Genomic DNA, 72089 nt, shown 5'->3' with positions numbered 1-72089 from the left:
AAAACCCTAGCCACTCGACCGCCGACCCCCCCTTGGCCACCGATCCCCCACCTTCGTTTTCTACTCCTTCGGCTATTCTCGCTCCTCTTCTCCATGGGCGACACCTCGAGTTGCATCCTGCGACTGCGTCGCTGTGTCAAATCATGCGTTCTGTTATGCTTGACTACGAAGGAAGCCAATACGATCGCGGGCTACCTCTTCAGCTCCGTGTACGTGCAAACTTGGTGATCGACCACATCCTACCTCCTGCCTTCCCAGGTACCCTGCCGTGGCGGCGGAAAAACTTGCTGTGGCCCTATGGGAACGGCTAGATGACATTGTTCGGCAATGGATATATGGTCGATATCGAATGATCTTCTCGGCGACACGATCGTTCATCGAGAGGTTTCTGGCGGGGCTTGGGACGCATTCATCTTTCGGGACAATAAATCGGCTAGGGCTCTCGCTCTTGATGCAAAGTTCACCAACACCAAATTGGTGGATTTTCGAATGTCAAAGCATCTTTACGCACCGGGCTGAGGGATTCTGGAACAACCTTGCCAACGTACGCTCGCAAAGTTTCGGGACGAACGACTTGTGCTTCGCCTTGCCGAGGGTTGTCGAGGAGGAATATAAAACTTTTCGCACGGCGGTGCGGCTTAACGCTTGCTTCTCTCCCGTGCTTTTGACGTTATGCAGTCGATACTTGAGCTTGAGGAAGATAGCCGTACGAGGACGCCATTCACGACTCCCGGCTAGAAGCTGGCACTCACTGTTTCCCACAATGTTAATCCCTCGAGAATTTCTCGAACGTGGACAGCCCAATAGTCCCGAAAATAACTTCAACAATCGTGGAACCGCGAGAATCGTGGAAAAGAAAAATCACCGTGGTCGCGACGGCGGTGGCAACGACAACGCGGTGGCGGACGACGATGGACAAGCGGCCCGGCGGGGCGGCGCGCGCGCTGCTGCCGGGGCGCGGCGGCGGGGACCCGCGCCGTCCGCGTGTGTCCACGGGTGAGCGACTTGGGGGCCGCAGCGGTGAGCCACCCCACCGTGCCCCCCACCCCGCGGTGGGTGGCGGCGACTGTTGGTGGCGGCGGCCCGCGTCCGACTCCTCGCGGCGAGGAGTTCTTGGTCCTCGTCCTCCACGCTCGTTACACTCGTCGACCTCGTCGTCATGGTGGGTATGCGCCCCGCAGAGATATTGGTCAAGCTATGCACGCAATGTCGTTGAATGCGCCGGGTGACAGGGTGGTGCATAGACACGGGCAGCGTCTGCGTATGACCCGCCACGAGGTACTCTCTCGTCGCGTATCAGTTGAACGAAACATAATGGCATTGTTGTTGGTAATGGTAGCATGATTCCGATTCGTGGTTATGGTCGTACATCCATGATAAATCCCTGCTAAAACTGAAAAATGTCTTGCACCTAAACTGCGTAAAACCTTATTTACGGTACGTAAATTTACTATCGATAATATGGTTTACGGTTGAATTGATCCTTTGGTTTTTATGTGAAGGATTGGGACGGGGCTAAACTCGTGAGATGTGAGAGTTCGGGTGATCTTTATCCATTCTTCAAAAAATTTCGAGCCATCTCGTCTTTCGCACCATCTGCTTTTCGTGTTGTCATCTCTCCTCATATCCGGCACTCCCCGCTTAGGTCATCCGGATGTTATTCTTAGTTCTTTACGTAGTAGTAATTTGATTGAATGTAATAAAGCTCGAAACAAATGTTTGTCATTCTTTCACTTCCGGGGAAATTAATTAAGTCGCCTATTTATGACTCTCTTCAACTACTACTATGCCATGACATTGTTCGCGATGATGTATCATCGCTTTGTTCTTAGCTCTTCAAGTCACGGATATTATGTTTTATTTCTTGACAATTACACAAATTTTCTTTGGCCTTTTCCCATCAAAACAAAGTCCCGTGTTTATAATATCTTCTTGTCGTTAGGATTTTCATTCGCACTCCGATTTGAAAAAGAAATCAAAACTTTTCAATGTGACAACGGGGGAATTTGATAATGGTCCTTTTCATAAATTTTGTGAACAAAAAACGGGATGCTTTCCGCTTTTCTTGTCCCCACACTTCCCCCTAAAATGGTAAGGCGGAACGGAAAATTAAATCGATCAATAATATTGTTCGTACACTCCTTGCCTACGCATCTATGCTCCCCTCCTACTGCATCACGCATGCCAGCAACGTACTCCGCACAATATTCTCCTTACTAAACTCTTAGCATATAAGACACCCACTTACATTCTTTATCAAAAGAATCCATCCTACTCTCATCTTCGAGTTCTTTGGCTGTCTATGTTTTCCTCTCTTTCCTTTCCACACAAATTCATAGTACACCAATCTAGGTCCACTACGTGTCTTCCTAGATACCCTTCCAATCATCGAGTACAAATCTTTATGACTTATCGAGCCGAAAAATAATCATAGCCCGAAGTGTGGTTTGATGAAAATTCCTTTCCATTTTCACAAATAAATACTCCATCTCCTACCTCATATGATTTTGGATGATGATAATTCCCCTATCAGAATCCAATTGTTGCATGACAGACGCCACCGCTCCCAACGTGCTCTCCCTCTCGTGCAACCCACCACCCGAGCTCCCCCACCTCCCTCTCCTTCATCGTCGGCGCCAGCCCACCTCCATCGCCCGGCGCCGCCGACCGCCTCTTCGTCTCACCCGCACGCCCACACAGCAGTCCCCCGCCGCGCCCCTTCCCTCTCCCACGCCGCCCGCGGCCGCGCGGCGGCCCTCCCCGCGGCCCCTCACCCGTTCATCGCGTGACTACACGTAGTCAACATGGGATTTTAAGCCGAACTCAAAGTACCATAATCAAGCCTTAAGTGTCACCACCAATTCCATCTCCCCATTCCTTGGAATCCCGTTGGTGCCCTTAACGGAAAAATGCTATGCAAGATGAATATAATGCTATTGATAGTAAGAGGGAGTTTGGTCCCCGTCCTCCAAACGGTAATATTATTCGATCTTTATGGATTTTCGGCATAAAAAAAAATGCGATAGTTCTTTTGAGAGGCATAAAGCCCGTCTTGTAGGTGATGGCGGTGTCTCGACGGGAAGGTGTTGATTGTGACGAGACGTTCGGTCCGGTGTGGTCAGCGAGCAACTATCCGTGTGGTTCTTACTATTGCTTTATCTCGCTCTTGGTCCATTCACCCGCCTTGATGTAAAGAATGCTTTCTTACATGGCAATTTGAATGAGGCAGTCTATATGTATCAACCTTTGGGATTAAGGATCCCGACTCGTCTGATCATGTTTGTCTCTTGCGTAAGTCTCTTTATGGTTTGAAACGAGGCACCACGGGCTTGTATCGGCGTTTTTCTTCGAATACGTGGCAACCATTGGTTTCTCGCATAGTACATCCGACAACTCTCTCTTCACCTTTTGTTGTGAAAAGATATTGCTTACATTTTGTTATATGTGGATGATATTATTCTAACTGCATCTTCAGACTCTCTCAGACTCGGTATTATGTCCAAGTTAGCTACGAAATTTGCAATGAAAGACTTGGGTCGTTGAGCTATTTTTTGGGGATTCTTTGTCTCCGGGACAACAATAGTCTCTTTATGTCTCGGGTTCTTGTATGGAGGATATTGCGACAGCCCGGCATGTCACGGTGTCGCCTTTCCCCGCTCCCGGTTCGACACAAAAGGCAAACTCGGCGCTTGGCGCCCGTGTGAAGATCCTACACGAAGTATCGTCGTACGAAAAGCTTTGCAATACTTGACATTCACTCGGCCCGACGTATCATACGCCATCCAATAGGTTTGCTTGTTTATGCATGACCCCAAAGTCCGACATATGGAAGCATTAAAAACGCATTTTGCGTTACATTCAAGGTACGATTGACTTTGGCACACATTTATACAAATCCTCTCTGCTAGCCCCTACTATACGAGATGTCTTTGATTGGGGAGGATGTCCACACCGACGCTCCACATCGGGTTATTGTGTCTATCTTGGGGATAACTTGATTTCTTGGTCTTCAGCGCCAACCTACTCTGTCTAAGTCAAGTGCGAAGCGAGAATACGGAGGGTTGCTAATGTTGTCTCGAGTCGTGTTGGATTGTAATCTGTTGCAACTCAATTGTCCTATTCGTACGGCAACTTTGGTCTATTGTGATAATATGAGTGCCATTTACTTGTCGAAATCCGGTACAACATCAACGTACCAAGCATATTGAAATGGACATTCACTTTGTTCGTGAAAAGGTTAGACGTGCGCGGTTCGTGTCCTACATGTTCGTCCCGTTATCGGATTCTTGACATCTTCGCCAAAGGTCTTCCGCGCGTACTATTTGATGATTTTAGCGACAGTCTAACCGTTCGTAAACCTCCCGCTTACCGGGGTGTGTTAGATTATGTAGTTATTTAGTAAAATATATTTTGTAATCTTCTATTTTAGGATAGCATATGTTAGAATTATTTAGTCAAATTAGTTCTAATTTGTAGCCTACAATTATGTTGTAAAAATCATGTATATCAACCCATTCAAGGGACGAGATTATGAAAGGGAAAACACTTTCTTACACTTACAACAAATTTAATGTCTCACTGCATAACTTACATATGTTTTGAAAATATAGAGAACTTCTAATATTTATTATTTGTATTTGCATAATATTGGCATTAGATGAGTCAAATGCCTCACTGAATAAATTTTAAATTACCCTCAATTTTTTACTATGGTATTACTTCTATGTTAAAGTGTTATTTCAAGGATAAAAATTGAAACCTTTTCCTAAGGTCGAATGTAGTATTAGATCAAAAGTAGAAATGAGAACAATTTTTTACTATGGTATCGCTTTTTTCACCATTTTGTTTTTATTTTTTCATCGCTTACAGAATATTCGTTAAAATTCATGATTATCCACGTGAATTGATAGATGAATGACACGTCAAGGCTCCAAAGCTGACTGATAAATTCAATTATAGAATAGAAGATTATGAAAATAATAGAGAAGAAAGAAAAAGATGCCTCAACAATGGTGGGAACTGGAAACCAGCATTTTTTTTTTCGGGTATCCTTCTATTTCCCCTTTTTTGTCTATTCTATCCGTTCTTTTTTATTTAAGGGATTACTCAAAAATCTCCAAATTATACATGATCTTGTGTGCCATGAAACATTATATATGACACCATTACCCTTGGTCAAGTATTTGCTGAGTCTTTCTTTTAGTTGTTGGCTTGCATCTTGAATCGGAGTGGTTCTATTATTATTACATTGACTTTGACAGAGTCGTCATCAAGCCGAAACTACCCCAAGCTGTTCTATTATAATTATATTGATTTAAAGTGCCAGGCTGGTACATGAACGTGTATAAGTGTATGTGTCTGTTGAAGTCTAAGTCTTTGATGAGCATTTATATTAGGTAGGCATAATACAGAGAGTCCGCAACTTAAATGGCCCAAAAAGTGCGTTTAGGTGACAAAATAACGCATTAAAAAAAGATTCTCAAGTATTTGCGTCTTAAATTAGCGCGCAAAGGGCTTATTTAAATGACCCACCATCTTGACCCAACCCCCCCCCCCCCCAATCTTCTTTTTTTAAAAGGCCACTGGCAACCAAAAACCGACGTCCCACATTCAAAAAACATCATTTTCATAGTTATTTTTTAACGAAAGTCAATATTAACGATATATTGATCGAAACGAGTTTGAAGTTTGAATTTTGGAATAAAGTGGCGTAGAACTCGATTTCAAAAACTTAAAAACAACCTTTAATCTAGGTATTTTACTATGAATTTTCTATTACATTTTTAAATATATTATTAACCTAAGCATAATAAATGTTTAATAGTTGCGGATTTCAAAAAAAAAATATTACGCAAAAAAAAAAAAAAAACGCAATAGGGGGTTGTCCATTGCGATCAGCCCCTTTTTTGGATTTCTTTTTTAATTTTTTTTTTTGTTAATTATTTATTAATGATATGTTACTATTTAATTATTTGTTATTTGTTTGATTAGCTAATTGTTAATTATTTGATAATGATATGTTAATCTTTATTTTCTGGTTAATGATTTAATAATTGTTTGATTGTAGGAAAATATACTAATCTTCTAATAATATCTTTATTTGTTAATTTATTTATTTGTTAAATTGTCTAATCCATGTTAATTGTTAATGTGCTAATTAGGTATCTAATTTTATTTGCTAATTAGTTATCTAATTTTATGTGCTAATTAGTTATCTAATTTATGTGTTAATGTGCTAATTAGTGGTCTAATTAATTATCAATTGTTAATTAGAAATAGTTAAACCTTAATATCCTTGATATTATATTTGTTAGTTAATTGTAGCTAATCCTTAGTTTAGGATTGAACATCCTTATAATTAAGATTCAAAATATCATTAATATAATATTAGTTAGTTAATTGTAGTTAGTATACTAATTAATTAATAACAATTATTAATTTGCAAATTTAAATAGTTAATATAACTTCCCGTTAAAGGATTAGTTAGTTAGTATAATTTTTCGATAAAGGATTACATAATTAATATTACATGTTAATGATCAATTAAAAATTATTAATACAGATACGACACCACCATGGATCCCAACCCCCTTCATTCGGGGCCTTTCGATGCATCAGTACTTTATCTACAGGGAAATCATAGGTCTTCGCTATTATGGAATAGGGAGATACATTCTAGTACGTTGTTCCGTCCCCGTAGGATAGAACATGCATGGGATCTTATGGGCGCTCGGCCCCCACATCATCATGTATTAGATATACTTTATCAGGGCGGTATCTACCATTGCGTTGTTGTTGGTCGGGTACAACATGATAGGGCTCTTGTGACGGCCAGGATTGAGCGATGGCGATCGGAGACCCACACATTTGATCTTTGTATTGGTGAGGCTACTATCACGCTTGAGGATGTGGAGGAGTAGATGGACGCCCATTATATATTGAGGAGCATTAGCAGCCCAAATGGTATAGGTAAGAATTGACTAGGCTTACTAGTTTCGCATCAGAGGAGGGTGATTTCTGGGGACAGACTCGAGTGTCGTTGGTTTCCCTCTGTACTCACTTGCGCCTCATAGACATCCAGGATCTGACATTACAGATGATACACCTGAGGTGGACGTCGATCGTTGTGCCTGTCTGTACTTACTCATCATATTCGGGGGCATCTTATTCCCGAACACATCGAGTTCCCATGTGAGTTTACGGTATTTTCTATATATGGACGATGCGGCGAGTTAGGATGTTATAGTTGGGGAGCTGATGTTGCGATTAACTGTATCGATCACTAAGTCGAGCGTCTGGGCGAGCGTGTGGAAGTCGGCGAATTTTACGCGCTCCTCCAGGAAATATATTTAAAAGTGTGTAATTTTATTCTAAATATAGCTTTTTGAAATGAAGACTAATAAAATATTTTTTAATAACCCTTTCAGATATGAGTGTGGTCTAGGATGAGGCTTTTCGGCCGTAGCTGCTGCAACCGGACTTTATTGCGAGGGCATGCCATACATGAGAGGAGATGGACGGGAGGCGTAATCCGAGATGTAGATAGGCACCACTAACTTCTTCCGTTCGAGGATTAGTTAGATCGTATGACGGCGGACATGGTAGGTTATTGTCTTTTTTTTTTTATTACTATTTTTGTCTTGTATTGTTCACTAATTCATTTTTTTTACAGTTTTTTATATGGAGGCCGTATGATCAGATTTTGGATCAGTTGCTGATGTTTTGTAGGGTTGGTGAGCTCATGTGGAGGTCGCGGTGTCCATTGATACACATGGATATCGTTGAGGATCACGCGCCCCACCATGTCTTACGACAGTTTGGGCATGTATAGAATATACCTGAGCCGGCTGATTAGGAGCACGACCACTATATGCGAAATGAACGTACGGTCGTCGATGCTGCATTCCTGGCCTTTATGCAGGCGTGGCTCCAGCATTAGGAACATAGGATGGGGTCGCCAGCGGTGGTCGGATATACGACTTCGATCCTCGAGTACATGGAGTGGTACCGGCTGATCACACGCAGCCTGATTGGCAACCCCGCGACGCGTCATGCAGAGGACCGAGGATATGCAGCACTCGCGGGACAGTATGAGGTGTTGGTAAGTTTACCCCACTTAAACTTAATTAATCGTCTTATATATTACGTTATAAATTTATTCAATCCTTAATATTTGCCGACAAATGCGGTAGCTACGATGCGCTAGGGGAGCATGGGCCATATGCATTCCTCGAGACATCGACGATCTTCGCGGCAGAGTGTTATGCAACAATCACGATCGGATGTATCCATAGCATATTCCGTTCACGAGACGATGAACGTATGCTCGTGCCAGATGGTTTAGCAAGCCGGTAGAGTGGTAGATGAGCAACAATCACGAAGCGACTCGGACGTATCCACGAGCAAGTTCCGGATATCCGTATCGGTCCAGACTAGCGATCGGTACGACCCGCGGCAATTCGTCATCCATAGGGTGAGCGACGGTTCGTGATCTAAGGGGCATAGGGAGCTGGATTACGACTTCACATTCCTGAACTTCGCCAGCTGGAGCCAAGATGTAAGTGTTTGAAATAATTATTTTAACAAATTAAAATATTTATACTAATTATTATATAATTTTTCATTTCTTAGGATCCAGCTCTGACACCATCTACATCTCCGGCTCCGGGGCTCGCTCAGGATCCCGCTCGGGAGATCGCTGAGGAGCCAGCTCGGGATCCCTCTCATCATCCATCTCAGGAGCCGGTCTACACACAGGTTTGATTTTTTACAAAAAGATAATGTATTAATTAAATCTAAATTATAATTAGGTTTTTAATTGTTTATATGTTATTCCAGGTTTTGTTTAGAATAAATCTAAACTAAATTATTTATATGTTACTTTAGGTTCATTCTGCTGTGCCTGTGGACCCGTCTCCAACACCGGCACCATCTACATCTCCGGCTCCAGGGCTGGCTCAGGAGCCTACTCAAGAACCCTCTCATCATCCATCTCAGGAGCCCGTCAACACACGGGTTTATTTTTTGACAAAAAGATAACGTATTAATTAAATCAAAATTATAATTAGGTTTTTAATTGTAATGTTATTTCAGGTTTAGTTTAGAATAAATCTAAACTAAATTATTTATATGTTATTTCATGTTCATTCTTACTGCTTTGTGTGGACCCGTCTCTACCGAGATTGACCCGTCTTCGATCTTGATGAGATTCCGACCATATACAAAACCCACTCGGCCCCACAAGAAGCATGTTATTGTCAAGGGCGCAAGGAAGGGAAGGAAGGATGATCATGACATAGAGCATCCCATTATTAAGAGGAAGAAGGGGGGTAGAGATAATGGTGAGGGTAGTGGGGGTGGTGGCGATAGCCTTAGGCCTAGGGTTACTCTAAAGGCTCCCACATATGGGACCTAAGGAAGAAGGGGGAGGGAGATTGTGTATATGTAAGTAAATTGTACATTTTTATGTTAATATTATATTTTTACTTATATTATTTTCCTAATGATAATTAGTTATCTTTGTCTTTATTATCGTTTATTAATAATTCTCGTGACATCCTGAATTAATTATGAAAAAAACTCGACATATTCTAAATAAAGTAATTCCTTGACTAAATAATAAAACGCTTAAATCAAAATCTTATAAAATAAAACACTTAAACCTAAAGATAACAAGTTTCCAAACAAACAAAACTTACTTCAGGGTGCTTTACAACCCCTAAAACGACGATTCAAATGTTTAGGTATACTTGATATATTGAGCCTAAATTATTATTCGCAGAAAAAAAATATCAGGTTCTATATAAAATATTGATATTCCGGCATTTTGAAACATGACTAATCTTTGGTCAAAGTATGGAAAAAACGTGAAATTTCAAAACTTTGAAGTTGCACAAGTGTGGGTCATTTAGTGAAGCCCTTTTACGCACTAATTTAGTGCACAAAGGGTACTTTGTTACCTTTTTTTTTTTTTAATGCGTTATTTTGGTACCCAAACCCACTTTTTAGGTCATTTAAGTTGCGGACTCATAATACATAAATAGGCCTCAAACTTGGCCCTCAAGGTAGTATATATGTTCTCCAACTTTGGGTGTGTTCAAGTAGACATCTCAACTTGTCTCAACTTTGTCAGTTGAACATTCCAACTTACAAAATGATCATCTAGACACCTTCAAAATTTATGTGTCATGTTAGCGCCACATCAGCATTAGTGTTTACGTGTTCAACTTTATACAAGTTGAGGTGCCTACTTGTTCACATCCAAAGTTGGAAAGCATCTTTTAGATTTGAGACGAGGTTTGAGGGAGCTTTGTTTATGCATTATACCTTTATATTAAAATATCTTAAAAAAACATGCCATCTTGGTCCGTGAACTTGTGGAAGTATCTCCTTACGTCAAAAAGATTATCTTACTTTCCTTATTAATTTGTCCCAAAAAAAGGGGCATATTTCTATATTTAGAAACAATTTAACTTTATGAGATGATTTACAGGACCATAAATATCTAAGGCTTTTTTTTTAACCACACATTTCAAAAGTCTTCCTTTATTTCTTAAATTGCGTGTCAAGTCAAACTAAGACAATCTTCTTGAGACGGATGGAGTATTTATTAATAAAGTCTTCGCTGAGTCTTTGTATTAGAATATAGGGAAAAGGGTCAAAAATGCCCCTCTACTTTGGAAAAAGGGCTAAAACTATCCTCCTTTAGAAAATTGGGTCAAAAATACCCCTCCCGTCGTTAAGGTTTTCAAATATACCCCTATCTTAACGGAAAAATCCCTAACATAACCCGATGTCATTTTTAAACCCGCTCCATTTAGACCCGACCGAAATACATAAAGAATCCATATGCGACCAACTTGTTCCCGAGTCCGACATCTGGAGCCACTAGGCACAGGAGTGGGTAACCCATGGATTTTTTATTTAATTGGGTCAAATTTAAATGGAGCGGGTTTAAAAATGAAATCGGGTTATGTTGGGAATTTTTGTTAAGATAGGGGTATGTTTGAAAACTTCAATAACGAGAGGAGTATTTTTTATCCAAATTTATAATGGAGAATATTTTAGGCCCTGTTTTCAAAGTAGAGGGATATTTTTGGCCCTATCCCTATAATATATTAGGGAAATCTACATGACGTGGCAAACTACTACTATTAATTATGTTTAGTAGCTATAATTTGAATTAATTACTTTCCATAGCTAATAATTGTATGTTAATGACACTTATTAGTTATTAAGGTAAAATGAGCTGAACACGTGTATACCCAACTCTCTAATTCATATACTCTCTCCTCCTCTCTCTCTAACGTCTACTTTTTCTCTCTAACGTTTGGTTCTATTTTGTTCACATAAAAAAGTCACTGTATTGGGTATTAATTTCCTAATGACGTGACATTGCAGGGTCGACATTTATAACCAAACATCATTGTTTACAGTGTCTTTGACCATATTTTTCATTTGTTTTGGGACAATCTAAACTGTTGCTAGATTAAGAGATTAATCAAAAACAAGAACAAAAGTGGTGGCTTAGATCTGCCCGACGAGATGGGTGGAAGTGGATGAAGGTTGTTGGCGGCGGTGGTTGGAGGGTTGTTGGTGGCGGTCAGATCTGTATGGTGGCGGTTTGACCCATCTTCTCCGTCTTTTCCGTTTTGCTACAGATCTGACTGGAAAAAAGTAAGTTGTGAACATCTGGAATATTTTCTGTTCAAATCTGCCCTCCAAATGATTTGGTCTTTAATATTTTCCATTCAAATAGGCTTGGTCTTTAACTTTAGGCCTTCAGAACTTACATCTAGCGGTGTATTCATTAATATTTGTCGGATCTGGAAACATTTTTCAGTGCCGGATCTGGAAAATAGTGTTTCTTTATGAGTGTATTCAATAATTTTTTAGCATACAATCCAGTGTATTCATTAATTTTTTAGCATACAATCCAGTGTTTGGGGTGTATTTTATTTCTTGTATTTAGTATTTGAGTGTATCCGTTAAATTTTAGTGCAAAATTGTGTTCGGGGTGTATTTTATTTCTTGTATTTTGAAGGATATTTTTTGTATACAACCGATTTTAAATATAATAAAGTGAATACAGTGTAAAAGTAGCTACAAATGAATACAGTTGAGTTGAATACATTTGACTTGAATACAACTTAGTTGAATACATCTGAATTGAATACAACGAAATCTGAATTGAATACAGCAAAATTTAACTTGAATACACCAAAATCTAACACAGCCGAATTTTGAATACAATCCGAATTTTGATACAATCTACTGTAGCGCACGAATACAATATACTGTAGCTCACGTCTACTGTAGCTACGAAATGTAATTAGCTAAAGTGTAGCTATGCCTAAAAAATAACCCCCAAAATGTAGTCATTTATGTAAGTTTCCCAATATATTAAGATACCAGGCTGGTCCATTTTATATGGTGTGTAGAGAGCTGACATTATTGACATTAACGTCTTCCAATTTTGACTTTGTGAGTCCTCTGCTTCTTTGGACAATAAATTATATAGGAAATTAAGACTCCTGATGAAGTCTTTGTTTTAGAATACATAATATGCATATGGCCACTGGCCAGCATAAATTTTGTAGAGTCAAAAAATAAATAAAACCATAAAGAAGACAACTTTTTCTACTAATAAAAATCGATTAATCTAAACACTCTTTGTTGGATTTGCTTTGTATTCCAATATGTTAAAATGCCATACTAGTTCATCAACTTGCAGAAGTATATACATTCTTAATAAAGTCTTCGTTGAGTTTTTGTATAATTAGAATATCTTAAATGGAAAAAGTTCAAATTTATCCCTCAACTATTTTATATTTTTATTTACTATTGTTTAATTATACCATCTGTTAGAAGCCGGCCGCAAAAATACCTGCTTATTCAGCATACAAAATATGAAAATATATATTACTATCAGTTTCAACACTTGTATCCAAATAAGTACTCCATCCGTCCTAATTTATGTGATATAGTTTGACTAGACACGAAGTTTAAGAAAGGACGGAAAACTTTTGAAACTTGTGGTCTAAAATAAGCCATAGATATTTGTGTGGCTGTAAATCATTTCATTAAGGATAAAAGGGAAAGTTTAAGTTAAATTATTTCTAACTATAGACATTCTTTTTGAGAGACACTAAAAAAGAAAGTGTATCACATAAATTGAGGCATAGAGTTTATAAAATTGATTTCTAACACGTAATGCTAATAAGCTATTTTTAATCAGCTAACCTAAACAGGTTCTTAATTTAGAATCGAAGAATAGAAAAAAAAAAAAAATAGAAGAAGGGGCAAATAGAAGGATACCAACAAAATGCTCCGAAAAGGGCTTCCAACATTGTTGTGAGGCAGTGGTGCATCGGATTCGAGAGGGTAGATTGAGGGATATCAAACAAAAGGGAGATAATGGTCAAAAACACATCTGGATTATTACTTTTTTGCTAGGAAAAGAGAACAATCGATAGTTGGCGTGTGAAACTCGCGAAATAGTAATAGTTCAGGTGTGTTTTTTATTATTAACTCCCAAAAAAAAAAAAAGGTCAAGCCCCAACAAAATAAACGTTAGACTCTTATATTACATGTGTCACTCGTATCAATTCGCGTGGGTAATCGTGAATTTTAACGAATATTCTGTAAGCGATGAAAAAAATTAATAAAAATAAAATGTTGAAAATTAGTAGCTATGTAATTTTTGAATTCGTTGTTGAGCATACAGATAATTGCCAGGCAAATGATTACATGGATACGTATTTTTATTTTCATAGTAAATGAAGAAAATCTTTTGCTACAATTTTATCCCTTGTGACAAAAAAGTATGGACTTTTAGCTATGAGCTTTTGAATTCGTAGCTAGACATATTATATTGCCACATATTAAAAACAAGACTATAAATTTTAAATTTCCATAGCAAATGAAGATTCTTTTTAGCTATAATGCTATTTATTTTATGGCTAAAGGTATTGATTCTTAGCTACAATATGAAAATATTTGTGGCAAATACTTTAATTCATAGCTATGAATTTTTTAATTCGTAACTAAATTTGAGTTTGTGTGGCAAACAAATTGAATATTTTGCTACAATATGAAGATAGAAACAAATTTTATTAGTCGTGGCAAAAGAATAAAATCACTTGCTACAAGTATATTTTTCATAGCAGTAATGTTCTACCATCGCAGCTACAACCCAAAAAAAAAAAAAATCCTCATAGCAATAAGTATAAGTCCTTAGCCACAGACCATGTAAAGTTTGTAGCTAACTTTTAGCTATGCTACATTTTGCTGCGGATGCTACGGGAAAAAAAATTGCCATTAAAGTGTTTAGCCGCAAAAAATTTCATGTTTAGCTACATCAGATTTTGTAGCAATATATGCCTTGTGTTGTAATGTCTTCAATTCTAAATTCCGCTAATTTGAGATATTTTTGTTGCCAGTTTCTAGCAGATGGTATAATTAAACAATTGTAGTAGTTAATAGTTGAGGGAATTGTTGAACTTTCTCTATTTAAGACATTCTATTCATGCAAAGACTCGAAGAAGACTTCATTAGGATATGTATATATCGTTGAAGCTAGCTAGTGAATGAAGCTAGCTAAGTGGGTGTGAATTAGAAATGGAGGGAAAAAGAAAATGGAGGGAATATGAGATTTAAAGCAAAGTCATTTTTGGAAAGGAGCTCTATCCCACATAGGTGGTGGAAAGGAAATGTCACGCCCCGAACCATGGCCTGGGAGTAACACGGCACTCGGTGACTTGCTGCATGTGACCAAGCGAACCACATGCCTTGCTGAATCAACATGGGACGTGTAATAATGTGGAATATAACTTAAATCATGAACAACTTGAATAAAGCATGGGGTTTGAGTAATCATAAGTCTGAAAATAATGTTTATATCATGAATGCGGAAATCGTCCGGAAACATAATAAGTATTGAGCCAACACTGACTATACGACTCTGAACATCTGACATGACATGCTAGACCAGTCTATTAAACCTCTGAAACATTAGTCTGAATACTAAAATTGTTTACCAGGACAAGAACCCGGCATATCTCTAATAGATAACATGACATAAACAAAAATAAAGATAAAACCCCGAGTGAGATGGGGCTCACCAAAAGCTGATACGAGCAATGTCCTAACGAGCAGATCCATCGTCCTGTAAATCAGTACCCGCATCGTGAAATGCAGGTCCCGGGCAATAGGAGCGTCAGTACATTTGAATTATACTAGTAGGTACAGCAACTGAGTAAACAAACATGGCACACGAAGTAACAAAGGACTGAAACTGTAACTGTAACTGTAAGCCGAACATGAACATGAGTAATGTCTGACATGAGTATATACAACATGAGCAAAATATTTTAAGTGGGAGAGCCTTAGTATAACCGACATGTAACCACCACGTGAGCACATGGCGTCTGATCTCTGCCCAATCAGCTAAGCCATCTCATATCTTGCCGGGTTACGAGACATGAATGGATCCAATAACACTCAATGGGTAACATGAAGGAATCGTCCTAACTAGGCGGGGCGATCCTTATCCTAAATTGGCATACGTAGGTATTAGACCTTCCCGGTAATCTGTGCAACTCTCAAAACATGAACATGGATATGATTGGCTAAGAAGCCTATAACTTGTATAACATGACTTGAAGATATGACTTATATGTATGTATAACTATGAAAAGCTATATATATATATATATATATATATATATATATATATAACTTGTATGAGAACATGAAAAACACCTAAGATTCATGTACTTGAGCAATATTAATACATGACATGTAAATATAGGACCCATGGAATTCAAGCACGAGTCTTTCATGGATTATGGACAGATTCATGGTAGTCATAATAACGTATCATGAATTCAATAAACAAAAGCATAACCAAACATATATGGCCTGTAACGAAGGTTTTCATGAACTACTGCTAATTTCTTGGTTCCGAGGAACAACATCTTTACATGGATCTAATGTGGCGTGGGGAAGAACAAAGATGTTCTCACACATGAATAGAAGCCCTACATATCTTAATCACTCATCAACACTCAACGAAGAATCCAAACTTTGAAGAAGAATCCTCAAAATCCGAACTCGAATCATTGACAAGGGTTTTCTTGAAAAATCCTAGGATTGTAGAGTAATCTTGTTAATAATCCGCATACGGGTTTTAATCCTTGGTAATATGGGAATAATATCCGGGTTTGGGGAAGAACTTACCTTAGGAGGTTTGGGGAAGTTTTAGGGTCTTTTCTCCTCAAAAAGTCGGCCAAAAATGAAGTGGAATGAATAACTTTCGAAAATTTCATGACCTGTACTTTTATAGCCTAGCCCGACCTGCGACACGACCTGTAAAATGCAGGTGCGATCTGCTGGACATAGACGAAACGTAGATTATGACAGTAAGACGTAATTTTTGGTGTTCAACCTGCGAACGCAGTTGCGCCCGATCGTCGTGTGTTAGTAAAACGGTCATAACTTTTTCCTCACATGTCCATTTGAGCTCAACCATATATATGAAAAGGTATTTAAAAGGAATACAACTTTCATGTTTAAAGTTTTCTCAAATTCCCAATGAATTTTCACTAAATCGGGCTGGAAGGCAGAGCTACTTTAAACTTAGCCTATTTTATCGAATCTTATGTAGCTCACCATTCGTCTTGATCTTAAACCAACTATTTCCAGTCAAACTCATCCCAACAGGGCTTCATATGGCTAAAATCTCACTTTAATACTTGTTTAACACATTCACACTAATATGGTTTACGGGATGTTACAGGAAAATAAGTGTGCTTAAATTGAGAAGCACTTCTTTTAGCTCTTAAAGAGTCTAGAAGAGGAACTCCTCGCGCTATCGTCATCGCTCTTTCGGCTTTCGCTTCTTTCGGATTTGGAAAAATGATTTATTTTATTCATTTTTCCATTTCTAAAAAATTTCCGCAGTAAAATTAATTTATAATTCGCGAAATAATTCCCAACAGACATTTCTATTTTTGGACATTTTTATTTTCGGACAGAGATAATGCCTCATTTTCTCGTGACTGAATTTTCAAATATACTCTGCATATCATCTACATTTTGCATACTTGTACAAAATAAATCAGTGTCTTATGTGATTCGTTGCCGTCTTTGAGTTCGTGTGAAGTCATAGGCGTTTGAGGTACCGCTACTCCTTTGACAGGTTTATCCGTTTTATCCTGGAAGTAAGTAATCCTTAACCTCGGGTACTTGAGGGAATTAAATTCCTTAAGGAAATTAAGTTGGAGAATTATAACTTAAAGACTTTATGTAACAACTTAAAAGGAAATTGAATGGAAGAAATGAATTGAGGAAAATGAGTCCTTCAAAACCGGATTATCCAAAGTCCAAAAGTCCAGGTTAGATGAATATGCTCCATGTATTGAATTAGTTAAATGAATTTAATGTATTAATTACTCAATGCAACTCTTGAAAGAATTTGTCGAATGAAGCAAGATGATATGCACCTAATTATAACTCCTTTAATTATCTGATTTTTCCACATTCTGAAATACTTATAATTTTTATGAATCACTAAATAGCAATGAAGAGTATGACTATTCGTATAGACTTTTCACTATGTAAATGAATTTGTCCTATAATCTATATTGAGTTCGTTTGCAACTCTTCAGTTTCTTCAAAGTTTTGGAGTAAGAAAGAGAAGTTGTTTGTCTGAGTGAATAACGTTTGCATTAATTAGCAATAACTAAGGATGCAATAACTAAAGACTTAAAAGTGCAACTGATGGAATTCTAATTCTGTCTTTACGTAAATAAAATAAAATAAGACTATTTAATGAAATTTAGTGTTTAGTTAGATATTTAATTAGATTTTGATTTAATGTAGGGGTAAAATGATAATCTAACTTTGAAGGCAGGAGCTTTCCACTTTTAATATAATAATATCATACATAGACTCAGCGAAGACTTCATTAAGATATGTATATCTTCTGCAAGTTTATGAACAGTATGGCATTTTAAGATATCCTAATTATAAAAAGACTCAGCGAAGACTTCATATATTCTTCCGCAAGTTTATGAACAGTATGGCATTTTAAGATATCCTAATTATAAAAAGAGTCAGCGAAGACTTCATTAAGACATGTATATTCTTCCGCACCGCAAGTTTATGAACAGTATGACATTTTAAGATACTCTAATGCGAAAATGACAGAGACGTTCGATGGGTTGGTGAGGGGTTGTTGATCACATTCTAAAAATCAATAAAATATGGATTAGAGATGCCAAGTTGGGCCACGTGCAACATGTGAAATAGATGAGCCTGAGATTTGTATATTTATTTAAAGAAAAAGGCTTAAATATATTATTGAACTATTGAAAATGCCTCATTTATATATGCCGCTCGTCAATAGTTTGACTCATTTATGTCATCGTCGTTACCAAAATGGTTCATCCTTGCCATTTTTCATTAATATCAGTTTTACAATACCAGATATAACATGTGGCCTCCAATTAGAGGTCCATATCGTTTAATTAAACTAGCCCAATTTTAAATCCCAAATTAATAAAAAAAATCCAACTCATACACCTGACCCACTGTTGCTCCCTAACGCACACGCAAGTATACGTTGTACAAGTAATATACGGATTTTTAAGTCCAGATATCGATCCCACAGAGACTTATAATTAACTATTTATCAAATTAAACTAATGCTAATTATCTAAACAAGAAATAAAATCCAAATTATATTTGTAAACTAATTAAAAATAAAAGAAAACAAATAATGAACTTCAACCAAGAAAGAGCATATTTTTATCGGAGAAGAGACAGATCTAGGGCTATGACCACTAACAATTCAGTTGATGCTTCAAATCGTTCTACCTATGGGTTACTAGTTGACAGGTTAATTGTAACTTTATAATATTCTCTCGAACTACTCACAAGCCTGTAGATGCTACTATAACGCCTATATCTCTATGGTCGTCAGAGGTAACAAGAACGCATTTATTTCTCCGTATTCAACTAAGTAGGGCTAAAGGTATATCTCTATCCTCGCAGCGAAACGATTAAATCGAACAAACTCTATTTATTCTTATTACGTACATGAATTCCCTTTCTCAAGTTCAATTCACGCACTACGTATAGTGTTCAATTAGTGATCAAGTAATCAAACAATTAAGCACAAGAATAAATAAGCAACCCAAAAGATGGAAATCTAATAGAGAGGAACGATGATCAAACGCCAACTTTCATGTTTGTGTCAAAACCCTAGAAGTAAAGAGTTTAGCTCCACATAGACATGGAAGAAAAACAACAAATCATCCGAATAAAAATATCAAAATAAGTATTACAGAGAAGAGAAGGTAAAACCCTGTAAATACGGCCTCCACGGCGGCTCCAAGCTCTCTCTAAGTCTAAAGTTATAAACTAAGGGTTTCAAGCTATCCCAAAGTTATATAAAAACAGTGTAGAATATGTATTTATAGGGTACTAAAAGGCCTGGGCTTTTAAAAATCAAATCCGATTCGAACTAGGAAAAAATCACGGACTCGTGTCACACCCCGCGTGTGTGCAATTTGGAGTGACAAAGAATCAGATTTCGAAATATTCGGGCGCGCGCGCGTCACCACAAGCCGACGCGTGAATATCGCTTCTCGAGCCTGCCAGGTACCGATTTTTAATTCTAATTTCAATTGCAACGTTTTCTCTTCACCAATCTTTGTATTTTTTCATTGGAACTCTTTATTCCACAAAGCAATCATTGCATGATCATGATGTCTCCCACTTACTTGTCTCCCCTCTTTTTTTTTCTCTTTTTTGTTCAATTTTGATCCAAATTTCTTCATCTTCACACTGCTTTATTCCTATATAGTAAAATTATAATGTTAAGCACAAATCAATATATTTTGTACTCAAGAGACAATTAAAAGTATTAAAATGTGAGGTAACAATGGCTAAATATATGCAATTTATGGCCGAACATCACCACCCCACACTTAAACTCTTGCTCGTCCTCGAGTAAGCATTAAAACCACTCTCAATAAATCAAGCCTATGAATACCACCACTTTGGTTGATACCAATAATTAGGCCCTATAACAACTCAAACCATCAAATATACACTTCCTGATCATCATGCAAGATATACAAGTCAACAAACAAACAACAAACTTCTAACCTTCTAACCTCATAGACGGACTCTAACTCATCAAATTTAAGCTCGCTCACCTACTCACAAAGAAGCTAACAACATCACCTATCTATCATGAAACAAGTGCCCTCACAAGAAGAAATAGTCCACACACTCAAATCAAAGAATCGAATGTAATTTAAGAACTTAGCATCAAAGCACAACTCTCGCACTCACAAAGAAATTCACATGTATGCACAAAGAACCATAGGCTTGCCCATTATGTATATCTCTACTAATTAAGTGTGCTTGAATAAAATCAAATAGGACTTTAACGGGTTGTAATGTTGGCTAGGGGACGGGTAGAAAAACTATATGATAGTGACTTACACTTCCCAAAGCACTTTGCAATTTTAGAATTCATCGCCCATTATTTCATCTTTTCGCTTTATTTTTCAGCCCTCTCTTCATCAATTATTTCACAAGTATTTCTCATCATATCAAGAACGTTTCAATTTTTTTCTTCAGCAATTTTTTTTTAATTTTTTTTTTCATGTCACATTCTTTCAAAGAGGGCCTTTTCATCACTTTGCATCTATCATTGATCACCATTTTTTCACTTGACCATCCCTTTTCTTCATATTTCATAATTATAACACAATCTATGCTACAATGCTCAAGGAAGCAGGGTGCAAAAACTAGGATTCAACAAAAAGGATCAAGGCAAAATACGGCTAACAAATGAAAGGCTACAGGCTCAAAGGGCTAACTAGTGACACAATTTCTGAAAAGGCTAAAATTCACAAGACATATCAAAGAAAGCCTATAATCATCTTCTAAATAGAGCAACACTTTTTATTTCGCTTCAATAACATGCAGGGCAAGTTCTAGACTATGATGCAAAGCATGGAATATGTGCAAGAAATCCTCACCACACATGGCACAAGTCTCAATCAAGATGGATCAATTCTATTCTAGGACAGATAGGATCATGACGAACTACAAAATAAGAATAAGCTATATACAGAGTCACAATCATGAGCTAGGTGTCAGAAAGTCTGCTAGCTTTTTTTTTTTTTCATTACTCAAGCACTCACAGAAAGTATTACTCAAGCTCAGCCTAAATATGCTAGTATCAAACAAGTCACAAGGTCTTTCTTCTCTCCTTTACTACTCCTAAAAAAAAAATCCTAAAAAATAAAAAATTACCCTAAAACAAAAGTGTCCCCCCCCTCGGGAAAGAACCAAGGCCATAAGAAAACCCAAGGGGTGGATGATGAATGCCACTAATGAGGAACTTAACAAGTTACTAAAGAAAATCAAAGAAAACAAAAAATCTTTTTCGAATTTTTCCTTTTTATTTTTTTTTTGACACTAAGACTCAAAACTAATAATAATAATAATAAAAAATCTTAAGGCATATTAAATCATCATCCTCAGCCTTACTAGGGACGTATTTCCCACCCCACACTTAAAATCATGCAATGCCCTCAGTGCATATGGATGGAAAAATTAAAAACTAGTAAAACAAGAAATACTCCCTAGGGCCCTCTAGGCCTAGCTAGCAACATGCTCTCATCATTAAGGGTCGGCACGACCCCACACTTAAGCTCAAACATGCTCCTATCTTTCAACTTTGGGTACTCGACTTCTAATCTACAAAACAAAAAAAACAAAAAAAAAGTGACACTATAAAAATAAAAATCTAGAATTATTACACATTGGGTTGCCTCCCAATAAGCGCCTTAGTTAACGTCGCGGCACGACGTGAATCAACTTTTTTCCTCCACCTTGAACTTATGAATTTCGCCCCTAATTTTGCATCAAATTTTCGCTCACGCTCCCGGGGCGGCAAAGTAAAAATAAAGGAACCAAGCAATAGGTGTCGCATTTTGCACTTCTTGGCCCTTAAGTGAGGAATGTCGTTTTGTCTTTTTGGTGTGGCAAATTTCAGGATGTAAGGCTCTTGTTCCTCATTTATACACTTCTCCAAAGGCTTGGAGGGCTCGATTTCCATGTTGCCAACCAAACATAATGTAAAAAAATGTTTAGAATGAGGACCAACACGCCCCAACTCTAAAACTACATTATTTTTGACATCCTCACTTTTGTATACTTTCACAACATAGGCATCATCAACAAAGATCTGATCGAATGGTTAGAATTCCTTTATTTTCTCCACAAGTTGGCCAGCATCCACAACAATTAGTGGTCGGGCATCGTACACCTCAACCTTTTTATTTATTTGAGCTCGCAGGTCATAGATGTCCGAGCCAAATTGGTCTATCTCTTTGTCCGAGCTTTGTTCTTTCTTCCATCAAGAATGTCATGTCACTTGTAATTTCATCAAGATAATCCCCCAATACATCTAATCGCTCAGCTTCGAACCAATAGCCAAGTGTCACTTGCACAACATCCACTTCTCTGAGTTTGAAAATCACTTGAGAGACTAAAACAACACTTAGGACACTCTCTCCACTGACCACCACACTTGTTACAAAAGTTTCAGTCATAGAATTTAGAAGGGTCACACATCATATCCCGTATGGGCCAAATTTTAGAACAATTTTTTCATAAGTGGGGTCCTCCACAAAGTGCACAAAAATCATTAAAACATAAATACCAAAATAGAACAACATTCGATAAATTTTTACTCAAAGATGCCATGTCAAGAAGAATACCAAATATTAAAAAAAACAAAAAAAAAAAATAAAAAAAAAATTGAATAGACAAAAAGAAAAGTCTAATCTAGATAAACAATTAATTTCTAAGTCCCGGCAACGGCGCAAAAACTTGTTGCTCCCAAACGCACACGCAAGTATACGTGGTCGTACAAGTAATATAGGATTTTAAGTCCGATATCGATTCCACAGAGACTTATGATTAACTGTTTACTAAATTAAACTATTGCTAATTATCTAAACAAGAAGTAAAATCCAAAGTTATATTTATAAACTAACTAAAAATAAAAGAAAACAAATAATGAACTTCAACCAAGAAAGAGCAAATTTTTATCGGAGAAGAGATAGATCTAGGGCTATGACCACTAACAATCCAGTTGAGTTTTCAAATCGTTCTACCTATGGGTTACTAGTTGACGGGTTAATTGTAACTTTATGATATTCTCTCGAACTACTCACAAGCCTGTAGATGCTACTATAGCGCCTATATCTCTATAGTCGTTAGAGGTAACAAGAACGCATTTATTTCTCCGTATTCAACTAAGTAGGGCTAAAGGGTATATCTCTATCCTCATTAGCGAAACGATTAAATCGAACAAACTCTATTTATTCTTATTACGTACGTGAATTAGTGTTCAATTCACGCACCACAGATAGTGTTCAATTAGTGATCAAGTAATCAAACAATTAAGCACAAGAATAAATAAGCAACCCAAAGATAGAAAATCTAATAGATAGGAACGATAATCAAACGTCAACTTCCATGTTTGTGTCAAAACCCTAGAAGTAAAGAGTTTAGCTCCACATAGACATGGAAGAAAAACAACAAATCATCCGAATAAAAATATCAAAATAAGTATTACAAAGAAGAGAAGGTAAAACCCTGTAAATACGGCCTCCACGGCGGCTCCAAGCTCTCTCTAGGTCCAAAGTTCTGAACTAAAGGTTTCAAGTAATCCAAAATTATGTCCAAATCGTATAAAATATGTATTTATAGGGTATCAAAAAGCCTGTGCTTTTAAAAAATCAAATCCGATTCGAACTAGGAAAAAATCACGATCTAAAAAAAATCACGGACTCGTGTCACACCCGCGTCGCGGGTGCAACACGGCAGAACAAAACAGATTCAGAGGCTGAAATTTTTGCGCGTCACCCGCGCGACGCGTGAATATCGCTCTCGACCAGGTACCGATTTTTAATTCTAATTTCGATGCAATTTTCTCTTTGCCTTTTCACTTGTATTTTTTCACATTGACAAATTTCATTACAAAGCAATCATTGCATGATCATGATGTCTCCCACTTACTTGTTCCCTCTTTTTTTTTTTTTTATTCAATTTTGATCCAAATTTCTTCATCTTCACACCGCTTTTATTCCTACATAGTAAAATTATAATATTAAGCACAAATCAATATATTTTGTACTCAAGAGACAATTAAAAGTATTAAAATGTGAGGCAACAATGGCTAAATATATGCAATTTATGGCCGAACATCACCCACACAATTTTACAATACCATATATGCGTATGTTTCATAAGAGAGAAGAAATTGAAAGAGAAAGCACCACCAACTCTACTCAGGCACATCCAACGATAACATTAAAGATGAAACTGTACCAAACGAACAAAAAAAACATACATTAATAATCCTCATGCACAAATCAAGCAATTAAACGGGAAAATTTGAACTTGTGAATGCAGTTCTCTTCTTCTCTTCTCTGGTTATGAGGTTGGTGGATACCTTGCTTAGTTGGGTTGCTGCGGAAAGATCCCAAAGCTTTTACTGGTCCAACTCTCAATACAAACTGATAGTATATTGCCGCTACCATTGCTTCCTCAATACAAAATGAATGAGGGGGAGGGAGATGAGATTATGGTTGTGGTTAAAAGGACTTTGGGTCGGTTGGGCGTATGGATCAAATTCTTTTTATTAATTTGGCATTTAAAATTGGACTGATTTAATTAAATGAGGTAGACCTTTAATTGGAGGCCACGTGTCATATATGATATTGTATAATTGTCGTTAATGAAAAATGGCATGATGAGCCATTTTGGTTACGGCGATGGCATAAATGAGCCCAACTATTGACAAGTGGCATAAATGAGCCATTTTCGATAATTCGATGGCATATTTGAGCCTTTCCCTTTAATCTATATATAATATAAAGCTAGGCATAGATAATCCTATGTGGCACCTCTCTATGGCCTCTATTGGCATTTATCTTTTTTCTCCTTTTTTTGGATTTTTATGAGTTTTTTCTACATAACATTTCTATTTACTTATTACTTATTATTCAAAAATAAATGTGTCAGTTACTACTTCTCTATTCATTTTTAATGTTTAATGTTTATACTTAAATGTCTCAATACTTACTACTCTTATGAGCTATGCATGAAACTTTTTTATACCCGTCCTTTTCTACACCCACGTTCCTTTCCTTCATAACCAATCTATATCTATATATAATATAAAGCTAGACATAGATAAAATAATGTGACACCTCTCTATGACCTCCATTAGTATTTATCTTTTTCATCAATTTTTTTGACCATTTTCCTATTTTCAAAAATTATGTGCTATTTTAAAAAGTGCAAAAATCAAAAATCTGAAAAGTCATTTAACTGAAAAATAACTTTTAAATCCATCTTAATTGCCCATCTTAACCATGCCACAACGTCTCATTCACTGCTTCTTCATTCTTGCACATGTAAATTTTTATTTCATGCACGTTAAAATGTGACTATAATGAGTGTTAAAAGCATTAGTATTAATTTCTCTCCTCTTTTTTTGGTTTCTCCATTTCTCTCCTTCAATCTATTTAATTTGCTCTTTAATTTTCACCTTAATTTTCCTTAAAATCTTCTTCATAGTAACTGCCGAGACATCATCAAAATACCTAAACGTTTTCCAAGTAGAATAAGGGATACCAAAAGGGCATTAAATACTAAAACAACTAAAAAACTTCTTAGAGGTTAAAACTACACTATAAAATGTGATCTTCCAATTATTCCTACACATGAACATGGAGTTCCAGATAAGGAATTACATGTACATGGACCGATAAATTTTTTTGGTAAAAGTTATGTTTCAACTTCTGCAACTAGCCTCTTCTCTCCCCAATGAAAGAACCTATCCTTATCCATTGTATTTGTTGGCACCAAGTTCTTAAGAAAGTAATACAAAATTAGGCGTCGTGAAATTTCCATCATTTAGAAGCCGGAGAATTGGTGGAATGGGGAGGCGGCTGCGCGGCTCCTTCCGGGGGAAGTAGCGCAGTAGGTGCGGATAAGATAGTAAGATCAAGAACAACGACATCTAGGACATTTTACATTTCACAATAGTTTAGTTATGAGCAAAATACAAGTCACGAAAACATACATTTCTGTTATATCCGGCATTTTTGCATATTCGGAAAAATTCGAAATAATTGTGACTCGCAAGAGATAAGGCCACATTTTGATTTTAATTAATTCATATGTTGTTCATGAAAGAATATTAATGTGGAAGAGTTGAGGAAGGCTAAGGGCAAAATTGGAATTGTAAAAATTTGTTTCATGAATTATACAAGTAGCCAAATTGTTGGGCCAAAAAAAAAAAATAAGAAAATGAGGCCCAATTTAAGGGGCTTGGCCGGCCACTTTATGGCCCAAATCCATGGATTTTAATTAATCCATGTGATGAAATAAATAAGAGGGGCTATATAATATTATGCAATATATGGAAGTTTCAAGAAAAATCAAAGAAGAGAGGAGAAAAGAGAGGCCTCACGGCCAAAGGAGAAAAAGAAGAAAAAAAAAAATCTTGAGTTAAATCCTTGGTCCAAAAATTCTTCTTTCTTGTATTCCTACTAAGCTCAAGGTCGTCTTGGTATGGTATAATTTTAAGGCAAGAAAGTTACGTTTGTGGCAAGTGAAGAAGTTGGAGGAAAAGGGTAAGAATTGCATTCTTTTTATGGAAATTTATATTGCATAATGAGTAGAATTTAATGAAAATTATAGGAGTGTTGTGTGTGGTGTGCAAGCCGTGTGTGTGTGTGTGTGCATGTTGGGGCCGTGGGTGCCAATTGGTGAAGGGGTAGGTGAGTTGATTTTATTTGGCATGTTAGTTGTGTTGTGGTGGTCTTTGTAATGTAAATGAAAGATTAATGGTTTAAGTTAGCATGAAAATTGGTTGTAGATGGTTATGGGAAATTATGGGATTTTATTATAGATTTTATGTAATTATGGAAATGGAATTGTAAGATGCAAATTATGATTGTCGTTAATGAAATTGGAAGACAAAAATGTGTTATGGAAGTTATGTCGAAAGTTGAAAGTTTTGGATGAATTATGGTTTCGGTGGAATTTTTGAATAATTTGTGGAATAATGTGAAATTCTCTTGATTTGCTTTTGAATGGCCTTGAATTAGAGAATGAATATGAAAATGTTAATATTAGTTTGAAAGTGTGAAGTTGGAGTCGAAGTTGTTACGTTATGAAGAAAGAGGGACTATTTATGTTGTAATGAGTTTTGTATTGAAGATTGATGTTGCTAGTGTTGTTATTGATTTGGTTGTTGATATTCTGAGCCGAGTCATATTCTCGGGGCAGCAAACTTATAGGGGAGATGCGCCCAAATTTACGTAGACAAAATAGCGAATTAAAGATTTGAACTCTAAAAGTCTTACTATTGACAATTGGTAAACATGACCGTTTGTAGATTTTTGGGCGAAACGGGAATCGAAATTGGACGAGCGTAAAAGCGCAATTAAGGTATGTAAAGTGTTGCCCTTCATTCTTTGGCATGTTCTAAACATAAGAGGCTCGAACGCGAGCCTTAGATACAATTACGTTCCTAGAAATTCGGGATTGAAATTGGCTCCATTTCATTCACTAAGATTGAATTAGTTTCCTTATAAATTGTTGCCAAAGTGACTTATGTGTATGCAACCTTCACAAACGGAGTCGGGTTGTTCCAAACCTCTCATGAATGACTCCATAAGGCCTATGATCCGTAATTTGAGTTCACCGCCTCGAGTGACCCGAGGTGGGCCCCCAGATTCCGAGACCTCTTATTATGGCCTAGTTCGACTTATTTCTACCCGGTTCTTAAAGGAAATTTTTGATCATTGCTCCGTTTGTCTAATGATAAATGTGATGAGTCTATAATATGTTTTGATATGTGTTATGATCCTAGAAACATGATTTGATATAAACAATCGTGCCATTCCCAAAAAGGGCATATATGTACACTATGATTGGCGTCCGACTTCTTTGAAATGATCTGCCATTCGAACTGTTCTATTTGTTAAAGAACGACCATTCTGATTATTCCGTTGAACCCCGTGGTATATTTGTTATGTACGAACAATCTCAGAAATTCTGTTTGACATAATCCGTCGCAACTTACGAAAGGTACATTTTATGATTTATTGTTTGGTTTGGCTAGTGAGTCTGAATTTATATGCATATGTTTCCGCACTACTCTGTTCGTGCAAGCTACAGTATGTCTTCTCACTGAGCCCGGGCCAGGACACGATCTCGTGCGCACCTCTCTGCATTATTCACCGAGTCCCTCGTACTTGCGGGCCGGGACACGTTATCTGTATATGTTTATGATATGATGATACGGGGATGGTGGCCAGGATGGCACATGATGATTATTCACCGAGACCCGCAGTAGAGGGCCGGGACACGTTATGTATACATGGTACATGATTCTGACATGCATGATTTCACTACCGAGTCCCTTAACAAAGGGCCGGGACACGCTATTTGCATATATGATATATGATTTTGTTATACATGATTTTACTTACCGAGCCCCTTATCAGAGGGCCGGGACACGTTATATGTTTATATGATGTTATATGATTTGGCATGCATCATTTATACTTTGGCATTGCTTTTTCGAGGTCTCGGATAAGGTACTCATCTTTTGTACTTCGGACTCTGACTATAGCTCCGTCTGTTGTATTTCTGGATCTCCCAGACTCGAGTATGACTCCGCTAGCTATATCTTTATATCACCGGCTCGACCGTGGTTACGATTACATTTCGTACCCCTTTGTTCCACGACTACGATTATATTGGTTACATTACGCTTACATACTCGGTACATTTCCGTGCGCGACCCCCTTTCTTCGGGGGTTACGTTGCCGCCCCGGTACGGACACTTCTTTTGACACGTCGCGGTTAGGACACACTTAAGTTCCGCTACTTTGGAGTGCTCCTGTTGATCCGGAGCTTATATTTTTGGTATATATCTTCTGTCGTTTCCATTTTTGTACACATGGTCATTTGGGGTACGGCGGGGCCCTGTCCCGTCCTATGATTCTGTTATGTCTGTTAGAGGCCTGTAGACATGTATGTGGGTTGTGGGTTGCCACTGTCCAGGAAGGTGTATATGAGATTGCGATTTGAGTGACTTCCGCGATGATGGCCTATATGATTATGTATAAGTCTATGTGTGTAAATACTTTCGTGCGATATATTTCATATCTATATGAATTTATGTATGTCTAATCTTGATTTGTATGGTTGGCACGCCAACTGGTCGAGATAAGTACGTTCGGTATCCAATTAGGATACCAGTCGCGGCCCACGGGGTTGGGTCGTGACAAAAGTGGTATCAGAGCGGTTAGTCCTCGGAATGTCTGCAGGCCGTGTCTGGTAGAGTCTTGTTTATCGGTGTGTTGTGCACCACATCTATAAACAGGAGGCTACAGGACATTTAGGATGTTACCCTTTCTTTGAATCTTAGATCGTGCGATAGAGCTGTGCTATTAGGATGACTCTTTTCTGATCGGTTGTTGTATTTTTCAGTGATGCCTCCGAAGAAGGCAACGGCTGCCCAGAAGGGCAAGGCAGTGGCAGAGACAGGAGAGACTAGCCGGGCTCGGAGAGTTACCCGGACCCTTGCTCAGATTATGCATGATACTGCGCCTCGGCCAGCAGGCTCTGCCACGCTATCATCATCAGAGGAGTATGGAGCAGCAGCAGCTGCAGATCAGGGGGCGGCTCCACCGCCCGTTCCCGAGGTTCCAGCACCCGAGCCTCCAGCTCCTCAGCCAGGCGCGGAGGATAGGACGTTGAGGGAGGCCGTGCGATCGACGACTGCGGTAGCGGGACGAGGCTCGCGGCGCGGGCGGGTGATGATGATGACGGCGTGATAGCAGAGTTCGGGATTTTCGACATGTGGTCCCCGAGTTTTTTGGGTCCGGGCTTTGAGGAGGACCCCCAGGACTTTATTCGGCAGATGCGGCGCTCGTTGAGACTGGTCAGGGCTTCAGAGATCGAGTCTGCAGGCGGCCGCCTTCACACGAGGGTTACGGGATGTTGCTCTTAATTGGTATGAGTCCCAGGGAGATGTCCCGGGGGTGAGGGTGCTCCCCGGCCCACGTGGGACGAGTTTACGGTTGCTTTTCTCCGTCACTTTTTGCCTCGGAGTTGCGGCGGGGAGGGGGGGGGGGGGGGGGCGATTCTACTGCCGGCTAAAGCGGAGAGGTCGAGAGTATAATTTGGAGTTTGATTTGGAGTTTGATTCTGCGGCTCGGATATGCACCCACCATCGTAGCGGATATGGAGGATCGGATGCATCGATATGTGATGGGTTTGGGACGCTTTACTTGGTTGATAGTTGTATGGCGATGGCGTCGCGACTGATATGGACATCGCCCGATTACAGGCTTACGCCCAAGGGATGGAGGACCGCCATCGAGCAGATCAGACCAGCAGAGATCGTGATAGGAGGCCGCCCAAGAGGGCCAGATCTGCGGGGTATTCCGGAGATTCCCGAGGCGGATGGCCTCAGCAGCAGTCCGGTAGGTCCCTTCCTCCGTCAGACCGGGGTACACAGTCCGCCGGCAGACGTTTTAATGGCGCAGGTCCGTCTGGAGCAGGCCAGAGTTCTAGGGCCTCGGATTCGCAACAGAGCAGGGGGTTCAGTCAAAGGAGGCTATCTATGCCTCAGTGCCCTCAGTGTGGCAGGCACCACCCGGGAGAATGTCGCCTCGCCACCGGAGCCTGTTTCTCGTGCGGCCGTCAGGGCCACGTTATGAGGGAGTGCCCGTACAGGGGCGGTTCAGGTTCAGCCCAGCCTACTCGGTCAGTTGCCGGCTCATCTTCTCCTTCGGTAGCCATGCGCCCCACGGGCGAGATATGCCGGCACCAGTGAGTCGCGGCAGAGTCGGAGCGGAGCACCCAGGTTCTAGCGGTCCTTCGAACCGCGTATATGCTTTTGACCAGCCCAGCAGGACCCCGGGAGCGTCACCGATGCAGACCCGGGTATATTATTAACTTTTCCTTGAAAGGTATGTGCATTGATTGATCTATACTCCATTATATTACGTGATTTTCTTTTTCTAGGTGTTCGCAAAAGTAAGGTAAACCCAAATTAATAAAACCATTTGAGACAGCTATATATATATATATAGATGAAAAGGGATATTGAGGATTCAGAAGGGTGATATGGTAATTGCGCGGTTTAGATCGGGGTGGGACCCGCTACGAGAAATTTCTGAAAATTTATTAAGACCCCGATCTGCCCTAAATTATGTGACAAAGGTCGTACGGGATAGTCGACGCAATTATATTAGCATTAACACACCAAAACGCATGAAAGTTTTGAGGTTAAGCGTGCTGGGGCCAGAGCAATTCTGGGATGGGTGACCTCCCTGGGAAGTATACCCAATTTTCATAAATGTTGTTATAAAAGACAGATGGAAACTCTGGGGTAACCTAAAGAAAAAGAGAATGTGTGGAGTAACTAACACCCTTACAGAAGTCGCGCAGACCGAAGCGGACTAAGTGGGTGAAAGGAAGAAAGTGCAATACCGCTCGAGAATTAGGGCGAATTTGAATAGTGGTTGGAGACGTTTGCAAGTAAGATAGTAGTGAGCGTATATGTATGTGTATGATTTTCCTTTGGTGACCATATTGATTAAGAGACAAATCCCAGCGACTAGTGTTGCGATAGATGAAAGGTTTTACTAAACGGAATACATGAAACAAAACGGAAGTTAGAATACGAATGTTGTAAGGGGAAAGATAAACCTTGATTTCATTATACATTAGTCCAGTGCGATGATATCTGGAGAAGAAAATAAGTACGGACATTAGAAGGGATGAAGGATAAGAAATATGATTGAGCAAAACCTTCGAAAGAGCCGACGAGCGACACATAAAACTATTTGTGTGGAAATCTGACGAACAAGTCTATGAATGAGTGAACAGGTTTTAATGAAATAACTCGTGGTACGACGATCAGGGTGAGTAATGAAACGTCGACAGGGGAAATTTTCGTAAATTACTGAAGCATTAATGGAAATGGTCTGATTCTAATCATAATTCTGTCTGTTATACTTTTGCGCCTCTGATTTTGATGAAGCTCTGCCTATTATGCCTCTGTACTTCTGAATCTGATTACGTTTCTGTCTGATATGCTTCTATACGTCCGACTCTGATTACAAATCTGTCTGATACTTCTCTGTACGTCTGACTCTGACTACGGATCTGTCCGACATAGTTCAGTACATCTGACTTTGATTATGGATCTGTCCGATATGCTTCTGTACGTCTGGCTTCAATTATGAACTTGTTTGATGTAACGTAGGATTACGATATTGTTGTAAGGAACCGAGAAGTGTGACAAGAGGAGAAAGATGTTGATGGCTAGACCGAAAAGAAAGGACAATAACATTGTTAAATATAGAAGCAAAAGATATGTTGGGATAGAACAAGCAGGAATTGTAAAATAAATGCCCCCACAGGCGCTCTGATTAAATACGAGTATGTAGTTGACAAGAGGACCTCCCCCGAAATGTTTGTAAGACCTATAAGGCCAATTTAACATTCGAGGACGAATGTTCTAAAGGGGGGGAGGATGTTATATCCGGCATTTTTGCATATTCGGAAAAATTCGAAATAATTGTGACTCGCAAGAGATAAGGCCACATTTTGATTTTAATTAATGCATATGTTGTTCATGAAAGAATATTAATGTGGAAGAGTTGAGGAAGGCTAAGGGCAAAATTGGAATTGTAAAAATTTGTTTCATGAATTATACAAGTAGCCAAATTGTTGGGCCAAAAAAAAAAATAAGAAAATGAGGCCCAATTTAAGGGGGCTTGGCCGGCCACTTTATGGCCCAAATCCATGGATTTTAATTAATCCATGTGATGAAATAAATAAGAGGGGCTATATAATATTATGCAATATATGGAAGTTTCAAGAAAAATCAAAGAAGAGAGGAGAAAAGAGAGGCCTCACGGCCAAAGGAGAAAAAGAAGAAAAAAAAAAAAATCTTGAGTTTAAATCCTTGGTCCAAAAATTCTTCTTTTCTTGTATTCCTACTAAGCTCAAGGTCGTCTTCAGTATGGTATAATTTTTAAGGCAAGAAAGTTACGTTTGTGGCAAGTGAAGAAGTTGGAGGAAAAGGGTAAGAATTGCATTCTTTTTATGGAAATTTATATTGTATAATGAGTAGAATTTAATGAAAATTATAGGAGTGTTGTGTGTGGTGTGCAAGCCGTGTGTGTGTGTGTGTGCATGTTGGGGCCGTGGGTGCCAATTGGTGAAGGGTAGGTGAGTTGATTTTATTTGGCATGTTAGTTGTGTGTTGTGGTGGTCTTTGTAATGTAAATGAAAGATTAATGGTTTAAGTTAGCATGAAAATTGGTTGTAGATGGTTATGGGAAATTATGGGATTTTATTATAGATTTTATGTAATTATGGAAATGGAATTGTAAGATGCAAATTATGATTGTCGTTAATGAAATTGGAAGACAAAAATGTGTTATGGAAGTTATGTCGAAAGTTGAAAGTTTTGGATGAATTATGGTTTCGGTGGAATTTTTGAATAATTTGTGGAATAATGTGAAATTCTCTTGATTTGCTTTTGAATGGCCTTGAATTAGAGAATGAATATGAAAATGTTAATATTAGTTTGAAAGTGTGAAGTTGGAGTCGAAGTTGTTACGTTATGAAGAAAGAGGGACTATTTATGTTGTAATGAGTTTTGTATTGAAGATTGATGTTGCTAGTGTTGTTATTGATTTGGTTGTTGATATTCTGAGCCGAGTCATATTCTCGGGGCAGCAAACTTATAGGGGAGATGTCGCCAAATTTCGTAGACAAAATAGCGAATTAAAGATTTGAACTCTAAAAGTCTTACTATTGACAATTGGTAAACATACCGTTTGTAGATTTTGGGCGAAACGGGAATCGAAATTGACGACGAGCGTAAAGCGCAATTAAGGTATGTAAAGTGTTGCCCTTCATTCTTTGGCATGTTCTAAACATAAGAGGCTCGAACGCGAGCCTTAGATACAATTTCCGTTCCTAGAAATTCGGGATTGAAATTGGCTCCATTTCATTCACTAAGATTGAATTAGTTTCCTTATAAATTGTTGCCAAAGTGACTTATGTGTATGCAACCTTCACAAACGGAGTCGGGTTGTTCCAAACCTCTCATGAATGACTCCAAAGGCCTATGATCCGTAATTTGAGTTCACCGCCTCGAGTGACCCGAGGTGGGCCCCCGCATTCCGAGACCTCTTATTATGGCCTAGTTCGACTTATTTCTACCCGTTCTTAAAGGAAATTTTTGATCATTGCTCCGTTTGTCTAATGATAAATGTGATGAGTCTATAATATGTTTTGATATGTGTTATGATCCTAGAAACATGATTTGATATAAACAATCGTGCCATTCCCAAAAAGGGCATATATGTACACTATGATTGGCGTCCGACTTCTTTGAAATGATCTCGCCATTCGAACTCGTTCTATTTGTTAAAGAAACGACCATTCGATTATTCCGTTGAACCCCGTGGTATATTTGTTATGTACGAACAATCTCGAAATTTTCGTTTGACATAATCCGTCGCAACTTACGAAAGGTACATTTTATGATTTATTGTTTGGTTTGGCTAGTGAGTCCGAATTTATATACATATGTTTCCGCACCACCGTTCGTGCAAGCTGCGCATGTCTTCTCACCGAGCCCGGCCAGACACGATCTCGTGCGCACCTCTCTTCATTATTCACCGAGTCCCTCGTACTTGCGGGCCGGGACACGTTATCCGTATATGTTTATGATACGATGATACGGGATGGTGGCCGGATGGCACATGATGATTATTCACCGAGACCCGCAAAGAGAGGTCGGACACGTTATGTATACATGGTACATGATTCTGACATGCATGATTTCACTACCGAGTCCCTTAACAAAGGGTCGGGGCACGCTATTTGCATATATGATATATGATTTTGTTATACATGATTTTACTTACCGAGTCCCTTATCAGAGGGCCGGGACATGTTATATGTTTATATGATGTTATATGATTTGGCATGCATCATTTATACTTTGGCATTGCTTTTCTGAGGTCTCGGATAAGGTACTCATCTTTTGTACTTCGGACTCTGACTATAGCTCCGTCTGTTGTATTTCTGGATCTCTGACTCCGAGTATGACTCCGCTAGCTATATCTTTATATCACCGGCTCTGACTGTGGTTCTGACAGTTACATTTCTGTACCCCTGTTCCTGACTACGATTATATTGGTTACATTCTGCTTTACATACTCGGTACATTTCCGTACTGACCCCCTGTTCTTCGGGGCCGCGTTACATGCCCGCGGCAGTACGTACGCTCCTTTTGACACGTCGCCGCCTTAGGACACACCGTTCCGTCACTTTGGAGTGCTCCCGTTGATCCGAGCTTATATTTTTGGTATATATCTTCTCGTCGTTTCCATTTTTGTACACATGGTCACAAGGGGCACGGCGGGGCCCCGTCCCGTCCTATGATTCTCGTTATGTACGTGAGGCACCGTAGACATGTATGTGGGTTGTGGGTTGCCACTGTCCAGGAAGGTGTATATGAGATTGCGATTTGAGTGACACTGCTTGCGATGATGGCCTTAACGGCTTATGTATAAGTCTATGTGTGTAAATACTTTCGTGCGATATATTTCATATCTGTATGAATTTATGTATGTCTAATCTTGATTTGCTGGTTGGTACGCCAACTCTGTCAGATAAGTACGTTCGGTATCCAATTAGGATACCAGTCGCGGCCCACGGGGTTGGGTCGTGACAATTTCTTTTATGTTGTACAACATTTAAGATGATTCTTGGTAACAATAATGCTTATCAAAATCTGAATTTAATTGATCGTCATGCGTTTGATTGTGAAATAGTTATTTTTCTATTTCTTTGTTTTTTAGTTTATTTTCAATTAACAACACCCTATTTAGCAGTAATTTTTTTCACTTAAATTGATGCTTAAATTGTTGATTGTAGCAAGTAGTAAGAACTTATGTTATCAGTGATATTTTTCTATGAGTTCTTTGGGGCACAAGAATATATATACCAATATTATGCCTTCTTTTCCCTCAAGTTTCTCTTTTGTAGGCAACTGTCATGGAGGGAGTTGAAAGAAATGTTATAACTCATTATGTGAATATAGTGAATGCCTATTAGTAATTGTTGAATTTAGCAGGGAGTAAGAAGTTATGTTATCTGTGATATTTTCCTAGAAGCTCTTTGGGACACAATCAACAATATACCAATATTATGCTTTTTTTCCCTCAAGTTTCTTTTTTGTAGGCCACTGTCATGGAGGGAGTTGAAAGAAACGTTATCACTCATTATGTGAATATGGTGAATGCCTATTCATCCTTCCCGCTCTCATTTTTTTATATTTTTCTAAAGTTTTATTAGATACAGTACTTTTTTTAAAAATAGCTCAATGATACCTTGATTCTCTTTGATCAGTTACCTTTATCTTTGTTTTTCTACATATAAAATGGGAATTGGAGAAAATAAAAGAGATTTTACTTTTTTGTTTGTTTTGGAAAATGAACAACAATAATAATTGTGCCTACAAACAAATTGTGATCGACTATATGAATTTCCGCAATTCATGTAACTCTTTTTAAGTTCATCTCAATCCAATATTACATAAATAAAAGAAGAGAAAAATTATCAATGCACTAAAGCTAAACTCCCTGATGAAAAGAAAATATATGTTAGAATATTATACGTACAATAGAAAAATCATATAAAATTTGTTAAATGAGTGCAAGAAAATTGACCTACTTGATGGCTCTTTGGATATCAGAGATGAAAATTTATTCTGTAAATTCACGTGCACTAGTTTATTCTAAAACAAAGACTCAGCAAAGACTACGTCAAGAATCCTAATTTCTATATGATGTTTCACCCGGAGAATGCAAAGGACTCACAACATCATATTATTACATCGGAAGACTACTCACAAAATCATATTATTACATCGGAAGACTTTGGAGATCAAAAGAGATGGATCCAACCTTATATAATGCTGCGGCGGAAGGAATTATCGTAGATGCTGATTTTATACTTGCTGATCAACTGCAAAGGGATGAAGAAAATGGGTACCAGGTCACTCCAAAGGGCAACACTGTCCTCCACGTCGCAGCGCTGTATGGCCAATCAGGTTTCGTGGGACAAGTCCTTGAGATTACTTCCGCGTTGTTATGCTGTAAGAACAAGAAAAATGAAACTGCACTTCACTTAGCAGCTAATAAAGGGCACAGTGAAGTAGCCCGGGTGCTACTTCGCGCAGCTGGAGAGGGGAATAAGGAGACGCTCATGAGGATGACAGATGACGATGGAGATACAGCTCTGCACAAGGCAGTGAGGAGTGGATGGGTAGACACTGTCAGACTCTTGGTGAAAGAAGATCCTGAATTCGAATTTCCAGCAAACAAAGCAGGGGAGACACCCCTATATCTGGCGGCAGAGTCTGGTTTTGTTGACTGTTTGTTGGAAATCTTGAGATCCTCCATCAAACCAACATATGGCGGTCCATGTGGTCGAACGGCTTTGCATGCGGCAATGATCCAGAAACACAGTGGTAATTATTTCGGCTTTTAAGTTAAGTTGTGTGTGTAAGTGTGTAGATTCTTTACACAAACAAGTTTAGTTGACTTACAATAATCACAGCAAGCCTGATAAGGTAACCGGAAAAATAGAGTAATAACCTCCTATAGCCGATTAAATTGAATTAATAGTGTATACTTGACTCTTGAAGTGTATATCAAATACTTTTAAGTTATATACACTTGAAAATTTTTTACAGTTGTGAAGTAACTTGCTATAGCATGTTATTTAACTTCTTATTCAAGGTCACTATCAATGCTTGTTATATAGAATTGAGTTTAACTTATATAAACTGACAATATTAAGAATTTTTTCACTATCAGGTGACCTTTACTTGTCGTAGTAGGTAACTTGTCTTATTTCAAGATTATAAATCTCACTTTTTATGGAATGACTTGACGGTGTAAAAATTCTCTATATTGTGGGTATATATAAGTTAGATTCTATAGAATTACCTATAGGTCACGGTTCAAGCCGTCAAATCAGCTATTGATGCTTGCGTTAGGGTAGGCTGCTTACATTACACCCGGGGATGCTTCGTGCACCAAGCTACCTTCTTTCTTCCTTTCTTTTTTTACTAATATTTGACACATCCAGATTGTGCGACATCACTATGGCAATGGAATAAATCGTTATGCGAGGAATCAGACCAATGGGATTGGAATCCACTGCATTATGCTGTTAAACGAGGATTGAAATTAGTAGTTCGTGAAATGCTGAGGTGGAAGAAATCATTAGCCTACATTCAAGCAGGCAGTGGAAATGACTGGACGACAACAATTCACATTGCAGCCAGTAACGATTATGCGAACATGATAAATGAGCTATTAAATCATTGTCCAGATTGCTGGGAAATGCTTAACAGCAGTGGCCAAAATGTTCTTCATGTTGCCATGTCGAACAATAAAATAAGAGTAATCAATTTCATACGGAATTCTAAAGAGTTTCACAACTTTATTGACGAGGCGGATAATGATGGCAACACTCCTCTCCATTTGCTTAGTGCCTCTACTAGTTTACTTTTGTCTCTAAGAGGATATCCCCATGCAAAGATGTTATTTAACAAAAAAGATCAGACTCCACTTGACAGATCAGAGTCTGGCACAGAGACAACACAAATAGTACGTAATTGTTACTTATAGCCTGTTTGGCCAAGCTTTCAAAATCTGTTTATTCTGAAATGTGAATCTTCAAATTTATTGAATACTCTAATCATCTAAAATATCACGTTTGATACTCATATTTGATAGAAGTAGAGGGTATATAGCTACTGAAATTACATGTTCTTCCAAAATAGGAGAAACGATCATTCAAGCGGAGGCTTCGCCTTCGACTGGGAGGACGCAGCTTCGAGATAAGAGGGGAGAACATGCAGGAGCCGGAGGATGAAATGGAGTCAAGGGGCACAAATACACAACAGAGGGAGAACAAAGCTAAGAGAGATAAAATAGGCAAATTGCAAGATATTATGACGGCAACTCAAATACATCTAGTTGTGGCCGCTTTACTAGTGACGGTGACCTTCGCAGCCGGTTTCACAATGCCGGGAGGTGTTGAGAGCGATCCCGGCCCTAATAAAGGAATGGCGATTTTGGTAAGGAAAACAGCGTTCCGTGCATTTGCTGTTTCGAATGCCATTGCCTTTACATGCTCCGCTGGTGCTGTATTCAGCTACTTCTCCATTGGAGACAATACAGCAGCTACAAAGAAGTTAAAAATTATACGTCCGCTTTTTATGGGGGCGAATAATTTGCAGCGTGGAGCGATATTAGCAGTAGTAATTGCCTTTGTAACTGGTACGTATGCTACTTTAGCACATTCAGTTGGCCTCGCCGCTACTGTCTGTCTCATCGGTTGCGCCTCTTTCGTTGTGTTCACTACTCTGAATTCTGCCTTCTACTGAACTCGTGATAAATCAATATTAAGAAAAGAGATAGAGGGATTAATGAACACGAGCAGAGACGGGATCTCAACTGTTAGTACCTGAATTCTGAATTAAAGCTTTATATATATTTAGTAAATTTCTTAACACATATACAAGGAATGAATCAAAATTACTGAATTTTGCGGAACTCATGATGTAGGCTATTCTAATTAATATGTTGTGTCATCTCTCATTATTTCTAATGAGCATTTATATAAGGGAAAAGGAGTAAATATACCCCTCAACTTTGCGATTTAGAGCAGATATACCCTCGTTAAAAAAGTGGTTTATATATACCCCTGTCGTTACTAAATGGTGTAAATATACCTCTGCCGTTACACGAATGGTGCAAATATACCTTTTTCACTGGCGGAAATTTTTAAAAAAAAAAAAGAAGTCATTTAGCTTAGTTTTTTAATTAAAAAAATGTCGCGTGGCTTTTGGGTAAACATATTTTTCTAAAGCCGCATGATAATTTTTTTTCTAGTGTGTCCGGTCTGGTTCGTTTAAAAAAATATCTCCGTGACTTTAGAAAAATAAGTCGACCCATTTTTTAAAACCAACCAGACCCAACCCACTAGAAAAAAAAAATTACCATGTGGCTTTAGAAAAATATGTCTTACTTAAAAAATATGGGTATACTTTTTTTTAAAAGCCACGTGGCATATATTTAATTTAAAAAAGGCTAAATGATTTTGACAAAAAAATTTGTCAGCAAAAAGGGCATATTTGCACTATTTTGTAACGACAGGGATATACATACACCACTTTTTAACGAGAGGTATATCTTCTTTAAATAGCAAAGTTGAGGACTATATTTTTTGTGCAAGTTGGATTCAAGGAAGTGGTGATCGCTCAGTTGTTGCTGACTTAGTTGAGTAGTTTGATTGGACATGGAGTTTAAGATATCAAGGAAGATTTTTCAATCTTACAGTATAAAACAAGCTAGGAATATTTGTGTGGTTATAAATCATCTCGTTAAGCGTAAAAGATAAAGTTTAAAGTTAAATTGTTGCCAAATAAGGAAATGTGTCATTCTTTTGGGACTGACTAAAAAGAAAAGCGTGTCATATAAATTGAGACAGAGAGAGTAACAAATACAATTCAATCATTGGAGTGGGTGAAAATTCTAGGAGATCAAGATTTAAATGTGAGTTCACATCGATAGCAAAATGAATTACTAGCGTGGAAGAAATGATAACTACGTTACTGTAACCTATTAAACTACGTTAATAGCGTCGATTTGCTTTTGACACTATCAGTAAATACAACTTAAATGGATTTAACTTTACCCTGCACAATTTTGTATGTATGTAAAAAGCAAAACAAAATTTGTGAGTCAAATTACTACAAACATCTATAACACAGCAAAAAGAAATTTAATTGGATTAAATGGAAGTTGACAGAAAAACAATTGAATTCAAGAAAAGTAATTGTGAACACTCAAATATGGGAGTCTTTAACATCACTTCAGAAACTAAATCAGCTTTCAGTTTTGCCCTTAACTTTCAAAGTTTCATATGCCAATATGTGGAAATTTTTGACAGAATTTGCCCCAAGCAATGTTCATGGCATAATCATCAACTTACCATTTATACATATTTTTTTCTCTCTCTCTGTTTCACTTTCTGTTTTAAGAAAACTTTTCATTAATAAACTCGAGGGATTAAACGTAGGTAGGTTATAGGTAACTTATTCTAGGTATTGGCATCTCGGGGACTTCCTCCGCCTCCTTTTATCGAAACCACTGGCGCACGGAAGGAGCTTCGACTAATCAAATGAGAATCAAGAAACAAAACTATGACCGTAATATCGTCATGAAAATGCCGCCTCACTCCTCTATCTATCCTTTTCAGGTCCGCATATCTCATTTCTCGTTTCTTTGCTGCTTCCTGAAGAGCAGCTTTTACAAGTTTTCTAGCAATGCCCTGCACAAATTTGTAAATATTAGTTTCACTCAGGCGCGGAGCCACAATGGAGGCTACGACTTCGACGGAACAGTAGCTTTGGCTCAAACCCTGTATTTGTGTTATAAAAATTCACTTAATATGTGCAGGGGCCAGAACCCATTAAAATAACTGGCTTCGCCACTGAGTTCAGTAGAGAAAACAGCTGACACAATAACTTCATAGATCTTTTTATCATGTGCTCCCCATGAGCAAAAGTTCCAACAGTCGGTAAATTGTCAATTGCTGTTTCTTGAAGCAGACGGGTCATGTAGAAAAGAAAACTTATATGCAAATAATCAACTTAGTGTTGATGTCTAGTGAAACACAATACACAAGTACAAGCATACATGTGGAAATTGGATGCCCATCGAATCGAGAACAAAACCACAAAAAGGAAAGAAAAAAAAATTCCAAATAATACTTTACACCTCTAAAATTTCTAAAATTGTATTATTCTTTGATACGTAACTGTAATATGTATTGTTCTTTGACAAGTGTAATATGTATTATTCTTTGATAAGTAGATAAGAATACACATATTTAATTCATAATCTCAAGGTCTCTTTTGTAATCGTAGGTATTAATGTCAAATAATGCCTAGTACTTCCTTCTCTTTTGGTAAAACCAAAAGAAAGTGATGTCCCTCCCCTTTCCTCTCCTCTTGTATCTTTCTTTTGTCTAGTCTTTGTTTCTTTTCCCTTTCCTGCAATCTAAGACTTTTTCTTTTACAACCGTGGTATCCAAGCCAGCTTGTGCGCACCTCAACTAATTCAAGTCATCTTTAAATGACATCAATCAAAGGTTTAATCAGGGAAATGGCTTGTTAAACTTGTACACTAATCTATTAGTTCTATGTATTTCTCGTCTCGTCCCAAGTTTTCAAAATTAAAATATAAACACGAGTAAATATCTCAAGCACACACTAAACAGATTTACTAAAAAACCACACTGCTTGCTGGCAAACAGAGAACTAACAGATACTAAAACGCCGTATTCTCCAAAGATTGAGGAACAGGAGATCTTTTAATTTTTTTTTATTTTTTTTTTTTTAATTATATAGGGGGTAGGGGAAGGGGAAATGGGGAGGGGATTACAACGTGGGCATTCCAACCCTCACTAACAAGGTGAAAGTTCAGGTAGTCAACGAACTGAGCTACTAGATCCGTACAGGAGAAGATCTATTAAGAAAGATTTATACTAGAGAAATCTTACTGCCACCTCTCTCTCTCTCTCTCTCTCTCTCTCTCTCTCTCTCTCTCTCTCTCTCTCTCTCACTCATACACACACAGACACACACCAACAAATGAGAATGATATGATAACAAGAAAAAGAATAGAAGATATTAACAAAAGAGGAAATTCTTTCATTATTAAAAAAAAAAAAAAAAGAAAAAAAAATGAGAACAATCTTACATGGTGTTCACAACTGCTGACAATGTCCACAGCCTCTTGGTTGCTTAGATGCTCCCATAAGCCGTCTGACGCAAATATGAGAAACTGGTCTTCTGGAAGGAGCTTCTGTACAAATATTGATGGCTCGGCAAGGAGAATAGGCTTCTGGAAGGTTCCAGGAAATCGAAACTTAGGGAGCAAAGGCTCTTTGTTAAACTCCGCTCTCTTCAAATATGCATCACCGATTGATCTTGAAACCTGCAAAAGTGCATTGAGATTTCAGCATCACGATATCGAGTTGATGTCATCTGCTTCAGACAGCTTAGGAATGTGGCAAAAGTTCTTTGAAGCATTATTGTCTTCCTCACTGAAGCTTAGCGTAAGGAGGAGAGTATTCTATTCATGCTTCTTTCAAGAGAGTCAGACATAATGATGGGCAGCGAAATGAAGGTCAGAGGTAGGATAGGAAAGACCAAAAATCTGAAATACTTTTATTTATACAAATTTCCGTTTTGACCTATTGGTGGAAACGGCAATCAGTCAGAACATCCAATAAATAAGTGTAATGAGCCGCACAGTGATTAACTGATTATGATAACATGGAAGTAAAGTACCTGTATAATTCCCTTCACGCGCCAAACCTTGTGCTTTAAAACTACTACATGTGGATCATCAGGATGCAGAGAATGCAATTCTTCACGGACGGATTCCAAACTCGCGTTGTGTTCAGAAGATAATTGAACTGCTTTAACCTCTTTGAGAGCCCTCTCCCGTTTTCCTAACACCGCACGAGAATCTCCAGCGTTTGCGATGTATAATATCCCACTGCATATAATACCCACTAAGCAGCATGATCCAACTGAAGCAATTTGGGGTCTAGTTTGCCATTGCTTTCTCACTAGAGAGAGAAACTCCTCTTCTGTTGCCAAATATGCCTTGCTTATAACATCGGCTGACATTACTTGATCCTCTGAGGTGAATTCTGCGTCACAAAGAGTATGTTAACATTTCAAAGGGTGAGAGAGAATCGCCAAAGCTTTCTTTACCCAATTGTTTTCTTTGTTCTGAGAAGGGAGTGAGCAAGCAGAAAATGAGGCTGATCCAATGCTATTTTATGGAATAAGCAGATGGCATTAACCAACTTTTCTATAACATAATACATGAGTGATGAGATCTATTATCTTCTTTTTTTTTTTTTTTTTTTTTTTTTTTTTTTTTTTTTTTTTTTTTTTTTTACAAGTAGAAATTTTAATTGGTTGTTCTGCTAGTTTTTAGTGATGAGATTTATTACCAGAGTTGGGGTCTAGTACAACCAATATGATTTGATCTCTTTTATGATTGTAGGTATTTGTCCATTAGCAAATGGGTGTTGGGACTTTAAACCCAAGCGACTTATCATGATTTGAATTACAAGATGTCACCTTCGTGATGACACTAAGTTGTATGGATATATCATGGACATGGAACCTGTAAGGTCTACATTGCTGATCCTAATACCATGAGTTTTTGTCTCTAATCAATGTAAGATTGACATTGACAGCTTCCTAACACATTTATCAATCACACCTAGCCACACCTCCTGATTATTATATTTGGCCCCTTAGAGGAAGCCCCAGATAAACAGTGGCAACTTTTTTTATAACCATCGTGTCCGGACCAGCTTGCAAGCACCTCGACTGATTCCACCAGATACCTGCCACCTCCCACCAGCAACAGGTACCTACCAGGAAACTTTGTCCACCAAGGCTAAGGCTAGGACAGATAGGAAGAAATCACCTAGTGTTTTTGTCTCTACTCGGATCTGAACCTGAGGCCTCATGGTTCTCAGCCCACTTCATTGACCACTAGCCACACCCTTGGGTGCAGAAAAACATCAATTTTACAACCCATAATGCTTGCTAAATCCATGATACATTTACTGGCACTACGAGAAAAAATCCTGTTTTCGCCCATGTTAATCTTTAGACCAGAAACTGCTTCAAAAACAAGGAGTACAACAACAACACACCCACTTGAATCCCACTCAGTGGGGTCTGGGGAGGCTAGAGCGTACGCAGACCTTACCCCTACCTCGAGAGGCAGAGAGGCTGTTTCCGGTAGACCCTCGGCATAATGACAAGCAATTCAAAGCAGTATAAAAAGTCAGGGCAAAATAATATAAAAAGCATGATAAAGCTATATGAAAAAAAAGTAGTTGTAACTACCACAAATGCATACGATAATCGAAGCACAAGAAAACAACAGATAGTCGCTTCAAAAGAAAGGAGTACTAAACTTAAATAAAAACTGCAACTTGTCAGCCCCACACAACAACAGTGTGTCATCCACATATAACAGTACTGGAAAACAAAAAAAAATAAGGCTCAAATTCAGTAATTTGCAATCCCTGGATGAGGAAATTAAAAGATTATTTCTGTTGAACCTCATGTCAGTTGCTTCATCTCTAATCATAATCTCAATATTTCCCATCACAATCTTACTTATCCAGAAAAATATAATTCCTGTCTCTAGCTTTTCTTTCAGGTGATTAACAAAGGAAAAAAAAAAATATGGCTAGGATACGGAGCTCGTGTTAGTTCTCTGTTACAACTTGCAAAGAACATTTAAACATTTCCTAAAAGGGAATAACTCCCAACAAAAAACAGGTGTCGCATGTCCAAAATCAAGCATAGCCTTGAACGCATCAGAAATTACTAGAAAGCTGGATGAAATATGAAGAGTAATACTATTTTTTTTAGAAAAAAAAAACTATGATCTGTAATTTTAGTTATATCTTTTTTTATTTTTGCGTAATTAGAATCCAGAATCCTGCTTCTAAAAGTTATCCTTTCAGTAAGGGCATTATATACCAGAATGGTAACATATGAGAGCATTTGACCTAATCATTCGTCATATATGATCAGAAGAACTAAAGTTATCCAAAAAAAAAAAAAGGGAGTTCAACACAGTGTGAACTGTAAACCAAGGCGAAAAGCCCAAGAAAAATGCCAAGGTCTACTGGAACTTTTAGTGCATGGTGCAAACAAAGAACGTGCTTTATTGATTAAAGGGTGTGTGTACATGTATCTTCTTGTACCGCCCTTTCCGAGAAAGAGCGCCTAGCATCTAAGGAACGTGCATTAGCACCTTGGTGTCTGCACGAACCACAGCCTAAGTGGGACCTACGACACTCTAGCTTTAGTGTCTAACCACACCTCAATAGCACATTTAACAAAATGATCTAATACAAACAGGAGGAGTGGTCAATGAAATGGGTTGAGAACCATGAGGTTTCAGGTTCAAATCCCAGCGGGGCAAAAATACTAGGTGATTTCTTCACATATGTCCAAGCCGTGGTGGACATAGTTACCCAATACCTGTGTTAGTGGGAGGTAGCAAGTACCCCGTGGAATTAGCCGAAGTGCCCGAATAAAGTAGATAAGTCATGCTTGTGAAGCAGATATACGTAAGACACAAATGAAATGCCACAGATATAGTTGATATTTGAAGCAAAGCATAGGAAAAAAAGGAAAAAAGAAAAAAACATACTCTTGACGTTCTCAAAAAGGCGTCCATTTATAAACCGGGCAGCTTCCGCACCTGCATGGCCATCATATATTCCCACAAAGGTGCCCTGAGGACCTGTTTCAACCAAACTCATTGACCCCGATTCAAGCTGGCTCTGATCCTCCAATATATTATTCGCTTGAATTACAGCCATCGAGAACTCCCCATTAACATGGTGCCCCGAATCTTTGTACCACCACAATCCATCAACACAGCCGCCTGGGTCTCCTCCTCTACTGCTGCTATTTTCACCTTCATTATCTAATGATGGCTTCCAACAAGGGTAAACAAACTTTTTCCATGTAGTTGTCACCATACCTTTGCATGTTATTGTTACAGTTAAACCTCTCTATAACGGTGTCGTTTGTTCCAATATTTTATGGCCACTATAGTGAAATGTTGTTATACATAACATATAATATAACATAGCATGAAAATCAGTTCCAAAAAACTTGGTTGTGATAGAGGATGGTAGTTATAGAGAGGTCTGACTGTATTATGACTCACCCAAAGGGTCCAGCAATCAAGTACTTGCCAAGCAACAATTATTCCAAAATCTTGCCAAATGTTCCGGCGTTTGTGCATATATCAAGAAATGCAGGCACCATGAATCTGTATACACCCAAATGATCCAGCAATCAGAAGATTCATCAAACAACAATTGTTCAAAAATCCAAACCCCAGCTCGAGACCTGTGTTGTAAAGCTGAGCAAATGACAAAAATGGTCCCTTATGTTTGAGGGTAGGTTCAAAATAGCCCCTTAAGTATGCATTTAACTGTTTTAGTCTTTTACGTTCGCCAAAAGTTAACACTTTTAGTCTCCGTCAAATATTTACCGAACTCTGTCCGTTAGTTTTGATGGAACCTATGAGAAAAAAGGATTTTTTTTATTTTTATTTTTTTAATCAAGAGAAAAAAGGAAATTACCAGGTACTCACATTCAGAGGTACAATTTATGTAGTTTCGGCTATTTTTAATTTATTTCTAGAGTCTAGTGCAACTTTTTGAGGTGCAATTTTCGGTAATTTTTTATATCTTCTTAATGTTAAGTGTAGTTTCTTATGTTGCATGTTTTTAGGAATTGACGAGACTTGTTGATGTTTATAGTTAATTTCTTTTTCCATTGTTTCCGTCAAATCTACAAACAGAGTTTATAAATGTTTTACGGAGACTAAAAGTGTTAATTTTTGGCTAACTTAACGGACCAAAAATGTTAAGAACTTACTTAAGGGACTATTTTGAACCTGCCCTCAAACATAAGGGACCATTTTTGTCATTTTCTCTTGTAAAGCTTGCCAAAAGTTCAAACTTTATGCATATATCTAGAAATCCATACCATTAATCTGCAGACCCAGAAACCATTAGCTACCTAAATAAATAATGTAGCCAAAAAACCTGCATTAGAGACACAATTAATGAGAAATTTTGATCTAAAAAGTAAATGGGGTTTCAAGATTATACACAATATAGATACCAAGCAATGCAAACACCATTAATCTGCATTGGCGGTGACAAAATTAGCCCATGAAAACATGATCCGCCCAACCAATTCAAGTTTTGTTGGTCATTGACCCACCCATTTATTAGCTCAACTCATTTTAGCCTAACACATTTCAGCCCATCTCAAAATTGGGCTGACATGTAGCCTAAATTGACTCATAGAAACCTTGTCAGAATATTTTCAAAAAGACATATTTTTCATTTGATATGTTATACATGTAACCATAGTTTTATTAGGTACTTCAAAAAATATAAAAGAATCAACAACAACAACATACCCAGTGTAATCCCACAAGTTGGGTTAGTGTACGCAGACCTTACCCCCACCTTGGGAGGTAGAGAGGTTGTTTCCGATAGACCCTCTGCTCAAAAACAAAGCAGGTCAAAAAAGAAAAAAATTATAAAAGAACAAACAAGGAAATTAAAACTTAATAAGAATTGTGTGGGTTGGGTTATGACCCGTTTTTAGCCCTTAGCCCAACTCATTGACCCGCCCAAATCTAGCCCAACCCACCCATTCGACACCCCTAATCTGCATACCCACATAAACAAGAACAACAATCTAAACAGAGAAACTACATTACAGACCAACAAGATGAACAATTAAGATAAAAAACATAAAGGGGTTCAATACACAATATACATAAATCAACAAATGTATACACCATTAATCTGCATACCAACATAAACAAGAACAAATTTTGATACAAGAAATGAACAATTTGTGATTAAAAAGGATAATGGGGTTTCATTTTTCAAGATTATTATACACAATATACAGAAATCAACCACTGTATACCCCATTAATCTGCATAACATCATAAACAAGAACAAATTTTGATACAAGAAATGAACAATTTGAGATTAAAAAGAATAATGGGGTTTCAGTTTTCAAGATTATTATACACAATATACAGAAATCAACCAATGTATACACCATTAATCTGCATAACAACATAACCAAGAACAAATTTTGACACAAGAAATGAACAATTTGAGATTAAATGAATAATGGGTTTTCATTTTCAATATTATTATACACAATATAGAAATCAAATACAGAAAAAATGAATTTTGCACATTGGAATATCAAATCAAGATTGTATATTGCATTTGAATACCTTGAATCAGAGATACCCAATTGGTGTGGCAATGAAAATATCGACCTCTTAAATCAGATTTTGATTAAAATAAAATAAAAAGAATGGATTTTTCTCTTGCAATGAAAGAGAAAAAAAAAATTGTTTCTTTACAATGTGGAAAAGGGTGATAGAAAGAGGAGCGTGGGGAGAAGAAAATGGGGGTAGTGGGGTGAGAGTGGAGTGTCTTTTTATTTTTTATTTTTTATTTTTTTTAATAAAGAGGTTGCACAAAAAATATAAAATTTATTTTGGGTAACATTTTTTTGTCTCAATTTAAGTGTCTTATTTTTTTTTTTAATTTGTCCCAAAAAGAGTGTCTCTTGCTATTTTTAATATATTTTTTTTAATTCAGATATCATATATGACAAGTTTAAGATCACAAGATTCAAATGACGTTTTGCTTACTCCACACAACTTTAACTTAAGACCACAAGATTCAAAAGTCTTTATTTATTTCTTAAACTTTGTGTCTAGTCAAATATAAGACACTTAAATTGGGACGGAGGGAGTAACACTTTTGATCTCTCAATTATTGTTGTAAAACTTTATGTAAAAACTTACCCCCACAGGCTATTTACACCAAATCAATGGATGTATGACGTTTTTTTCAAATATATACAGCTATCATTTAACCATGATTAACTAATCATATATTCCTTCATTAAATCACTTAACCATGATACAATGTATGGATTTGGTGTAAACATCCAAAGGTGAATAAGAATTGCGTTCTTATGATATCTAACTAATTGAGTTTAACCTTAATTACTTGGAAAGTATGTTTTGGTCATTTTACGTAAGAAGTGTGTTATACTTGATTTATAGTTGGACTACTATTAAACTATATTATTGTCAAATATAGAGGTACATGAAGGTTAATAATTTAAATATTTGTAAATTTTCATAGGTATTAAATATGTGCATTTCAAGTAATTGAATGGATTAATAGTGCACATTTCTAGTAATTGAAGGGATTAAACTTATGATACTTAACTAAGTGCGTTTAACTTTTAATTACTTAAAAAGTATGTTTTGGTCATTTTATGTAGGAAGTATGTGGCATTTGGATTATATTTAGAACTATATTATCATCAAATATGGAGTAACATGACAAGTTTAATATAATACATAGATAATTAAATAGCGGAACAGTTAATAATTTTAAAATTTTGTGAACATTCATAGGGATTGAAAGTGTACATTTCTATATGGAGGTCGAGAATTAGGTTGAAGACTAGAAGGATAACTTAATTTCTACAGAATTATGCCGGATAAAGCATAGTTTTTATATAACTTTACCCGAATAGGCATATTTTCTATGAAACCTTGCCTTGCAAAATACAGAATCTCTGATTTCGTAGACCATACTTTGGCCCACAAATTTTCATTAAATGAGAAGTAGAGCAAAAATTAAAGACTAGCTATTTGAAGGGCAAAATTATGGGTCATTTGCACGATTGCCCTTCAAAGGCACTGGTCTTTAATTTTCTCCCCTCAAATTGGTTGTCTTTAATTTTTTTCCCTTCTCCTAATACCCCGAGGTCCTGGGTTCAAACCTCGGCTCAATAACTAAATAAAAAATCCTAAGGCAGAGTTTCATAGCATAATTAGGCCTATTCGGGAAAAAGTTAGGCCTTACCCATGCCTAAAGGCAAAACTCTACCTTAACGCAGAGTTTGATTTGCCTCAAACTCTGTATGATCAGGGAGAGTTTACAGTCAAACTTCGCCGATCGTGCAGTTTCAAACTTTGCCTTAAGGCGTGTTTGCCTCAAACGCCGCCCGATCGTGTAGTTTAAGGCAAAACTTCGCTCCTCGAGAGTTTGAGGCAAAACTCTACCTTACAAATCCAAACTCTACATTGCGAATTTTTTTAAATTTGACTAAGCAGGGGTTCAAACCCGGAACCAAGGAATTTTTAGCAAAGGACAAAATTAAAGACCACCAATTTGAGGAACAAAAATTAAAGAACAGAGGCCATTCCGCACAAAAAAAATGCAAGTCCATATGAAGGACAATAAGTTTTTGACTTGCCTTTGGGCCTTTCTCCCATACATTTATTGGACTTTCTGTTTAGTGTTTGGACTAAAAAACAGTTTAGCCCATAGACTTCGACGAACTAGGTAGAAAGCTTTTAGACATGTGCTTTTATAATGTATTTAGACATACATTAATGCAAGTCAAACTTTAGACCTATGGGTGGAAGTTAGGCTCTCGCATTGGTAGGTTTATATTAACTTCATGTTTGTCCATCTGAATGCTGCTTCTCTGTATTTCATGTCATGTTTCTGTTAAGATTATCTAAAGGCGAATACAGAAAATGGGACAAGAGCCGCCAGAAAATTACATTATTTAAATAAAATAAAAAAATGATTTTTTCCTTATATATAAGTCATTGAATATCCTTGAAATGGATAAAACTTTAGTTTAGCAACAAGGGGATTCAGTTGGTTGAGTTCATAAATGGGTGGGTCATTTAAACCGATTAAAGGTTGAGATGAACTAGGTCAATCGGCTAAACAATGAGTAATAAAGCAAATTGTGTGACACTAATAATTTATTTTTTCCTTATTATGGCTATATGTGATATATCAAACAAAATAATTTGTTACCATGGGTCATTTTGGGTTACAACTTACATATGTAATTCAAAGCATCCCAACATTTTGATGAGTTAAATTGAGTGAATCAATGGCCGATAATAAATGAACAAAGTTGACGAGTCGCGTTTTACAAATAATTTCGTCACTTTTAATCTCTCGTATTTAATTTCTCGCTCGTACCGAATGAAAGTGAAGTGAAAGACCAAATCAACAACCTCATCACTCTTATCCAATAACCAATATTAATGAAACCTTGTCTGTGTATTTTTCAAGTCCTATAATTATATAACCTTGATTCTTGCCACTATGTATACAAACTTTATACAGCCAAACTCACTCTTAGCATTTATAACAAAAGATGGCAGAGGAAGTAGTGCAAGGCCGAACAAAAGTTCATCTCCGGTGGGGGACTACCACGAGCCACCGCCAGCGCCATTCATCGGTGTGGCGGAGTTGAAAAAGCGGTCCTTGTATTGGGCCTTGATTGCAGAGTTTGTAGCAACTCTTTTGCTGCTTTACATTGGAGTGTCGACCATAATTGGAAATGTGAGTGAAAGAGCAAAGATAGATGATCCATGTAGTGGAGTTGGGCTTCTTGGAATTGCTTGGGCCTTTGGTGGCATGGTCTTCATTCTTGTTTGGGCAATTTGCAGGATTGGCCTTCGCTGGGGGTGGTCTTTAGTTTTTATCCCTCAAAATGGTGGTCTTTAAATTTTGTCTTTTTAATTTACAATTTTACGTGCAAATTCTGCCTTTCATGCAAATTCTCCTTTCCAAGGTAGAATCCAAATTTCTGCCTTGCGATTTTTTTTTTTTTTTTTTTTTTTGGCTGGGGTTCGAACCCACAACCTCGGAGTGTTAGGCGAGGGGTAAAACTTAAAGACCACCCCAAATGAAGGGCAATCCGCGCAAAAAAAAGTTCTTGTTTATTGCACTGCTGGCGTTTCTGGTGAGTTTTCTCCCTATTATTTATTTTCTATTTTGATAAGGGTGGCAAATGAGCATGTTGAGTTAAATTTGAACGTGTCAACAAAATGGATAAAGGCAATAAAGTAGTAATAGCGTTAAGTAGCCACTTTTTAGCTTGTAATTGAAAAATAGTCACTATTATACAATTTCAAATTCCACATGTAAAACTCCAGAAAATTTTCATTTAATACTGGCCCCCACCAATTCATGTAAATTTATTATAGTTAAGTAATTCAGTGAGGTAATAATGCATATTAACTACGCGTACGTGCCAAAAGTCTATATACAAACACATGTCATAAGTATATCTATTGACTCGATATAAACACCTGACATATATAAGTTCTTTTTACCTATTTTCTGATATTTTACTTTTGGGGTTATTGTAGGTGATCACATTAATCCAGCAGTGATCTTTGGGCTATTCCTTTCTAGGAAAATATCCTTAAGGATTTTTGTACATTATAGTTCAATATTGGGGAGCCATTTGTTGTGTTGCTCTAGTAAAAGCCATTTATAAATCTAACTACGAACTCTATGGTGGTGGTGTTAACTTGATCTCCCCTGGCTTACAGTAAGGGCATCGCGTGGTCGGCGGAGATGATCGGAACTTTTGTTCTCGTCTACACGGTTCTATCGGCCACATATTCTAAAAGGAACGCCAGAGACTCTCATGTCCCTATGAGTAATACTGTAGTATCGTTTGACTTGAACTTCTACATATTGATGGATGTGTAATATATATTTGTACAATCGGATTAATTAGTCATAGCGTTATTATAAGTAACTCGATATGATAAGCTGATAATCTACTAAAATTGGTAATGAACTTGTTATTACATACTAGTATTAAATACCGCGTAAAAATATGTGCTTTTTAAAGTTTAGTCCTTAAAATAACCTCAATTGCGCTACTACGATAAAGCCGCTTTGTTGGCCTATGCCTGTTTGAACAAATTTGGTTAATCTTATCATCTTTTTTTTTTTTTTTTTTTTTTTGATATTGTTAACTTCTCACATATGTATTTAGCTTTACTTGGATTTGTTTTACTTAAAATGTAGACAAATTATAGGAATTATCTAAAATGGGAGGTTCTCTAATCTAAGTTCCTAAGTAGACGATAGCCGGTTTGGTCAAACTTCTATAATCTGCGGGTATATCTTTAAAAAAATCTTTTTTTTTTTTTTTTTTTTGTGAGAAGTGCTTTCGAAAAAGTAATTTGAAGAGCTGTCTTGGATCTGATTAGTAAAATAACCTATATAGAGCTTTTGCTTACATTTACTTCTGTTTTTAGCACGATCTATTTTGATTTTGAAAGCTTGCAATTATTTTATGACAACTTCTCCCTTAAGATAATTAGACTTATCTTGTCATCTTTAGCATATTCCCAATTTTTATTGTTTCAAATAATGACATTTGAAAGAAAGTGTACCAATATGGACAAAGCAATTTCGTGTTAGCAAAACATTTCTAAAAATATAATCCACATTCAATGTTTATGTACATTGCTAACATCATCAAGATTCTTACACTTTGTACATTAAATAATGATGTAAAAATGTATATGTTATTTTCTTGAATTGTAGGTGTTGGCACCTCTTCCAATTGGATTTGCAGTGTTCTTGGTTCACTTGGCCACAATCTCAATCACTGGCACAGGGATCAACCCCGCTAGAAATGTTGGAGCTGCTGTCATCTACAATAAACACATAGCATGGAAGGATCTTGTAAGAGCCCCCCCCCCCCCCCAAGGTCACATTATGAGTTTTAAAGACGGAATCGAATTTGAAGTTTATGAGTTTTTCCAATAGGTTAAAGATAATATACAATATAATATTAATTGATCTAATTGTCAAATAGCTATAGATATTTAGTGGACTCTTTAATACATATACATGATCTGGACTCCTTCCCCCCTTCATGGTTTGTGAGTCCGTACAACAACCTCAAGTTAATATATATACAATAACAACTGAGTTACTTTTTTGTTTTTTGTTTTTGTTTTTTTGTTCTCCACATGGTGTCTGGTATCTACATTGGGGCTCAACTAAATTTGGATTCGTGTCGGAAAGTCCCACATTGGAGGACGGATTTATACTCCTCGAACCTGAGAGTCTGGTTAAGGATGGAAGAGAACTTAGCACTCCTCCACAACCCCTTGTTGGTTAATGAACTCTTTGATACATATACAACTATACAAGATCTGGACAAAAGTTACTAGGTTCACATGAACCCATAGGTTATTAAGTAAATCCGCCTCTAACGAGCTACCGCAGAGGCATAGATACGTATGCCAAGGGGTGGTCAGTTGATCAAAGTTGCTGCCAAAAAAGTATATTACGTAAATATGTTAACTAGTATTTTTATACACATAAATATTACATCGTGCTGGGATTAATTTTTTTTTTTTTTTCCGTTTACTTGGGATATTTCCAGGAGGACCTTTCACAAGAACAATTATTGCAGCAATCTACCAACTAATATTGAGGGGGTGCAGGTGGAGATAAAGCTTTTGGTTGTAATGTCAAAAATGGCGTAACATATAATATATTATAATATGTGACAACTCCTCAAATTGAGTAGTTGTGATTGTGAAGTTTAGTGTGTGGAAATAATGTTGATTTATGTTTTGGTTTTAATTGCATTTCTCAGCTCAAAATTGTATCTTTTGCAAGCAATTCATTTTACTTTTGTAGTGGGTTAGATGTGCCAAGTAGACAGGTCGAGCTGAATTTGGGCAGGTCAAAATGAGTTGTGTTAATAAATGAGTCGGTCAACCCCCAACCCCCAATTAAAGTTACTGAATCGGACAAAATAAATGGTTATAATCTAACCCGTCCAAGAGTTACTTGGATGAAATGGACTGAGTCAAAATGAGTAAAACAAAATAGTCCAACCCGCCCAACTTTTCAAAATTTTTGTTTCCTTGTTTATTTTTTTATAATTTGTATGTTTACCTAATATTTTTTTTTTCTTTATTATGGCTTTACATAACATATCAAACAAAGAAAAAAAATTTAAAATATTTCTCATGGATCAGTTGAAGCTACGTATCAATTAAACTTTTAGTTGAACCAAATTAAAAGATCAAAAAGAGTTAAGAAACTAAAACGGATTAGGCGGATCATGCTTTTTATGAGTGAATTTTTGCCACCCCTAAAAGGGTGGGATCATCATGTTACATTGTTACTCCTATGCTGGGCTTAGTGGCCATTTTCTTAAGTGTGCATTCTGTTATGAGCTAACAGACATGCTATCAAACTCTTGTTTTTTTTCTTTTGTTTTTAGCCATTAGGGGTGTTAGTTAGATAAATAGGGTCCATTCATCATTAGTCAGATATCTCATATATGAATTTTCAGAATGGACAGGAGAAATTTTTAGTAGAAAACGCTTATTTCTTCATGAATTCTACATAACCCGAATCAAAATTAGTTAGGCCAATAAAATCTTAATACCCCATGATTAAGTATAATAAATAAACCAGACACATAGGTCCACTGCACTTTTGTAGCCGTCAATCTAGTTCCAATTTAACTACCAAAATTTATAATGCAATACTACTGAATAGGAACTTCCCATTAATAATTGTCACTGGTTCATTTCCTCTTCCCTTCTTGCTTCTACCATATTGTTACGTATAAAAGTGTTAAATAGGCGGGTTGGACCGAATTTGAGCAGCTCATAACTGATTAGACTAATAAATGTATCGATCATTAATGTGTTTAAATGTTATTAGCTTGATCAAAATGAACTATACAATGGGTAGGTTCATAGTCTAACCACAACTCTTAATAAATTTTAATTATTTTATTTGTTTTCTTATAATTTGTTAAACTATCCAATTTTTTATTTCTTTATTTAATATAGTTGTACATAGCATATCAAACAAAAATATGTGACATGAGTCAATTTGGTCTATATATCAACTATATTTTTAGATGAAGTTGTACTGGACGAGCAAAATAAATTAAGTTAATAATGAAAAAATTGCACTTTTGTCCTGCAAGCGGGCTGGCCTTTAGTTTTTGCCCTTATCAATTGAACTTATGTGGCATAAGTTCTTTAATGATGCGGAAACTATTATAATGCGAAAATATAAATTTAAACCTCGCAAAAAAGTTATTTACATTAGAAAGCAAAAATCTTAAAACTAGCAAAAAATTGGGGCAGAAGTGTCAATTTACCCATTAATAATCCGATGGATCATTAACCCATCCAAACTTTGGCGGATTAGACGGGCAACCCCTACCCATATTATTTTAATTCCAACTTTCAACTGTCACTAATATTATTATTTTTAATAAAGAAAATCCAATAAATGACGAAACACACTATTTTTCTCTATCTTTTTTGTTATCTTCTTCTTTCCATGTCCCCTATTTTAGCAATATACATAACCTATTCCCCGGCGCATTATAGCAACAACACCGTGAAAAATGAAACATCCAGTTTCTGAAGCAAACGAGTTGAGTCCATTTGGCTCACTGAGTCAAACCGAGTTTTACTCTCATCACTCAGTAACTCATAACTCCGAGTTCATTACAAATCCACGTGGCTTAAAACTATTCACTCAATGGTGGTCCCCACTTCCACCTGTGAAAATTACTGGTGTAGTTTGCGTAGTGCACGGATTCACTGGAGAATCGAGTTGGTTCGTTCAACTTACCGCAGTTCATATAGCGAAACATGGATTTGTTGTATGTGCGATTGATCATCAAGGACATGGTTATTCTGATGGGTTAATTGCTCATATACCTGATTTGAATCTTGTTGTTGATGATTGTATTAGCTTCTTTGATTCCTTCAGGTATGAGATAAGTTGCTTCTGATTTCAATCTAGCATTTGAGGAGAAAATGACAAAAATGGTCCCTTATTTTTATAGCAGGTTCAAAATAGTCCCTTAAGTATCATTTTGCCATGGCTTATTCGCTTCGTCATTTCTTTTTTCATAGTACTTTGTAACAGCCTCTCTACCTTCCAAGGTAGAGGTAAGTAGGGGTGTTCATGGTTCGGTTTGGGTCGGTTATTGGTTAAAACCATAACCAAACCAATTTAGTCGGTTTTTAAATGTCTAAAACCATAACCAAACCAAGTAAAATAATAACCACCGGTTTGTTTATTGTCGGTTTGGTTCGGTTTTTTTCAATTTATATTAGCCGTGACAATTCAAATATTCTCTCTCTACATTCTTCAAATTTCTTATGAAACTCTTTTTTCCTCACGGCCCGGGGGCGAACTTTCTTGCATATTGAGGGAAGACATACGTGTGATGTAAAATGAAAAGAGATAGTAGGATTTTTACTTTTTACCCTTATCTTCTGACTTATTAGAGTTGGGCTTGGATTGTTGAACTTGGACATATTCTTTTAAGACGTGGGCCTTAAAAATAAGTAGACCAAAATTAAATTAATAATTAAAAGGTATAAAATATCTTTAATTATTTATGAAAAGTTAATATTATACATATAAATAATTATAAATTTTATGTATATAATTATCGGTTTGGTTCGATATTTATTCGGTTATTTTTTACTATAACCATAACCAAACCAAATATTATCGGTTTTTCAAATTTAAAACCAAACCAAACCAAACCAAACCAAATGTCGGTTTTTTTATTCGGTTTGGTTTTGGTTTTAACCAAAACTGTGAACAGCCCTAGAGGTAAGGTCTGTGTACACTTTAGCCTCTGTAGACCCCGCTTAGTGGGATTTCACTGGGTATGTTATTGTTTGTATACCTGATTTAAATCTCGTTGGTGATGACTTATTAACTTGTTTGGTGACTGTATTAACTTCTTCGATTCCTTTAGGGATCACCACGCTCCGCCATCGTTGCCGTCGTTTCTCTACGCGGAGTCGCTTGGCGGTGCAATCGCGCTACTTATAACTCTCCGGGAGGGCGATTCTGCTCCACACAGGCCGTTTGACGGTGTTGTTTTAAATGGAGCTATGTGTGGGATCAGCAATAAGTTTAAACCGCCGTGGCCTTTGGAATATCTACTTGATATTGCAGCAGTTTTGATTCCCACTTGGCCCGTGGTTCCCACTCGCGGCTCGTTGCCTATGGTTGCATTCAAGGTATGTGATAAATGTGATTTCAGATCGAAGCATAGCCAGAATTTTAACTTTATGAGTTCTGAATTTTAGAACGATTATTTCAAATATTAATAATTGAGTTCTAAATTATACTGGTATTTAGACATATTTAATAAATTTCTAAATGCAAATTACACTGTTTGAGCCAAAGTTGTCTTATCCATATCCAAGCTTCTTGCTCCGTCCTGAATTTTTCCAATTATTGTCTAAACATCAATATACATAGTAGGTGTTTGACCATAGATTTCAAATATTTTCACTTTATTTGAAATTTATAGAGTTCTGCACCGGGCTGCCTCCTTTTTTGGAATTTATGGAATTGGAACTGAAGATGGAGTTGCGTTGGTTATACCTTGTGTAAAGAATATTAGGAATAATATTCATGCTTGAATGTACTTTTTTGAAATACAACTTTAAAAGTGAAATATGAGTTGAAGAACAGGTTATAAGTTGTTTTCCAAAAATTTGAAATACAACTTCAAGTTGGATGTGGAATTTTCATTACCAAACACTAATTTTCAAATAAAGTGAAAAATTATTTCAGAAAAAAATGAATACTAACTTTTGTGGTCAAGATGTAGTTAATTTTTAAACACGAATATACTATTTGAGCAAAAGCTAACCGACGTGACCGAGCTTCTAGCTCTACCCCCGAATTTTCAATTTACCATTTGAGCATTTCTCTTTTGTGGCTTTTATTTAATTTTTGGTTCTTTTCTGGTAATTCACGAAGGAGGAGTGGAAGAGGAAGCTGGCAGTAGCAAGTCCAAAGAGGCCAGTTATGAAACCACGCGCAGCGACGGCGCGTGAGTTGATGAGAGTATGCAGGGAGTTACAGGGGAGATTCGCAGAAGTGAAGGTGCCTTTTCTGATAGTACACGGTAGCGATGACATCATCTGTGATCCTGCGTGCGCAGAGGAGCTATATCAACGATCGACGAGTAAGGATAAGACGTTGAAAATATATCCTGGGATGTGGCACCAGCTTGTTGGTGAACCGGAGGAGAATGTGGAGAAAGTGTTTGGAGATGTCGTCGAGTGGCTTAAAACGAGAGCTGAGGGTAAAACCGGTCAGAAGACCACCGTGGATGGAGGCGCGTGAGGAAGTGGCAAGTCGGAGTTGGTTGGGAATATTGTAGTTAAGGAGTGGTTAGAAATGCAGTAAGTTAGTTAAAGAACAAACAAACAGTGTGATGTAACTTAAAAGTGCCAGAAATAAATTTGTAGAAGCAGTTCATTTATATGTATCTGCATTATTTATGTGGCTCTATTTAAACTTTTATCAATGCAATACTTGATGATTTTAGGTTATTTAAACTAAGATTTTTAATCCTTTTACTGGCATATAAATATTTAGCAAAACTAAAAGTCTACTTTCCATTAGTCCATAACCACAACTTCCTAGTAATGCTTGTATGTATGATTTCTTTTTCCATTTTGCCATATTTGGCGCTCTGTTTGCATGACTTTAGAGAGATTGTTGGTCTTTCGAGATAATTTCCTTGTAGCTTTAGGTTTACTTCATTCCTTTTTACACCTTCAGTCAGCACCTTTGCATCTTGAATTCGATGCAGATATGAGATTACAAATCTTTTGAGACGATCAGCGTGTCCGGAGGAGCTATATCGCCAATCCTTAAGTGTCCGGAGGAGCTATATCGCCAATCCTTACTCTCGGGATGTGGCACCACCTCGTTGGCGGAGAATGTGGACAAAGTGATCGGAGATGTCGTCGAGTGGCTTAAAATGAGAGCCGAGGGTAAAACGGGCCAGAAGACCACCGTGGACGGAGGCCCATGAGGAAGTGGCGAGTGGGAGTTAGTTTGGCATATTGTAGTTGAGGAGTGGTTAGAATTTAGAAATGCAGTCAGTCAGTTAAAGAACAGCCAAACAGTGTGATGTAAATTAAGGGACCAGGAATAAACTTTTAGAAGCACTTCATTCATATGAATCTTCATTAGTCGTGTGGTTCCATTTAAACTAATATCAATGCAATATTTGGTGGTTTATGTTATTGTTCTAGTGGCATATAAATATATAACAAAACTAAAAAATCCCTTTCAAACTAAACCATAACCACAATTAATTGGTAATGCTTGTATGTAAATTCTCTTCCATTGTGTCATATTTTGTGCTATCTACGACTTCAGAGAGATTTTAGGTTTTTCGAGACAATTTCCTTGTAGTTTTAGGTCTCTCTTCGTTCCTTTTAGCACCTGCCGTCACTCTCATTCCCTTCAACACCTTTAGTCACCATCATCAGCATCTTGAAGTAAATGCAAAATGATCAAACCATTCCAAGGGCCCTTTCCTTGCTTGCCTCTGTCTCTTTGCATTTTTAGGTCCACTTCATTTTTTTTAAACACCTTCAATCACCATCATTTGCATTATCTGGATACCAGCATTGGCTGAATGCGTTTTTTCCCCAATAATCCTTTTAGTAAAGAAAGAAAAACAAAGAGCATATTTTTAATCAAACAACACAATAAACTTGTCAAAGCAGGTACTCCAGCAGCAGTATACAGGTCTAATAAAGGTTGAAGAAGATAAAGCATAACATTACCATTCACAATTTTTCCTAAGACATAGTTTAGTTATGCCTTATGGGGCAAAATTTTAGTTAAGGCATAACAAAATTATGCCCCATAAGGCAAGAACTTTTCCTTAAGGCATAGACTTTGCCTTATAAGGCATAGACTTTGCCTTATAAGGCAATGTTTAAGTTATGTCTTAAGGAAAAGTTCCGCCTTATGGGCATACTTTTAGTTATGTCTTTGGGGCATACTTTTTAGTTAAGGCATAACTAAAAGTTTACCTTGAAAAGTAAAAAAAAAAAAAAAAAATAATATATATATATATAGATGCCTCAAGGCAAAGTTTGCCGGAGGGGACATAGCAAAATTTAAACTTTGCCTTATAAGGCAAACTTTTAGTTATGCCTTAAGGAAAACTTACGCCTTATGGGGCATACTTTTAGTTATGTTTTATGGGGCACACTTTTAGTTAAGGCATTACTAAAAGTTTACCTTGAAAAGTTAAAAAAAATATATATATATATATACAGGCAAAGTACGCCCTCCTCCGTGACTTTTAGTTAAACATAACTAAAAGTACGCCGGAGGAGAAGATAGCTTAAATTTAAACTACGCTTTGCAAATTTTTTTAAAATTTTTGACGAGCGAGGGTTCGAACCCGAACCTATGGGTTTTAAAATTTAGCGAAAAAAATTTAAAAAAAAAAATATGAGGGCAAAATTTAAATACACCAAAAGAAGGGCAATTCGTAAGTTTTTGACTTGCCTTTGGGCCTTTCTCCCATACATTTATTGGACTTTCTGTTTGGTGTTTGGACTAAAAAACAGTTTAGCCCATAGACTTCGACGAACTAGGTAGACATTTTTTTGCGCGGATTGCCCTTCTTTTGGGGTGGTCTTTAAATTTTCTTTTCCTCTCATATATTCTTTAAATTATGCCCCTCATATTGCTGGTCTTTAATTTTTGCCCTTCGAATTGCAACTTTCAGCGTTCACGCAAAAATCATGAGGTTCTGAGTTCGAACCCCCGCTCAAGCATAAATTAAAAAAAAAGTTGCAAGACAAAGTTTGGATCGCGTGTATGCGAGACCCGGCATACTCTTGTTAAGGAATTACTAAATTTATGCCGGACCCGGAATACTCATGCCTTATGGGCAGATATGGCATAAGTATGCCGGGTCCGACATAACTTTGGTAATTCCTTCACAAGTTTATGTCGGTGGAGGCATACTTTTAATGGGCAAACTTTTATGTCGGACCCTGCATAAACTTGTGAAAGGAATTATGAAAGTTATGCGGACCCGCATACTTATGCCAAGTCCGCATAAGGCATAAGTATGCCGGGTCCGGCATAACTTTGGTAATTCCTTCACAAGTGTATGCCGGTGGGGGCATAGCGAAATTTAAACTCTGCCTTACGATTTTTTTTTAAAATTTTGACTGTGTGTGGGTTCGAACCTGGAACCCATGAGTTTTAGCCGAAGGGCAAAATTTAAAGATTTCAAATATGAGGGGCAAAATTTAAAGACCACCCCAAAAGGAGGGTGCAAATTGCCCCTAGGCAGAAAGCTTTTAGACATATGCTTTTATAATGTATTTAGACATACATTAATGCAATTCAAACTTTAGACCTGTGGATGGAAGTTAGGCTCTCGCATTGGTAGGTTTATATTAACTTCATGCTTGTCCATCTGAATGCTGCTTCTCTGTATTTCATGTCATGTTTCTGTTAAGATTATCTAAAGGAGAATACAGAAAATGGGACAAGAGCCGCCAGAAAATTACATTGTTTAAATAAAATAAAAAAATGATTTTTTCCGATTATGGATAAGTCATTGAATATCCTTGAAATGGGTAAAACTTTAGTTTAGCAACAAGGGGATTCAGTTGGTTGAGTTCATAAATGGGCGGGTCATTTAAACCGATTAAAGGTTGAGATGAACTAGGTCAATTGGCTAAACAATGAGTAATAAAGCAAATTGTGTGACGCTAAATAATTTAGTTTTTCCTTATTATGGCTATATGTGATATATCAAACAAAATAATTTGTTACCATGGGTCATTTTGGGTTACAACTTACATATTTAATTCAAAGCATCCCAACATTTTGATGAGTTAAATTGAGTGAATCAATGGGCCAGATAATAAATGAACAGGTTGGACGAGTCATGTTTTCATAGCTAATTTCGTCACTTTTAATCTCTTGTATGAATTTCTGGCTCTGTGACTGAATGAAAGTGAAGTGAAAGACCAAGTCAACAACCTCATCACTCTTATCCAATAACCAATATTAATGAAACCTTGTCTCTGTATTTTTCAAGTGCTATAATTATATAACCTCGATTCTTGCCACTATGTATACAAACTTTATACAGCCAAACTCACTCTTAGCATTTATAACAAAATATGGCAGAGGAAGTAGTGCATTGCCGGACAAAAGTTCATCTCCAGCGAGGGACTACCACGAGCCACCGCCAGCGCCATTCATCGGTGTGGCGGAGTTGAAAAAGTGGTCCTTGTATTGGGCCCTGATTGCAGAGTTTGTAGCAACTGTTTTGCTGCTTTACATTGGAGTGTCGACCATAATTGGAAATGTGAGCGAAAGAGCAAAGATAGATGATCCATATAGTGGAGTTGGGCTTCTTGGAATTGCTTGGGCCTTTGGTGGCATGGTCTTCATTCTTGTTTGGGCAATTTGCAGGATTGGCCTTTGCTGGAGGTGGTCTTTAATTTTTATCCCTCAAAATGGTGGTCTTTAAATTTTGTGCTTCAGGCAGAATTTACACGGCACAGGCAGAATTTCTACCCATGCAAATTTTGCCTGAAGGTAGAATCCAAATTCTGCCTTGCGATTTTTTTTTTTTTTTTTTACTGAGCTGGGGTTCGAACCCATAACCTCGGAGTGTTAGGCGAGGGGTAAAACTTAAAGACCACCCCAAATGATGGGCAATCCGCGCAAAAAAAAAGTTCTTGTTTATTGCACTGCTGGCATTTCTGTTGAGTTTTCTCCCTATTATTTATTTTTTTATTTTGATAAGGGTGGCAAATGAGCAGGTTGAATTAAATTTGAACGTGTCAACAAAATGGATAAAGGCAATAAAGTAGTAATAGCGTTAAGTAGCCACTTTTTAGCTTGTAATTGAAAAATAGTCACTGTTATAGAATTTCAAATTCCACATGTGAAACTCCAGAAAATTTTCATTTACTACTGCCCCCCACCAATTCATGTAAATTTATTATAGTTAAGTAATTCAGTGAGGTAATAATGCATATTAACTACGCGTACGTGCCAAAAGCCTATATACAAACACATGTCATATGTATATCTATTGACTCGATATAAACACCAGACACATATAAGTTCTTTTTACCTATTTTCTGATATTTTACTTTTGGGGTTATTGTAGGTGGTCACATTAATCCAGCAGTGATCTTTGGGCTATTCCTTTCTAGGAAAATATCCTTAGAGGATTTTTGCACATTATAGTTCAATATTTGGGAGCCATTTGTGGTGTTGCTCTAGTAAAAGCCATTTATAAATCTAACTACGAACTCTATGGTGGTGGTGTTAACTTGATCTCCCCTGGCTACAGTGAGGGCATCGCGTGGTCGGCGGAGATGATCGGAACTTTTGTTCTTGTCTACACGGTTCTATCAACCACATATTCTAAGAGGAACGCCAGAGAATTTCATGTCCCTATGAGTAATACTGTAGTACCGTTTGACTTTAACTTCTACATATTGATGGATGAGTAATATATATTTGTACAGTCGGATTAATTAGTCATAGCGTTATTATAAGTAACTCGATATGATAAGCTGATAATCTACTAAAATTGGTAATGAACTTGTTATTACCTACTAGTATTAAATTGTACCGCGTAAAAATATGTGCTTTTTAAAGTTTAGTCCTTAAAATAACCTCAATTGCGCTACTACGAGAAAGCCGCTTAGTTGGCCTATACCTGTTTGAACAACTTTGGTTAATCTTATCCTTTTTTTTTTTTTTTTTTTTTTGATATTGTTAACTTCTCGCATATGTATTTAGCTTTACTTGGATTTGTTTTACTTAAAATGTAGACAAATTCTAGGAATTATCTAAAATGGGAGGTTCTCTAATCTGAGTTTCTAAGTAGACGATAGCCGGTTTGGTCAAACTTCTATAATCTGCGGGTATATTTTTAAAATTTTTTTTTTTTTTTTTTTTTTGTGAGAAGTGCTTTCGAAAAAGTAATTTGAAGAGTTGTCTTGGATCTGATTAGTAAAATAACCTATATAGAGCTTTTGCTTACATTTACTTCTGTTTTTAGCACGATCTATTTTGATTTTGAAAGCTTGCAATTATTTTATGACAACTTCTCCCTTAAGATAATTAGACTTGTCTTGTCATCTTTAGCCTATTCCCAATTTTTATTGTTTCAAATAATGACATGTGAAAGAAAGTGTACCAGTATGGACAAAGCAATTTCGTGTTAGCAAAACATTTCTAAAAATATAATACCACATTCAATGTTTATGTACATTGCTAACATCATCAAGATTCTTACACTTTGTACATTAAATAATGATGTATAAATGTACATTTGAAAGAAAGTGTACATTATTTTCTTGAATTGTAGGTGTTGGCACCTCTTCCAATTGGATTTGCAGTGTTCTTGGTTCACTTGGCCACAATCTCAAACACTGGCACAGGGATCAACCCCGCTGGAAGTCTTGGAGCTGCTGTCATCTACAATAAACACATAGCATGGAAGGATCTTGTAAGAGCAGCCCTTCCCCCCAGGTCACATTATGAGTTTTAAAGACGGAATCAAAATTTGAAGTTTATAAGTTTTTACAGCAGCTTAAAGATAATATACAATATAATAATAATTGATCTCACTGTCAAATAGCTACAGATATTTAGTGGACTCTTTAATACATATACATGATCTGGACTCCTTCCCCTTCATGGTTTGTGAGTCAGATAACAACCTCAAGTTAATATATATACAATAACAAGCTGAGTTTTTTTTTGTTTTTTGTTTTTGTTTTTTTGTTCTCCCATGGTTAATAAGATCTACATTGAAGGCTCAATTAAATTTGGATTCGTGTCGAAAAGTCCCACATTGGAGGACGGATTTATGCTCCTCGAACTTGAGAGTACGTTAAGGATGAAGGAGAACTTAACACTCCTCCACAACCCCTTGTTGGTTAATGAACTCTTTAATACATATACAACTATACTGGATCTGACGAAAGTTCTTACTGTTCACATGAACCCATAGGTTATTAAGTAGATCCGCCTCTAACAAGCTACCGCAGAGGCATAGTTACGTATGCCAAGGGGTGGTCAGTTGATCAAAGTTGTTGCCAAAAAAGTATATTACGTAAATATGTTAAATAGTATTTTTATACACATAAATATTACATCGTGCTGGGATTAATTTTTTTTTTTTTCGTTTACTTGGGATATTTCCAGGAGGACCTTTCACAAGAACAATTATTGCAGCAATCTACCAACTAATGTTGAGGGGGTGCAGGTGGAGATAAAGCTTTTGGTTGTAATGTCAAAAATGGCGTAACATATAATTGTAACGACCCGTTTGGTCGTTTAGCACCTGTGAACTCATTTTCGCTAAAATACCCTTTCGTAGTTTAAAGGGTATTCTTGATTTGCGGGGATTGGTGACACGGTAATTTAATTGGCGGATACTTTTTGAAATATCTTTTTATTTAATATGTGTGAATAGTTTATTTATAGGAATATAAGTTTCACACATATAAGGTCTAAGTTGGTAATTAAAGTATTTGGCGGAAGGACTATATTTCTACAGGTGGTTAAGTGAATAAGTAAATTGTAGAAATTAATGGGAATATTATTTGCACAAATATATAAGGCATGAGGTGAGAGTATTTATTTTATTTTACTTTATTTGGCTAATATGCTAATGGGTTGATGGACTAAAGTGCAATTGTTTGGTTATTAAATAAATGGTAAAGAAGTGGGCCAAGCCCATTGCCTATTCTGGCTGAAACCATGTTATAGTGGTTGTGGGAATAAAATACCTAGGGAATTGATTTTCTTAATTTGTGAAAGAAAAAAGCAGTTAGTAAAAAAAAAAAAAAAAACCTACTGGGCATAACAATAGACAGAAAACGAGTGAAGGAAATATATTCTCTTGGATCAATTTTTAGGGGTACATCAGCGTGGGCATCAGGTATGATAATACTTGATTTAAGTTTTATTTGTTTACTAAAAGAAGGTAGAAGAATCATTGTGTAAGGACGAGTAAAAATGACAGAAAGAATGGGGATTTGCTAGCAGTTGAAAAAAATAATAATAGAGTGAATGTTGCTGTGTATAATTTTCCGTGTACAATTTGGACTTTACGGAGGGAGTAATAAATTTGTTAGGTAGGTAGTAATGATGAGGATAAAGAAAAGTTACAGGTTAAAAGTTTTGCTACAATTCTAGTTGCACTGTTTCGTTCCATTCTTTCTTTTTATCCGAATGTTGACTAGATCTATTATTAATAATTATGGCAGTGGAAAGGTAGAGCAGGTGGGGAAAGAATGGCAGCCCCCCCCCCCCCTCCCCTTTTCGTCCTTCTTCCTCTATTTTAAATGTAATCCATGACTTTCTTTTTATATATAGACTTTCACACGTTTTCTTGTTTTGTATGCACTGTAGCAATTTTCAGCTTTTTTCAAGCTTTGGAAAGTGGCCCATGATTTAACTATTATAATATTGGTTTGTTCAAAGAACTTTTACAATGGTCAATTGAATTGAGGGCTAAAGGTAGGGTAAAAATTACCTAGACCACTAGTTGGCAGTAACGAGTGAAAACTTGCATAGGAATTGATTCATACGTTTTTCTTTCTTTTACAAGGACACTGCACGAGTTGTCATGTGCTAATCTAAAACTTCCTTTTATGTTTTTCGTGTTCCAATTTCAATTCTTATATAGAGGGTCTATGTATTTTTAATATTAGGTGTATTGGATTATATGTGTACTTCCAAATCCATGTTATTTAAATTGTGGAAAGGTAGATTGTGTCCGAAGTTAAAATATTGGGGTAATTAAAGGTTTTGAGTCCTAGTCCTAAGAAAGGAGATTAATGATTTGAGAGTCCATTTATGGATGAAATTGTCCAATTTTAAAAATATATGATCCTTATATAACGAGTGAAATTATTTTTCAATAAAATTCCAATCTTGTCCTTGTGGGCCCAAGGCCACTTTTTGGGGTGCGTTTTTGGGTTTCGAATATAAATATAGCAATATGGGTATCCTTAGATTCGTATTCTAACGTAGATCGCATATTTTATAGATTTTGATCGTTCAGAGGCTCCACGCAAAGGGAAGACATTAGTTTGATTGTTCGTGGCACCGCTCGGCATTGAGGTAGGTTACGGTCTACTTTAGTTAGACTCTGATTAGAGAATCGTATGTCACACCCTAATTTTCGATAGGGCATGATGGGCATCCGACCCTTACTTAGGGCCGAGCGAACCTGCTGACTCTCGTGATACTCATAACCATACTGGGCCCTCAAATCATAACATGAATGCATAACGAAAACCTTTCAAAGAATAATATGCTTTTCGTCTTTCTCAAATCAAATGAAATCTGTAATCGTATGAAATCCGTACTACAATGCATAATCATACATCGGCTTATAGAGCCGCTTATAAAACTGACATATACAATACTTGACTCTGTCTGCAAAGTCTCTAACATGGAACATGATGCCATAATATAAATACTCTGACTCGGCAGCACTCCAGGAAGAAATGGAGCTCGCCAATCCAGCTGGAACATCTTCTACTGATATCCTCGGCTCATCTATATGTACCTGCGCGGCATGAAACGCAGCCCCCGAAGAAAGGGGGTCAGTACGGGATATGTACTGAGCATGTAAAGCATGAAATACAACAAACAGGATTATAACCGAACTGGGACTTACAAAAGCAAATATAATAACCAGAGAATCAAAAGACTTGCCTTTGAATCATATATCATGCATATCAGAATCATATCATCATATCACTACGTATACATGTCGTACCCGGCCCTCCAGCGAGGGACTCGGTGAATGAGATCATAAAATCATCATGCATAACCATTATATATATATATATACATATATATATATATATATATATATATATATATATACCGTACCCGGCCCTCTAGTGAGGGACTCGGTGAAATAATCATATACATACCATACTCGGCCCTCTAATGAGGGACTCGGTGAATAATCATACCGTACTCGGCCCTCTAGTGAGGGACTCGGTGAATAATCATACCGTACCCGGCCCTCTAGTGAGGGACTCGGTGAACAATGCAGTAGAGTGTGCACGAATACGTACCCGGCCCGGGACTCGGTGAAAGACACATTGAGGCATGCACGAGCAGAGTAGTGAGAAACCATATGCATACAAATCATCAATACAGACTCGATAGATACGTAGACAAATCACGCTCGAGTATCAAACAATAGTCATATCATGTTTCCTCCGGATGTCACTCGGGAACATATCAAATAAAACTTAGAAATAATGAGTACGTGTCAGAATCACGTGAAGTAGTTTGCGGAAATCAAGGACATAATCGTCATTACAGACTCGGTAAATAAGTAAACAAAGTAACGCTTAAGTACCAAACGAAGGTCACATCAAATCCGTTCTGAATGTCATATCATTAGGGCTGCCTTAAAAGAAATCCGAGGGATCGTAGACGTATACTGAACCAATCCGAGTCCGCCCATGAAAGTTACGGGCATTACCCGTTCATGGAATCTTCTATGAACGTATCGAAGCGATCCGAGCCTTTCTGTGAAAGTTACGGTCGTTCGTAGTTACAGGATTCTTTACATACAAAATCTTTTTATGCAACATTTGAAATTCAATTATACAAAGACATCAGGACCATAGTTCGTCTACATCAGACATATGAATATCAAGGAGTGGATAAGAATCGTAAACATGCTCGGATCGCGAGAATAGAGTTACCTCGGGCTCGTATCATAGCTACATACAACTAAGACATGCCAAAAGAAAGAAAGAATGGGCTTTACATACCTCGTCCGCTTCCTAAGTTAATCTGAACTTACGTCTCGGCTTCTCAGGATCTACAACCACATCATTAGGCATCAACCATTAGTCATAAGCACTTAGGAATCCAATTCCAACTAGCACTTTATCTACAGAAATTCAGGCAGCATTTCCCCTATAAATTCAACATCCCCGAGAATTTAACTCGGCCAAATCTTCAACAACAATACCAACAACCATATAAACAACATCAATAATTAATTTCAAACGCATTCTAACATTAATAACTCCTTTCTACATAATTCGACGACATTCAATTTTCATTCAATTCAACTTCCTACATTCAAGGCAACATCAATGCTCACATATTCAAATACTAATCCGAGACCACTCAAACAAGTTTCAAGAACGCTTCAAACAATCCACGCAATATTCAAACAATCCAAACAATACACCATGGAACCCGAAACCTCCCCAACTCAACATGAACAACAATAACATATTTCTTTCTTCCAAATTCATGAACTACATCAATACTCCACACATCCACAACGTTATTTCCATAAATTCAAGAAACTATATTAGAATCACTTTAGGTTCTAATTCAGCCCACAAATAATTACAACTTCAATTTGAGTCATCAAACCTTCATTTTCATCACATAATCCATAACAACAACAACTACAACACCAAGTAAATTTAACTCATCATGCCTACACAACACAACATATATACACTGCCACAACTTCCACATCATAACTTCATGAATTTCATCCATTTCAACATACCACCACACACACAACCATCTATAAAACATGTAAAGGAGATTAAACCTCACCTTTCTTCACTTGACTTTACCCTCGGCTAAAGTTGGTAAATTGCAACAACGGACGATTTGCTTGCTTCAACAACCTCTCCACGTTAACGAGGACCTTCCAATTGGTATGAAAGCTAGAAGAAACTAATTTTTTCTTGATCAAATTTTTGTGGAGCTTGTTCGGCCATAGCTATGGCTGAATGACTTCTCTTGTTCTTTCTCCAAATTTCTTGAACTTTCTAAGGTGGAGAAGAAATAATATGACTAATTAGCCATCCTCCATATACTTATATAAATCATACAAGTGTACCATAGCCCACAAGTCATGTGCACGGCCACATGGCCATTTTTTTCATGAACTTTAAGTTTCCAAAACTTCACTTTTGGCCCCAAATTTTTCCTTAATATTTCCATCCAATAAAATCATAAGCGACTTATGCCTTAAAACAAGGTTGGAAAATAGCCTTGTCCTTAACTTTCCGCAATTAGCTCGGAATATCCCAATGTACAAAATACGGGATATAACATCGTATGTAGTTGTAGAAAGTAACGGGGATAGCATGTAGGCCTTCGGGCATGAAGTGGAGGTGGATTCCAATTAGGTTGGCTCTGTCAGCTGTTATGTGGGCTTGTCGCCATATGTGTTATTTTTTTTTATTTTCACCTATTTGTGTCTCTGTCATATACTAGCTCCCTCATTATATGAAAAGGAATGATAACATTAATATGACTTGTATTTTTTGATTGTATATTGGTGATATTGTTGAGATTGATATCATGTAAGACATGCCTTCCATATTATTCTTGTGATGATAGTGAGCTACGTGATTGAGAGACTCCGAGGTTTTTGC

At 37.2% G+C, this 72089-nt stretch overlaps 3 protein-coding genes and 1 pseudogene across 5 annotated transcripts; 3 read left to right on the top strand and 1 right to left on the bottom strand.

Moving 5' to 3' along the window:
* Positions 1–37031: 37031 nt before the first annotated feature.
* Positions 37032–39808, top strand: LOC132068035 (protein ACCELERATED CELL DEATH 6-like). Its single transcript, XM_059461496.1, has 3 exons — positions 37032–37696; positions 38320–38843; positions 39020–39808. The coding sequence occupies exons 1-3, from the start codon at positions 37120–37122 to the stop codon at positions 39623–39625; spliced, it is 1707 nt and encodes a 568-aa protein (XP_059317479.1). The 5' UTR covers positions 37032–37119; the 3' UTR covers positions 39626–39808.
* A 1303-nt stretch (positions 39809–41111) lies between these two features.
* On the bottom strand, positions 41112–49346 carry LOC132068032 (probable protein phosphatase 2C 38). 3 transcript variants are annotated; one of them, XM_059461493.1, is made up of 6 exons: positions 49155–49346; positions 47870–47928; positions 46515–47144; positions 43601–43968; positions 43008–43244; positions 41112–41574 (listed from the first exon to the last, which is right to left on the bottom strand). In XM_059461493.1, the coding sequence occupies exons 3-6, from the start codon at positions 46846–46848 to the stop codon at positions 41344–41346; spliced, it is 1170 nt and encodes a 389-aa protein (XP_059317476.1). In that variant the 5' UTR covers positions 46849–47144; positions 47870–47928; positions 49155–49346; the 3' UTR covers positions 41112–41343. The 3 variants fall into 3 exon arrangements, with proteins under 3 accessions (XP_059317476.1, XP_059317477.1, XP_059317478.1); XM_059461494.1 differs by lacking the exons at positions 47870–47928; positions 49155–49346 and adding an exon at positions 48699–48721; XM_059461495.1 differs by lacking the exons at positions 47870–47928; positions 49155–49346 and adding an exon at positions 48559–48582.
* A 2789-nt stretch (positions 49347–52135) lies between these two features.
* Positions 52136–55278, top strand: LOC132068033 (aquaporin PIP-type-like; annotated as a pseudogene).
* Positions 55279–57151: 1873 nt separating this feature from the next.
* Positions 57152–60115, top strand: LOC132068031 (caffeoylshikimate esterase-like). Its single transcript, XM_059461492.1, has 3 exons — positions 57152–57555; positions 58562–58829; positions 59581–60115. The coding sequence occupies exons 1-3, from the start codon at positions 57185–57187 to the stop codon at positions 59947–59949; spliced, it is 1008 nt and encodes a 335-aa protein (XP_059317475.1). The 5' UTR covers positions 57152–57184; the 3' UTR covers positions 59950–60115.
* Positions 60116–72089: the final 11974 nt, after the last annotated feature.

This window comes from Lycium ferocissimum, chromosome 8 (genome assembly GCF_029784015.1).
Source record: "Lycium ferocissimum isolate CSIRO_LF1 chromosome 8, AGI_CSIRO_Lferr_CH_V1, whole genome shotgun sequence".
Taxonomy (NCBI): domain Eukaryota; kingdom Viridiplantae; phylum Streptophyta; class Magnoliopsida; order Solanales; family Solanaceae; genus Lycium; species Lycium ferocissimum.
The sequence above is the reverse complement of the archived record's forward strand: the minus strand, read 5'-3'. Positions and strand labels throughout refer to the sequence as shown.

Bases quoted from the DNA above. Each gene is read 5' to 3' on its own strand.
- LOC132068035 (XM_059461496.1), top strand. From the start codon at position 37,120: ATGGATCCAACCTTATATAATGCTGCGGCGGAAGGAATTATCGTAGAT. The intron at 37,697-38,319 runs GTAATTATTTCG...TGACACATCCAG, and splicing joins AATGATCCAGAAACACAGTG to ATTGTGCGACATCACTATGG. The intron at 38,844-39,019 runs GTACGTAATTGT...CTTCCAAAATAG, and splicing joins GCACAGAGACAACACAAATA to GAGAAACGATCATTCAAGCG.
- LOC132068032 (XM_059461493.1), bottom strand. From the start codon at position 46,848: ATGGTGACAACTACATGGAAAAAGTTTGTTTACCCTTGTTGGAAGCCA. The intron at 43,969-46,514 runs GTATGTTTTTTT...TTTGTGACGCAG, and splicing joins CCTTTTTGAGAACGTCAAGA to AATTCACCTCAGAGGATCAA. The intron at 43,245-43,600 runs GTACTTTACTTC...GCACTTTTGCAG, and splicing joins GCGTGAAGGGAATTATACAG to GTTTCAAGATCAATCGGTGA.
- LOC132068031 (XM_059461492.1), top strand. From the start codon at position 57,185: ATGAAACATCCAGTTTCTGAAGCAAACGAGTTGAGTCCATTTGGCTCA. The intron at 57,556-58,561 runs GTATGAGATAAG...CGATTCCTTTAG, and splicing joins AGCTTCTTTGATTCCTTCAG to GGATCACCACGCTCCGCCAT. The intron at 58,830-59,580 runs GTATGTGATAAA...TAATTCACGAAG, and splicing joins TGCCTATGGTTGCATTCAAG to GAGGAGTGGAAGAGGAAGCT.